This window comes from Ornithorhynchus anatinus, chromosome 8 (genome assembly GCF_004115215.2).
Source record: "Ornithorhynchus anatinus isolate Pmale09 chromosome 8, mOrnAna1.pri.v4, whole genome shotgun sequence".
NCBI classification, from domain to species: Eukaryota; Metazoa; Chordata; class Mammalia; order Monotremata; family Ornithorhynchidae; genus Ornithorhynchus; species Ornithorhynchus anatinus.
Window position 1 is genome coordinate 13755816 of NC_041735.1, and position 60948 is coordinate 13816763.

General features: G+C 41.7%; 1 protein-coding gene across 4 annotated transcripts; it reads left to right on the plus strand.

Moving 5' to 3' along the window:
• The first annotated feature begins 41858 nt into the window (after positions 1-41858).
• Positions 41859-57945, plus strand: STX16 (syntaxin 16). Of its 4 annotated transcripts, none has more exons than XM_029070288.2 (9): positions 41859-42031; positions 44832-44843; positions 48121-48228; positions 49137-49277; positions 50362-50524; positions 54050-54141; positions 54419-54562; positions 55895-55975; positions 57799-57945. In XM_029070288.2, exons 1-9 carry the CDS (start codon positions 41894-41896, stop codon positions 57901-57903), a joined length of 984 nt encoding a protein of 327 aa, XP_028926121.1. In that variant the 5' UTR covers positions 41859-41893; the 3' UTR covers positions 57904-57945. The 4 variants fall into 4 exon arrangements, with proteins under 4 accessions (XP_028926121.1, XP_039768865.1, XP_039768866.1 ...); XM_039912932.1 differs by having other exon boundaries at positions 41861-41974; XM_039912931.1 differs by lacking the exon at positions 44832-44843.
• The last annotated feature ends 3003 nt before the right edge of the window (positions 57946-60948 follow it).

Below are 60948 nucleotides of genomic sequence, written 5' to 3' on the forward strand. Positions count from 1 at the left end.
AGAAATTGAGATCATTAAACTCATTAAGCCTCTTGATATCATATGTTTACGTTTCTCATTCAAATCACAGGGAATGAGGAAAAATAAGTCTTTTGACTAAATTTATGTGCATACACAGAAACAAACATATTAATCACGTATCTCCAAGAAATTAGACCATATTGCTTTAAGGAACACCTGCTTCTCATTCAAATGGAAAGTTACCCCTTCAAGATTATTCAAATCTGTCAAGCCAGCACACTGCTCTGTAACATTTTAAAATGCTTGATGCTTTCCACCTTTTCAATATAAACTTTTTAGTTATTAAACTTGTACTGTATAAATTTTTTTCTGAGTTTTATTTATATTTGACAGTTCTTCAGAATCCCTTAAGGCAAAGTTTAAAATCTATGGCAGTATTTTATATATAATCACAAATAATTCTTAACTAATATTTATAGACTTTGGGACAATTCCATACCATGTGCAATTTAGGTTTTTTGGGGGGTTTTTAGTGCAGTGATTATTTTTTGGCAAAAAGCATTCAGTAACCAAAGTCACTGTTTGGGAATATGCCAGGTGTCTGAAGTTTTAAATAAAGTGTTACTGAAATAACTATACAAATATCTTTTACACAGTAATCTTCTTACTGTCTTTCATGCTTTAGGTAATGATTTATGCCTTCTTTGTAATTCATATACTCCATTACCTTTAGACCTTTTCAGTAAAATGCGGTTTGTTTATGTTGTGTTGTATAAGTGAGAATCTATACCCCTAAACTGTAATTGCTTTATTTTTTAAAAGGAAAATGCCAGCACAAACAAGTAACCAAAAAAACCCTAAACTCTTGTTTGAAGTCAGAATTAATTAAAACATTGGATTTTTTTCAGATGCACGTCAAAGTGTGCCTTGAAGAAGAAAAATAATAGACAAATTATAATTAATTCTATTTCAAGACCCATTATGGTTTTAAAGCATCCAGTATGTAACTTGAGACCATTCAGAATTTTCCATAGCTGCAGACTTTCCTCTCCTTATATTTGTTTCAGTGTGTTTCCTTCAGGCAATTACAGAAGATTTTGAAAGCCCTGGAGAACCTCCCCCCAGGGAGTAAGCTCCTACTTTGTAAAATCAATCAATGGTATTTATTGAGCACTTCACTAATTTATTGAGCAGACATTCCCTCCTCATGAGGAGCTTACAGTCTAGAAAGGAAGACAGACATTAAAATACATTCAGATATATGCATAAGGGCTGTAGGACTGAAGGTGGAGTGACAAACAAGTGCTTAAAGTTATAGATTGAAGTGCATGGGTGATGCAAAAGAGAGCAAATAGGGGAAATGAGGGCCGAGTTGGGGGAGGCCTCTTGGAGCTGATGGGATTTTTAGTAAGGCTATGAAGGTGGAGAGAGTTATGGTCTGTTGAGGAGTTGTGTGACCTTGACTGGGGCTGCCAGCCCCTGCCACGAACAGCTGGATGGGCTGATCAAGAAACCTCGTTTAGCTGAAAGAGGGCTGGATTTTAGTTGGAGAAATACCCAAAATTTTGGGGATGTTCTGGACAAAGTAGTTAGCCTTCCTCCTTCACCACATCTGCTCATGCACACTTTAAATGCTAGAGCATGGTCACTGCAGAATGAATTTTGGTTTCACATCTTTCTGAGACTTGGAGTTTGGACGACCCAGGGAATGGGAAGCTTTTTCAATTCACCCTGCCCTTCCACCCAAGAATGATGCTGGACCAAAAGCTTCTCCAAGGTACCATGACAGTGAGCCAACTTCATTTTGACAATGCACCTTTCAACTGAAATATAGAGATCTACTGGGTACCAGTCTCAAGAAGAGTAAAGGAAATAGACATCACTCTGCCCCATCCCACAACTGGCTATTGGGAAACTTGTGATTGGGATGGGGCATTCTGGTAGAGAGAAAATTCCACTCTTTCCTCCCATCTACGCCATGCCTCACCACACTTGTGCGTATTAAAGCCTTATCGTTAGTCGGGCTTTGGAAAATACCGAAAATGCCTTTCTCAGATCAAAGACCCTGCATGTGAACTTCGATCAGCAGAGGAATCATTAGTGAATGTGAGATCTGTGCCCAATCTTCTGACCACCCAGAACTCCTGGGGAAGGCTTGGCCCAAAGCCAAAGGGTAGGACTCACTAAAGGGACTCTGGAGAACTGCCAATACTGTAATTGAACTTCAAGGCACATGTGATGTCTCCAGGGGCCAGGATTCAGGAATCTACTTTGAAAAAGAAAAGTAGTTCAAAGATTTCACGATTAACAGCCATGTTTTACAGTAGAGCCATTCTCACACAGTGCTGCGTTTGTAGTTCTGTCACACTCTACCAGTAATGCAGGTGACAGGGTGGTCTAATAGAAGGAGAAAGCACTTCCTAAATTCATCGTGTGACTTCAAGGAAGTCTCTTCACTTTTAATAATAATGATTATGGTATTTGTTAAGTGCTTATCATGTGTAGAGCACTGCTCTAAGTGCTGCGTTACATTTTGGTTTTTTATGGTATTTTAGTGCTTACTATGTGCCAGGCACTTTACTAAATTCTGCGGTAGTCAGAAGCTAATCAGGTTGGACACATTCGTAATCCCCATTTTACAGGTGAGGGAACTAAGGCCCAGAGAAATGAAATGACTTGCCCAAGGTCACACAGCAGACAAGCGGCAGAGCTGGGATTAGAATCCAGGTACTTCTGACTCCCAGGCCCATTTAAAAATTCCCTCAAACACCTGAGGGCAAGGTATGCGACTGAGGGTTGGGTGGAGGGAGAACTGTGGAGGAGGCCGCAGAATAGGTAACCAGAGTTAGCCCATCTAAAGAAGCTTAGGAGAGTAGAAGTAGGAAGGTGACTGAGAGTCCCAGATCTGGTGCCTGCTTAGTAGCCTCTCTCTGGCACCTGCTGCCAAGCTGGGGAGATCCCAACCTTCCCTGAGCATGACACAGCCAGGTTTCTCCTCAGACACTCTGCTGCCTTCCCCAAAACTCTCCAGGCCAGCTCTCTTTCATTCCCTCAGGGACGCTTCTGATGGAGAGTGACAAAACAGATTTAGGTTAGTTAGAAACTACTCACAAAAGTGCAGGAGCTTCTGAGAGTCACCACATCTTTCCTACTGCACTTGTCACCACCATCTCCATTGTTGAAACCCACAACCTTGGCATTTACTTTGACTCTTCCCCCTTTCATTCCTTGTATTCAGTTGTGGACAAATCCTGTCATTTTTTAGTGGGAGAGACATTAAAATAAATTACAGGTAATGATGCAAAATATCACCTTCAATATTGTATCAAAATGAGACAAAAGTGCAAATATATGTGCATAAATACATTAGGAGGAAGATAGATGGAAAAAGGAAAAGAGCTTATGTAGACAAGTGACCATACATATGAGTCAATATGTACATAAATGCTGCTGGTGGTTGTGTGTTCACACATGTGTAGTTGGCACAGATATGTGGAGGTGGAGTTGGGGGTGATCAGGGGCAGGAGGGTATGGTGAGATCTTATAGTAGGTGGGAACATGCTTTGAATTTTGAGGAAAACAAGTGCTGTAGAAATCCATGCTATAATTATTCACTGGAGGATTTGACAAAGACTATATTCCCAGGTGAAAAGTGAACTTTTGTTTCATAAATTTTTGGAGCAGCCCCACCGTTTAGGCTCTAAAGTAATGATGGTATTCGTTAAGCCTTACTGTGTGCCAAGTACTGGTTCTAAGCACTGGGGTAGATACAAGGTGATCAGGTTGTCCCATGTGGGGTTCATAGTCTTAATCCCCATTTTACGGATGAGGTAACTGAGGCACAGAGGAGTTAAGTGACTTGCCCAAAGTCACACAGCTGACAAGTGGCACCCCCAGGATTAGAACCCACAACCTCTGATTCCCAGGCCCGTGCTCTTTCCACTAAGCCAGGGGCCTAAATCCACTTTGTCAATAAGAGATGAAACAGTTAGCCCCAGGGTAGGAGGAAGTAGGGCTTCTTCTCTGCCACTGGCTTGTGAGGGTGAGCAATGGATTAGTCAGTCAGGAGTGCTTCCTTCTTCAGGAATCACCCTGCAGTGGAGGCTGAAAGAACTGGGTATCAGCAGGGAGCTTTGTGTCCAAGTTTGCCTACTTATTAACTATCCTTACTTGATTCTAGTCTTTCCCTCCTAAGCAATCCCACTATGAGTCCTTCATAGACCTAGCGTGAGTGATTCTGACAGCTCCTGCTACTTTAACAGGGAGAGGGGGAGAAAATTGACCAGTTTAAGTCAGTTTGGAAAAACACCTCTGTCTGATTCCATTAATATGAAAACTCCTGGGAAATCTGTTTGATAGAAAGAAACTTCCACTCTGCAGATTTAAAGTTCAGAGTCAATTATCTGGAAAAGTTAATGATGGACTTTTTTGTGTAAAATGACATGGAGAGCAGGATTGTGTCATATGGGGAATGCAGGGCTCCTTGGGGAAGATTGCCCTCTCAGGGTCACATAGTCAAAGAGTGACCTTTGAGTTCCCACCTTTCTGAAGGTCTGCAAACTTCTCAATGAGTGGGATAGTGGAGAAGACAAGTCCTAAAGCAGTCACCTCACAACCACCTGCAGGTGCGGATAACTCTCTCAGGCAACAGGAATGTAGCAATAGTGGGTCCAGGGAGAGATTTCAGAGGAGAATCAGCTTCCATTCCTCCTCTAGTCCCTTTCCCATTCAGAAGCCAGGATCGACTTGTGGCCTAGTAATAGCAGTAATTGTGATTGCATTTGTAGAAGCGGTAGTAATTGTGGTTATTAGTGTTCACTGAGCTTTCATTTGGTGTTGTACACTGGACTAGGCACTTAGGAAGTCCTGAAGAACAAAATGTCACATTCCCTCCCCACAAGGAGCTTGTATTCTAATTTGGGGAAACAAATATGCAGTAGCGGGGAGACAAATATGCAATACCCTTCAAAATAAACTGAGTGGACTTATGTATGGTTTTCAAGTTATTTCAAAAGAAGTTCCCCCAGTTTTCTAAATTATCATGCCTCTGCCAAATGGGGAAAAAGTGTTGTTATCAATCAATCATTAGTGTCCAGTAGCTACTATGTACAGCCAACACTGTACTAAGCATTGGGAAGGTATAACTGAATGAGAATTATAGATCTTGCCATCAGTGAATTTACAGCCTAAAGGGGGACAGGCACAAGCTGTTTAAAAATGGATTTTGAATTTAAAGGTAGGGTGGGTTAGTGGAAAAAGTATGACACTTGGAGTCAACAGACCCAAAGTCCTGAGCAAGTCATTTAACCTCTCCAAGCCTCAGTTTCTTTATCTGTAAAATGGAGATAAGATAGCTCGTGATCCCCATATGGAACAGGAACTAAGACTGATTTTATAATCTTCTGATTTCATAACTTTCATAAGATTGATTCCATAAGTACTGGCTAAGTATGCCAGGACCTAGCACATAGTAAATGTTCAATAAATGTCTGAATTACTGTTATTATTTAGAGTATAACATGCTACTACCTGCCTCTCCTCTTAATAATAATTGTGTAGACAGGGAACACGTTTACCAACTCTGTTATATTGTGCTCTCCCAAGCCCTTAGTAACAGTGCCTGGCACATAGTAAGCACTCGAGAAATGCCAGTGTTATTATTACTGTGCTCTGCACACAGTAAGTGCTCAATAAACACAATCGATTGACTAAGAGACTGTTCTTCCCCTGCAGAATTTGTCTGTCCCAAAAGCTGCCTTAGCCCTTTGTGTTTATACCCATCCTTACCACCATGTGGATATCAAAATAAATAGATAGTGGTTATAGCACTCTGTGTACACTATTCAGTTACTCATCTATTTATTCATATAGTTCATTCTGCTATGCTCTAGTTGCTAGCAATTGAATCTTTGCTCCTCCTTCTGCTCCCACTCTTTATAAATCATCTGTGTCTTTCTGTCTCCCGTGTTAGATAATAAGGTCCTCGAGGATAGAGACCACATTTTTTGCTTTTTGATACTCTTTCCCAAATACTTAGTATAGTGTTCTGTTCTGAGTAGTTGCTTAAGAAATATCAGTCAATCAATCAGTAGGGTGCCTTGCACCCAGTGAGGGCTCAGTAAATACTTGTATGGCCACTAGTATTTACAAAGGAGTTACTATATGCAGAACACTAAGCTTTTGAGAGAGTATAACAGTTTGTAGACTTGATTCTCTGCTCTCAAGGAGCATACAATCTACTGAGAGAGCCAGACCATTAATTAATTTACAGATAGGAGAAGTAAGGAAGAAGGGGTATGATTGATTGCCAGAAGAGGAAAGTCATTATTAGTAACAAATATGTGCATATTTTGGTTCATTCATCCAAGGGTCTATAAACACATTACAAAACTTTCATAGAGCTCTTAATGATGCATAAACGTTTTTCAGCTGGGGAATCTGAGGTGATGAGAAGGAAATTACTGAAATTTATTGAAGGTCACCTAGCCAGTCAAGAGCAGAGCTAGGGATAGTCCTCAGTGTCTTAGTGCTTTCCCTTTGTACAAAGGGAAGCAGCATGACTTAGTGGATAGAGCACAGGCCTGGGAGTCATATGGGCCTGGATTCTAATCCTGGCTCTGCCACTTGTCTGCTGTGTGACCTTGGGCAAGTCACTTAACTTTTATGGGCCTCAGTGACATCATCTATAAAATAGGGATTAAGATGGTGAGCCCCATGTAGGGCAGGGGATGTGTCCAACCTGATTAGCTTGTATTAGCCAGGCGCTAAGACCAGCACTTAACACACAGGAAGTTCTTAACAGGTACTATTATTATTATTATCGTGCTTGTGCCTTGGCTGTATACCTATAAGCCCTCTGATACTCACCCAGCCCTACAACATTTACATACATATTCTTATTCTCTACTATTTCCCCTCTAGGAAATCTCTTTTAATGTTTGTTTCCTCCTGTAGACTCTAAGGTCCTTGTGGGCAGAGATCATGTCTACCAACTCTGTTATATTGTACTCTTCCAGGCGTTTAGTATAGTGCTCACAGTAAGCACCCAATAAATACCCCTTTTTGATTGATTGATTAGGCAACACACCTTCTATAGTGAAATTTCCAGGGTTTTGAATGAGCTCCAGCTCTTTCTGTTCCTTTTGCTTAACACCTCAAATGGAGATTAAAATCTGGAAGGTACCATTATGTTATTTGGGCATTCTGTAATTTTAGTGTCCTGTCTCTGTCTAGACCCCCACGCCCTCCAATGAGATCACTGGTGCCGCTGTGCTTTTTGAGAATAGAGTCTTGCAGCCAAACTTCTCCAAGCCAAACTAAGCGGGCTGACTGCACAGTACCTTTCAACAGCCCAACTTTCCAAATCCGCATGCACAAGCAGGGCTGGTAAATTTCAGGATCATTAGCACTTTCATTTTGTAACAAAAATACCTCCAAAATATAAAGGAACTATTATTTCTCTGGCAGGAGTTTTGGAGAGGAGTTCTACAAAAGCAATAAGTACAGGGGTCTAAATTTGAATTTCAAACAAGCTCATTCAGCCAGAGCAGGCCTTCTGTGTTCCAGTGGGCAAGGCTTGGGTTCGAGGGCCCATTCCAGAAAGCCAACCCAACTCTAGACCGTACGCTCATTGTGGGCAGGGAACATGTCTACCAAGTCTGTAATATTGTACTTTCCCAAGCACTTAGTACAGTGTTCTGCACACAGAAAGCATTCAATAAATACCACTGGCCCATGCTCTATCCACTAGGCTACAGGACTTTCTTCTTAATTCAGCTGGGACTTGAAGGCCTCAGCCCTGGGATGATAATAATAATAATAATTATGGTATTTACTAAGTGCTTACTATATGCCAAGCACTATTCCAGCTGCTGGGGTAGATACAAGGTAATCAGGTTGTCCCACTCGCTACTCACAGTCTTAATCCCCATTTTCAGATGAGGGAACTGAGGCCCAGAGAAGTGAAGTGATGCCCAAGGTCACACAGTAGACACGTGATTGGTCTGAGATTAGAACCCATGACCTTCTGACTCTCAGGCCTGTGCTCTGTCCACTAAGCCAAGCTGCTTCTCCTGGGATCGGTGGGCAGAAGCCTGTGGCAGTGGTAGGCAACAGGAGGGTGCTGAGCAGGTCTGTGGCCTTGGGAGCAATAGTGGGGTTAACTTGCCCAAGTATATGATGGCCAGTCAGAACGTGGGGCAGCTCTGAAGCCACCTAGGGAGAGTGACCAATGAGGCCTACAACATAACAATAATAATAATAGTAATTATTATATTTGTTAAGCACTTACTATGTATGTGCCAAACACTGTTCTAAATGCTGGAGCAGATACAATATAATTAGGTATGACAAAGTCCCTGTCCCACATGGGGTTCATAGTCTTAATTCCCATTTTACAGGTGAGTAACTGAGGCACAGAAGAGTTAAGTGACTTGCCCAAGGTCACACAACAGACAGGTTGGCAGAGCTGGGATTAGAACCCACATCTTCTGTCTCTCAAGCCTTGTGCTCTTGCCACTAGGCCTGCATAGAGCACAGGACTGGGAATCAGGAGACCTGGCTCCTAACTTGGGCTTTACCTCTTGCCTACTGGATGACCCTGTGCAAGTCACAACTTCCCTGTGCCTTAGTTACTTCATCTATGAAATGGGGATTCAATACCTGTTCTCCCTACCTCCTTAAACTGTGAGTCCTGTGTGGGACAGGGATGGTGTCTGACCTGATTGCCTTGTAGCTCTCCCAGAACCTGGTACAGTGCTTGGAACATAGTAAGCATAGTAAGAAATACCACAGTTCTGATGATAGTATTATAGTGGGATAGAAAAGCCTGATGTGAGAATTTGAAGAAGCTTTAGCTTGTGTGTGACAAATTCTATGTTTCACTTCCTGCAGAAATGGCCTAGGTATTTGATGCTTTTGATGCATTACTCTTTCTCCCTCTGAATTTTAAAGATTATTGGAGGTCAGGCTAATACCATCTGGGTTGACAACACATTTTTTTTCAATCTCATTCATATTTTCCTTTCTCTAGTTTCCCTCATTAAGCTTTCAGAGTTCTCAAATTAAGCTTTGTTACACAGCTGGGAACTATAATGAACTAAGAAGTTCATTTAGTAAGCTTAAACTTTAGTTGTTCTTTTATTAAAATAATAAAACCAAACAAGATTAGTCTCCCTGATGGCTGATGAGCAGTACTACCCTATGATTGGAACAAAACAGCTACATAAAATGAAAGGAAACTACAGTGATGTTCCAGGTTAAGACAGAATGGTCTGTCTCAAGCTGTCACAACTATATAAAAATGATGGCATTTATTAATTGCTTTCTGTGTGCCAAGCACTGGATAGATAAAAGATCTAAAGTCAGGAAAAATCCCTGTCCCACATGGGTTTCATCCCTTAAACCTCCCTGAGGACTCCCACAGTCTCCAAAAGCACCTCCCAGCGCATATCACCCATCTGAGATTGTCGTAGCAACCACATTGAGTCTTTCTCCTCCTGTCATAGAGCATATCTTTAAGGTTGGAGGAGTTCAGGGAGAATGCAGAAGGGGGAGGCCTGTAAACTCATTATGGGCAGAGAACATGTCTGCTTGTTCTGTTGTACTCTCCTAAGCACTTAGTACAGTGCTCTGCATGTAGAAAGTCCTCAATAAATATGATTAATGTATTGATTGATTCCATTTGAAAAGCATCCAGTTCACTGGCACCACCAAATAGTTGTTCAGAGTTTTGGGGTTTTTTAATACATTCTGGGCACTGTATTAAGCACTAGGGTAGACAAGCTAATCAAGTTGGACAAAGTCCTTGTCCCTCTTGGGGCTCACAAGCTTAATCCCCATTTTACAGATGAGGAAATTTAGCACAGAGAAGTTTAGTGACTTGCCCAAGATCACACAGCAGGCAAGTCATGGAGGCAGGATTAGAACCCAGGTCCTCTGACTCCCAAGCCCGTGATTTATCCACTAGGCCACATTGCTTTCGCAGTCTCAGTCTTCATGACCTCATAGAACTTCCTCAGTATTTATTCAGTTGTATTTACTGAGAGCTTACTGTGTGCAAAGCACTGTACTAAGAGCTTGTCAGTATGACAAAGTGTGGGACACAGTGCTCTTCTCTGTTGTCAGGAATCCATGCGTGAGAGGAGTTTGAGAACATGATCACTGGTTAAATGGAGTCATTATTTTTTTTCTATTGCCAAAGCCTTGAAAAGCATGTATCTCACTTCATCCATCTGTAAGATGGGTCTAGCAATATACCTATACAATTATATCACAAGTGCATAGCTAACCTTAGAAATTGTTCAAGTCCAGTGCAATACTTTTAAACTCTAATTTGAAAGCCACAAATAAAATGAAAATAGTAATTGTACAATCTATCCAACTCTTACCTTTGCCCCCAAAACTGATCTAAACTGAATGGTAAGAACAAAATTGTGTTAACAACTTTGAATGGTGGCACTTGTATTTTTGCAAACAGGGTTAGTTTATATGAAATTCTATGTGGCAGTCTATCAAGTCTTATTTATCCATTCATTTTCCTCAGGATCCAGTTTTTATGTTTCAGTTTTGACAGACTCCCAGTTACCCTGCAAGGCTTTGAATGAATTTTAAATGAAACTGCCCACTCTCCTACTCCACAGATCCCAAAGAGCTAATGTTCCCACTTCCAATCTCCACAGGGATGCTGTGGACTCTGGTGGCAAAGGGAAAATACTGACTCTTTTGAGTCAAAACTTGGTAGAGTACATTGTGCATTTGTAGGTTACAAAAGGAAATGAGAAACTGTGGGTATTTCTTGCCCATAGTATATCCAATCATATGGATGCACTCTGGAATTTTAATTTCAGCATTTGGAGTAGATGAAGGGAGATCTATTTTGAGTCTCAAGAACTGAATGGGCTCCCGCACTGACCTCTATAGGTAGAAGGGTAATTTTCCTCTTCTATAAACTTCTTTTCTGGCATGTCTGCTTAGGCATCCCATTTGACAGCCAATTAAAACAGGGTTCCCCATATCTATTTCGGCCACCACCTCCCGTAGACTACCAAATGCTGGCAGCCTTTACCTCTACTGAGTTAGGCCCAGCTGAAGCCACTAATGGGCAGTTAAAAAGGTGCCATGTGTTTTCACTAGTCCCCTTGGTCAGCTGACGCTGCCTATTGCACAAGCATTCCGATGAGTGTCTGACAGCTCGGCCGATTTAGGGGTGGGTGGCAGTGGGCTGGGGAGTCAATCTATTAATAAATTTTGTTTAAAACTTACAGCTGCAAGAACTTGGCAAGAAGCTGCCACATTCCGCAGGCACTAACTCAGTTGTCAGCTTTTACATAAGGTGACATTGCCACTGATTAATGATGTAGCTAGCCATGATGTCTGTGTAATAAATACATCTGAGTAAGAAGGGTACAGTCTCAAACAAAAATCACCCCTTGGAGAAAAACATTCAACAAACACTTTAAGGGAGGTGAAAGGCCAAAAGAAGGAACTCTGTGTACTCCCCCAAACTCCTTCCAGTAACTCTTTATGTGCTGAGGGACTATAAATAAAAATCCTTTTAGGTAAGCAAGTGGAATGTTCCTTTTCATAGGTAAGATTCTAGTTGGATCCAAAAGCTCAGATGCATCAGGCAATCAGGGAAAGAGGCAGAGAGATGGCCATAACTGCAGTTCTCGAGGCATGGATATAAGCAAATTCCACAGATATTTATCATGTGTTACTCATCATCAGTGTATTGGATGTGGGGCCCTAGTATGAATAGGGTGAAGAGAACATCCTATCCTGATCAAAAAATTGTTGCTGCTTTTAATCATGTTTCATTCTCCTTTGTCATGCATTTAAGTAAACACTTCCCTTTATATTGAGCTTTCCCAGTCTTTTTGTTAGTCTTTGAGCTTATTGGTCAAGATCTGCTCAGCACTTACCTACTTCAGTGCCAGGTACTCTTGGATACATACTGAATTACAGTGACTGGCAAAGGCTTTGCTCCTTAATCTATGATGAATGAGAGCAATGGAGATGGGCAGAGTTGGGCTTTTTAAGCCACACAGTAACTTCCTTTAATTTGGAATGGACATCTCCCAAGAGCCATTTCCTTAAAGAGGCCACCTGAAGCAGTTTTACCCCATCCGATGGGATTGGGATGAAAGCTAAACTGGGTAAGTGAGCAAGGATGGAGCAGGTTAGGAATGGCTCCCAGCATATGGAGACTTCATCCTGAGGTGAATTAGGGCATTCCACCCAGCAAACGGAAAAAAGGCTTCAGCTCCCTGGCGTCTCCCTGAGGTTTGCTCCTTTTGCGTGTTTTTCTTTTTTAAGAGTCTTGAGCAGGAGTTGTGCTTCTTATTCTACTCTGTAAATCCAGTAACCAAACCTGCCCCAATTCTGGGTGGTCCCAGAAAAATGCCAGAAAACTACTCAAAAGCCATGGGAGAGAATAATCACAATAAACACCGCTACCACTTTAACAAAACACCTCAAAATCGGTTTTTAAGCAACAGGATGTTTTCAACCAGATTCTGTCCACTCCCTCATTTATCTTTCCTTTCCCATTCCCTTCTTCTGCCCACGGCCCTTTTCCCTTCTCCCTGGACCAGGGAAACTGAAAGGCTGGCAGGGAAAGCTCACATGGAGGACACACTCGACTGACTGTGAGATGTGAAAACAACATGGCCCACAGAACTCCTCTTGGTTTTCGGAAGGCAGCTCTGGACTACTGACCAGACAGAAAAAACCTGAGCCAAAGAAAAAGAAGGCCAGACATCCGCACCTACCCCACATGGGCGTGTGGTTTCGTTTCATTACCCCAAACACTATGGGTAAACATTAGAGATTCAGAGGCTGAGGGGCTTTTGCCACTGGCTCGAGCTGAATGTAGTGTTGGCAGGCGACTGAGCCCATCCTGTGGAATTCAGCCTCCCCTTCTCGGCCTCAACCTTGGGCAGAGATTACACACTGGGCTGCTGTTGAGAACTGGAAACAGATCCACCACAAGCCAGGGAAAGGCTGCCAGAAGGCTGACATTGAGCTGAACTAGTGGCTGGGTCCAACCTAGCTTCAGGTCCCAATCCAGAAGCAGGACCAATCTGGGGCAGGCTGGGGTAACCCCAAGAACTTCTGGATCTGACCAATTTCCCAGCCTTTTGGGGAGCAAATCCTAACCCCAAGGGAAACCCCAAACGCAACTAGCTTCATGGGAATCCTACTGACTGAAACGAAGACCAGGCTGATTGAACTCACATCTGGATTGGAAATAGACCTGGTCTTGGGGTTGGAGTTGCAGGGTGCCATTGGTTAGGTCCTTCATCTCCTAATTGGGCTCAGTGTCACACTTCAGTGATTTCAGGAAAAATGGACCCTAGCAGTGTGAACCAAAACATGCCAGGATTTTTCTTCCTTTTCTGAAAGAAAAGAAGAAGAAAAGATAATTGAAAGGCAGAGCTTGAACAGAGAACCAATGTGTTCTGTCGATTGTGATTTCTGCCCAGTTCCCTTTGGATAGTCCCACACTGGACCTAATCATTGTAGATCTGTCTTAGAGAGAGGATGGGGTTTCAGATTGTGGGGACTTGGGTAAATCACTTTTCCATCCCTTATTTTCTTCATCTGTAAAGGGAGGGCCAATAATTCCTGCCCTGTTCCCTCCCTAGTTCAAAGTTCTATTATGTGACTAATCAAATAAAATGCGTACTATTATGAGCTCTTTTTATAAGCATGCCATAGAAACACAGGCATCATTATTTTAAAGAAGGAGAAGTGAATGACATTTTAAAGTAACATTAGGTTATTAATTATTTTACACAAGTGTTGCTAAAAGTGCATCTGAGCAGGAAAGCAGAAGCTGGGAAACAGCAGGTTCCTGGATCAAAAAGAAGTTGGAAAGCAGCAGCATTACCTTTCCAAAGACATTTTACCATCCCAGATCCAGAGTTGCTGGAAAGTGCCCTACCTTGGCTCCTTTACTTAGAAGGAAAATTAAAAGTCACTTAGGCCAGACCCTACGGCACATCAAGGAATAGGAAATATTAGGATCTTATTCCCGGATCCCCTCCATCCCCCCCACTGTCGTAGGCCAGATGGTGGCATCTACTCTATTTACTTTCAGCCTCGTAGAGTGAAAGGAGGGGAACAAAAATTAATTCAACATCCCCACTGGACCATGGGACACATTGTGGGAGTGGAGGGGAGCTGTACCCACCTCTCTCAGCCCCCAGCTTCCCTCCCAAACCACTGAAATCTAACATGGCTGGGGCAGCCTCTGCAGCCACAGCAAGACTGGCTCCTTCCACCCCCACACACAGACTGAGCATCTGAGCCCCCGGCCAGCCTTCCCCCAGCTTCCATCCACAGGGCGCCTGGGACCACACAACACTTCTCCACAGTTTGCTATCACAACCAGAATATAATAATTCTCATCCTGAACTGCGAATCTTTGCTTTTTAATAGCTGGTAGCATAAAGTGAAGTCAACTTTCAATGCCTAACCCAGCAGTGAACAGCCCTGGCAATGGAAAAGGAAAGCTAACTCTCTAAACAGCATTCAAACACTAAAGTATGCAGACAGCAGTAAAAACTGTAATTTCTCTGATGAGTTTAGCTTTCAGCTCAAGGAGTTACTTGGAACTCTTATTGAAACTTTTAGAGATAACTTAATTACTACTGATGCCTGAGAAAGAAATCAGGCTGACAAAAGCTTTATATCTTTTTTTTAATTATTTGTTAGTTTTGATCAGAAAGACCATTCTGAAAATAAGCATTACTCATAATTGTGCAGAACATGGAAGCCAGAAGTTGACTTAGCCTTTAATTAATGTTGTGAGCACTGATACTGTTTTGCTGCTTGAGTTCTCTATGCTTCTCTCCACCTCTTCACCAGGAGGAATGCATAGTCTGTTTCACTCAGCCTTGAGATGGATGTTGGAACAGTGAGCTCCTATCATGTTCACCGCTCAGTTTGGTCACAAGACCTAAGCTATAGTGAACAGAGGTAAAGCTCACAGTTTCAGTAGTATTCTTCTCTGAACTCCTTTTTTCTCAGTGCCCTTCCTATTTTTTTAAAATACTCAATTCTATATATGGCTTAGTCTCTCCCCAACTTCCCATCCCTCTTTTCTTCCTACCCTCTCTCCCTCTCTCTCTTCCTCCCTCCTTTTCCCTCCCCTCTGCTCTCTCTCCCCCCTCTCTCCCACATTAAATTCCTCAGGGGGACTGAGTTAAGAAACGCACTTGTATGTAAGAAACGCAGTTCTTGGAGATGGACCTGCATTTTCAATCCTTTCCCGAGATTATTTATGTGTGGGAAAACCTCAAATGAAAGGAGTAGTTGGAATGAAATTTGGTTGTTGAAAAGACTACTTTGAAATTCAGTTTCTTTCAAACATATCACTTAATCAATGGTATTTATTGAGCACTTACTATGTGCAGAACATTGTACTAGGCACTTGGGAGAGTACAATACAACAGAATTAGCAGACATTTTAACAAGCTTACAGTCTACCCCAGAGTAATTTCAGAATCAGCTTTCATTTACACTTCATAGTCAAGCCCACAGTCCTTAAGAAAGAAACTGTTTTTCTTTACAGACTTTGAAAGAATACCCTTAGTCAAGGACAAAGAAAAAGACAAAATTCAAAAACTGGAAAGCCAACCAACTGCTAAAAGAGGTAATGGATAGAGCATGGAAAGGAAAAAGGAAATTCTCATGGTCTGAGCAGCAAAAAACATTAGTTGGATGTTAAAATAATGGACTCACCCAACATCATTTTCATTGGCAGCAGTTGAAAAAATAGCCACGAGGTTAAATTAATTTGGTGTTATTAACACATAAGAAATATCCCTTCTGCAGCAATTCTTTTGCCACATCCATCAAGGCTGCCCCCCACTCCTCCACCCCCTCCAGGAAGATCCCTATTTCACTGCTGCTGTTCAGTGATGGGTTCTGTTGCACTATTGAAAGCCCAGGGGTTATTCAAATCCCTAATGTCCTTGGGCTGCTTTGTGGGCAAGAGACAGATTTCAGATAGGCAGTTCTGTGAAGAGTTATGTGGAAAAAGAAAGAACCTGAGACTGTTTTTGGTCCTTGGCCAACGCTTTACCAGCCACATAACTAAGCTCCTCCAGAAGGATATCCTGATCCTGTTTCATTCAGGCTCGATGGCCTCAGTGATAATGTATCCTGGAGAATCCTAGGTGACATCTCTTTCCTGCTGTAGCTTAAAAGGCAATCGAGATATTTAGCGACATGTTCTAAGTAGAAAATACCGCCTAGGGAGTCCATCTTAATGATTTTAAGCCTAGTTCTGAACCCCAAGATATCCTCCCATGTGTATTACTTTGGTATATTATTATTATTTAATTTAAAAACACACCGATAAACTAGTTTCATGGGAGTGGAAATGGAGATCCATATTTCACTCCCTTCCACGATCCCTCATTCCTGACACGCGGTACTACACATTCACTAACCAGGACGTGGTGGCAGGCGGCGGGTGTGGGGAGAGCCTGGGGAGAAGAGTTCTTTCAGTATAATTCAAAGAAATACAGCACATCAACTCCCCGGCCATTTGAAAGGCTTATTTATAAGAGCAGTGGAAATCCCTGCATTCTCGTAACATTACTCCACTGCTTCAGCCGTGTTTACTTCTCAGTAATCTTTTCTGCGGGTGTCATACATTTGGTGTTTTGGTGGAGAAATGATTGCTGGCTTGTTTTGACCACTTGACATGCTTTTAACACGCCTGCCCCAGAAATGTAAACAAAATGGCTCAGTACAACAGTTATGATTTTGTCTTTACAGATGTTTGTTTCTCTTGAGGGTTTGGAATTTTTTATTTAACATTAAAAAAAAAATAGGAGAGCCAGGCAGTGGTGGCTAAATTACTGTGGGGTAAAACTTTCTCTGGAGTCTTGCAAACAGCTCAAGCTGCTGCTATTCCCTTGTCATCTGAAAGCTTCCACTAGATTGCGGCATTATAATCAATCATTCTCCATCTGCTCTTCTTACTCTACTGTTCAGCCCAAGATGCTCTGGCATATAATTGTATGTGAGGGCAGCTGGGATCCTTAAACATTTTAGCTGAGTTGAATTGAAGCCAGTGATTTGAATTCTTGGCATTTCTTTTTAATGCAACTTATCTCAATCCTGTCTGAAGATAGGCGTGTCTAACCGTTATAGGTTGAAGTTTCTAAATAGACAGATAACCTTTTTCATCAAGAAAAAGCATAAACACCATTAACAGATATCAAAATGCTTTAACTAAGTAAATCTGTTTGTCTCGGAGTTTGCATTAATGGCATCGGCTTTGATGAAATGATTGTTTTCTTAATTGAAATCAACTATGAAAAAAGTCCAGAATTTCTAAAGCTTCAAAGACACTTCTTGACTATCCTTTCTTGATGTTTCTGATAAAAGCCAAAGAGTTGTCAGTCTTATCACTTTCACTAAAATGATATGCTCTTATAATATTCCATGAAGCCTGTTTTTCTTGGGGAGAAGAACCCAAAATATAACCAGGGTTCAAAGTCAGATTCTTCACTATTCACCAGAAGGCTTAAGTGCAGACTCTCTAATTCCAGTACCATTTCTAAAGGATAAATTTCAGACAGAAGGCTTGAAGATGAGGTAACTAAAATCTGGAAAAAGAATAAGACCAAATCAGGGATTAAGGCAATAATGCAGTATAAAGGTTTGTCTGGTTTGCCATTTCCAAGAAGGGCAGTGCCTTAAGACAGGTGTCTTCTCCTGAGATGTCGGCATTGAGACAAGATAACTTTTACACCTTATATAAATGGTCTTTTTAAAAAAATGGCATTTGTTAAGTGCTTACTATTTGCCAGGCACCACTGGGGAAGATACAAGCTAAGCAGGTTGGACACAGTCCATGTCCCACGTGGGCTCATAGTCTTAGTCCCCATTTTACAGATGAGGTAACTGAGGCACAGAGAAGTTAAGTGACTTGCCTAGGGTCTCACAGCAGACAGATGGTGGAGGTCAGATTAGAGCCCAGGTCCTCTGACTTCCAAGCCCGTGCTCTTTCCACTAGGCCACCACACAGCTTCCTGGCTTCAGTGCCTTTTCTTTTAGTCAGCTTTATTATGGTCCTCAGGGGACTAGTTGACATGTTATCTTTTGCCCTTCAAAATTTTAATGAAACCCAGAATGGTGGGGAAGAGGGCAGCAGTTGGTTTTTCTGATCTGAGGGCTCTACTGTTAAATACAATTACAAGCACCAGATCCTTCGCTTCCTATTTTATTCAGGAACTTCCAGCCCATTTTCCCTGTTGTCACAAGAAAAGGGAACTCATTCTAACAGAAAAAGAAAAAAACTCAAGGATCTGAGTTTCCAGCAAATACAATGTCAAATAAGTGTTGTGTGTGGGTGGGGGGCACATATGTTTTTTCCCTAGATGGTAAATTCCTTGATGTCAGAGTTCATGTCTACCACTTGTATTGTAATAATAATAATTATTATCATTGTACTTAATTGCTTACCATGTGCCAAGCACTGTTCTAAGCAGTGGGGTAGACATAAATTAATCAGATTAGAAACAGTCCCTGTCTCACATGGGATTCATAGTCTAAGTAGGAGGGAGTAGGAGTTAATCCCCATTTTGTAGAAGAGGAAACTGAGGCACAGAGAACTTAAATGACTTGCCAAAGATCACACCACAGACATGTAGCAGAGCTAGGATTGAAGTCCAAGTCCTCTGACTCCCAGGCCTGTGTGCTCTTCACTGGGTCACAGTGCTTCCTATTGTACTCCCCCAAGCACATAATACTTTCCTCCATACCAGCAGGTACTCAATAAAAGCCATCAACTAACTGATTGATTGATGTTTCAGGGCACTAGCCTGGTTGGCAGAATGTTGGGGTCTCAGGCAGCATATGTACATTCAGTTCCTGACAAGCAGATCCTGACACATTTGGTACCATAGAAGGTGATGGGACCAAAAGCTCTTTCTACCAAATACCCAGTAGGTACAGGTGAGCCAGATCTGGAAACACACACACATATTTATAGTTGCCTTTGGTTTTAAAAGGTGACTCTACTTGTGGTGGTGAAATTCTCTCCATGGTTCAAGTGTGACTGAAAAGTGTGGAATTGGCACCTCCTTTCTGCATTGTTTACAAGTAAGGTAAATATTACAGTAATGGCTGTGCATCTTATTGGTCCTAACTCCCTTTTGACACAACCATCCAAGATCCCGAGCGTCATGAAGCCTCCCCACTAGGAGAGAAGTCCCTATCCTGATTTTTGCCCTCCAGGCTGGTCTGGTCTGTCTGCTGCGTCGGTTTCCCCACAGACTACAGCTCTGGTGCACTCTGCCTGACTGTGCTTCACCATGTCTTTAGATTGCTTTTTCTGCCATCCAGCCTTGCTTATGCCCACTTGCAGTTCCCTTACAGAGCAGCTGCTTGGGTCTCCTGCTCCAGCAGAGCTGTGATATTAAGAGCTGATTGTTTGCCAGGATCTCATTGTTGGGAATCTTGTCCTGCTGTTTGATGTTGCATGTGGGGTTCATAGGTAAGACTGATGAGGCTGCTCCAGGAGCTGAATGGGTCCATCAGTCAGTCAGTGGTATTTATTGAGTGCTTATTGTGTGCGGAGCACTGTATTAAGCGCTTGGAGAGTACAATACAATAGAGTTGGTAGGCATGTTCTCTGTCCACAAGGAGCTTATAGTCCCGAGGAGGTTTGGTAGGAGGTCCAGCTCACCCAGCTGCATAAAAGGATGGACCCCAGAAGAGTCTTGTAGACCTTCAATTTGGATTAGATCTTGATTGTCCCACTGATGCCACACTAGGTCTTTCGGGGTTCTGGTGGCCATATTGGCCTTCCCTGTCCTGTTTTCTATCCAATAATAATAATTGTGGGATTTCTTAAGCCCTTATTATGTGCCAAGCACTGTATCAAATAGGTTGGGTACAGTCCTTGCTCCACATGGGTCTCACAGTCTAAGAGGGAGGAAGAACAGGTATTAAATCCCCATTTTACAGATGAGGAAACTGAGGCACCGAGAAATTAAGTGACTTGCCCAGGTTCACACAGCAGACAGGTGGCAGAGTCAGGATTAGAACTCAGGTTTTCAGACTTCCAGCTTTTGCTCTTACCACTAAGCCACACTGCTTGTCTTGGGCCACCTGGGCATCATCAAACAGCATATTGCTTAGGAAGCAGAATTTGGTGTCAGCTTTAGATTCTTAGTTGTCCGTGGACACTTTTGAGTGTATGAGTGTATGTATAACTAAGAATCAACTCACTTAAAATCAAATGGGAAGTGTGGAGAAATCATTCTATTTATCTCTGCATGTCAGTAAATACGTTTCCTTGAGTTGAATATTGCATTTCTTGGAGCTTATGCTGTTGGAGTCCTCAGGATGCAAAGTAAAATAGGGAGACAATGTTTGTAGGACACTCTTTCGGGTAGTCACAATATTTTCTACAGAAGTGAAATCTTCACAAAAGACAAAATGTGTTGCTACCTTTTAGGCAAGCTTTGAAGTGAGAAAAAGAAATTTATCTCCTAGGCTGTATATCATTTCTACAAGCTTCTGATATTTTAAACCTTGGCCTCATTCCTGGACTATGTTTATTGCTCTCACTGATTTAGTTCTAACGACTGACGTCCCCTGTTAAACCACATTTCGGCTTCAGTTGAGTGCCGGCAGCTGCCTCACTAACTGAACTCTAAGCTCAGGGTGTGAAAGGTGTTTCCATCTCTACCTTTGCTGGCTCGACTCTGCAATTACACAGCAGAGTCTTTGTTACATTATTTATACATTGTGGCTGCCTATAGAATTCCTCCTGTCTCTGGGCTCTTATAAAACAAAACAACCGAAAAATAGAATCATGCCCCAAATTACACTAAACCTGCTAAATGTGTTTAACCCCCAAAAGTTATCATAGAAGAGGAAGGATTTTTCTTTACTGCTCACATCAAAATGTTGGATTTTATCCACTTGAGCCCGGGGGGCGGGGGCAAAGAGAGAGAGAGAGCACGATCGCTATTTCTGAGGGAACTGGAAAGGAGAAACCAGGGGCTGGATCAAGTGGAAGGTCGGAGTCGGCTATCGGAGTCGGCTACCCACAAACCCACATCCCACAAAGAAGGCAGTAGAGCAAGAGACTATTACAGGCCATCTGGCGGGAATAACTTGTTTGGCCTTGAACTTTTCTTTCAAGCAGGAAATGGGGAACTTGACAAACAGTGCAGAACAGTATAGATCATCATCATCAACAGCATTGATTGTGTGCTTCCCCCAGTTTGGAACTCCCTCCCCGAACCCGACTGACCACAGCTTTCCTCACATTCAAAGCCCTCCTCAAAACCACACCTCCTCCAACCAGCATTCCTCCACTTAATTCCTAACACCCTAAATCGTATAAATCCATTAGGTAGGCTCTAGCGCTTAAGGACTTAATTATACCTAGCCTCAGCATTTTTATACAACTCTGCATTCAATTATTTATCACAGTTACTTTATTTGGAAATTTTTTTTAGGTTTTTATGCATTTTACATGTTTTATGCACTCCCCCATTAGAGTGTAAATGCTTTGTGGGCAGGGAAGGTGGCACTTCTTTCTCTTGTACTTCTCAAGCATTTAGTGCATCACGTGGGTGATCAATGAATACAAATATTCATTCATTCATTCATTCATTCAATCAATCATATTTATTGAGCACTTACTGTGTGCAGAGCACTGTACTAAGTGCTTGGGAGAGTACAATACAACAATAAACGGACATATTCCCTGCCCACAACGAGCTTACAGCCTGCTACAACTACTATAAAGGAACATGTGGCATAAGTAAAAAGGCATGTTTCTTGCCCTCAGAGGGCTTACAATCTAATGGAAGAATTATGTGTTCATAAGATCTCCAAAGCTGCAATAAGTAAAAGAATTAGAACAGAGATCTAAATGAAAAAAACAAAAATAAGCTATTTAAAAAATCAAATAAACGTGAGTGTGAAGGTGGTTGATTGGATAGCATAATCAGGAAAGTGGCAGGGAGTTTGGAAGAGGATGGTTTGTATACTTTGTGTGGGATAGGAATTCCTTATTCAGATAAGTAGAAGAAAATGGAAAAGCAGCATGGCCTAATGGAGAGAGAATGGGCCTGGAAGTCAGAAGGACCTGGGTTCTCCTCCTAGGTTCTGCCAATTGTTTGCTGCGTGACCTTGGGCAAGTCACTTAAATTCTCTGTGCCTCAGTTTCCTCAACTGGGGATACCTGTTCTCTCTCCTACTTAGACTGTAAACCCCATGTGGGGCAGGGTCTCTGTCTGACCTAATTAACTTGTACTTACTCCAGTGCTTTAGACCTGTGTTTGACACATGGTAAGCTCTTAATAAATACCATAAAAAGCAATAGGACCACAATACAATATTGTACAGGACAATCAGACTATTGCCAGTTTAGAATGAAAAGTGTCCAAGCCATTAGACTCATGTATCTACAGAGGCAGCCGATCTACATTGCACTGAGACCTATAGTGGGAATTGTTGGCACATTTGAAAATTCCTATTTTGCTTCATAAATGATGTATGTGTCTAATTCCAGGCCAAAAGCAGTTTCCAGAGTGTGGTCCCTCCTGGCCAAGGGATAATAATTGATTGAAGAAGGGCAGGAATTGGTGATGTGTGAATTGCAGAAATTAAATATGGAAAAAAGACAGATTAGGTTATCCCACACAGCTCCCCGGGGGCCACTACTGTACTCCACGCTTGGTCTGTCGGCCTTAGACGCCCTTGAGTGTTTCAGTAATCCCAGGATTACTAGCAACTCTGTATCTACAGTATGGATCCAGGTAAATCCTTTAAGATATTTTAATGGATCTGTGGATGGTTTTTGTGAGCTATAGCTGGCTTTCCTGTAGCTGATCTCCTGAGAATCATTGAAAAGGCCATGGAAAAAGTGTAGAATTAGGTCTAGAAGGTCCTCTAATAATCTTCAAAGAGGTTCAGAAGCCACCTTCAAATTTTGATTATTTGATTTTTGTGTTGTGAAGACATTAGTAGTCTTCCTTAGTGCTCTCCATTCCCATCATCTCCTGGTACTTACCGCCACATACTAATAATAATTGTGGTATAAAGATGCTCACTAGGAGCCAAGCACTGTACCAGAAACAATTTAATCAGGTTGGAGACAGTCTTTTCCTACATGGTGCTCACAGTCTAAGGGAAGAGGGGAGAACCAGTATTTTATCCCCATTTTATTGCAGAAGAAACTGAAGCACAGAGAAGTTCAGTGACTCGCCTGAGGTGGCAAGCGGCAGATCTGGGTTTAGAAGCCAATTCCTCTGACTCTCAGCCCCGTGCTCTTTCCACTGGCCATACTGCAACCACGGACCAGCTCCGTAACACTCTGACACATATCGGGAGAGGACGGTGATAGAGCGCCTGCTCTGCAAAGTCAGCTACACAACTCCTGAAACACTATCACTCAGGGAGGGCTAATTATGTGTGCCAAACCACTAACCGTATCTGACCACTCAGTGATGAAAAATGTAATTCATGGCAGCTTTTGGACACAGGCTTCTGAAGGTAGCATTAGATGAAAATGAGGCCCACTTTCTTAAAGGGAGACTGCCAGGAAATTGGGGACCAAAATTTAGGTTCAGAGAACAAAAATATATATATGTGCAGCATACATGATTTACAAGATCCAATATTAACCAGTGTTTTCTGTTAATATATTGTGAAACTTTCCACCCTGCAGTGTTTGTGAGCAGTAACAGAATAACTGCTGTGTGCTTCCATTTTTCTAGGGCTGAGGACTTAAAAGGGAACTAGTATTCTACCGATATCTGAGATGTCTTTCTTTTTGTCCCACTGGGCCCCAGTGCTACATCCCCCCTCTCTGGGATTTTATGCTGCTTGAGCAAATTTCAGTGGCTTCTAGGTACTGCTAAGAGTAATAGCAGAGTTAACACCACATTTTTTAAAGGGGCTAATTCTTCTAATGTGATATGAAGTTTAAAAGAACCACCAGGGCACACCGGAAAGCTTTAAACTCCATTTTACTGGCCCTGAACACATGCTGTATTTCCTTTCCTGTCACTGCTGATTATGACACTGTTGATGAGTAAGCAACAGCTTGTTCCAGGTTAATTAGAAGCCCTTTAGGGTGAGGGCAATATCACAGTAATGTTTCATCCTTGAGTCAGATTCTCCCAATGTTTATTTCCTGAGTGTCAGGGAAGGTCCTTTGGAAGTTGCAGTAAATCTTTTGTGGTAGTTAGGTCATTTGGTAGGAATACTGGATCAAGCTCATTATTATTTATCAGTGGCATGAACATCTTCATTATAAATTTCTGGTTCTTAACCTTCTGTCAGTTCTTCCCCACTTCTCACAACATCCCTGACGTCTGGTATTATGACTCCTATTCCAGATGAGCAACCAAGGTACAAACAGTGAAAAGGCTCATGAGAAACAGCACAGCCTGATGGTTAGAGCCTGGACCTGGGTGTCAGAAAGATCTTGATTCTAATCCCAGCTCTGTCACTTGTTTGCTGTGTGACCTAGGGCTATGAGCCCCATGTGGGAGGACTGTCCAGTCTGATTAGCTTGTACCTACCCCAGTGCTTAATACAGTGCCTGGCACATAATAAGCACTTAACAATACCATAAAGAGAAAGTCAAGTAGGAAAGAGGTAGCAATTATCTTGGCCAAAGAAAATATGGTAAAATCCTCTTAAAACCTTTCAAGGTATCAGCTGCTAAAAGCCTTCTTAACAGAGAAAGTTTCCTAGGCAGTGAGTGGACTATAGACAGGCTCATATACGTGGCTGTATTACAGGGGAGGAGTTTATGGAACTTTTGAAGAGGATTTTATGGAAATTCTTAGTAGTGGACTGCAGTGTGAGTTGAACAATAGTGGGTGAATGTGAGACCACCCAACTGGTTGTACTTTGTGATCTGATTCGGAGGTGAAAGGCCAGTCCTGAAAACCACTCCATTACCAAAGCTGGGGCTGTCTGAAGTAACTCTATACACAGCAAGTTATCCCCAGTCTTGCAAATCTAATCACACCTTAAGACCAACGATAGTAGTTTTAGACCAGACTGCTATCTACCAGAAAGAAGAAAAACGAGATCCAGGACTGGCCAAATGCAAATATTCCAGTTCATTCCAAAATGATTATCAAGCTCATTTTCTAATAAGGAGAGCGTGATTCAGGACGAGGCTGAGCTTTAGAGGGCAATGCAGCTGTGAACTTCGGTGAGATGCTTCAGATTTTATGCGAGTCCTTTAGGAGTCCCAGTGTAACACCGGGCTACATGTGCTTCCAATTTCACAGGGAAAGGGAGTTGTGAAAAGCCATTTTCTGCACATGGTGTGCTTAATCACAGGATTTACATCAAAACCATAAAAATGCTTGTTCAGCCTGCAAGCATTTATTGGTTCTTTTTAAAAAATATTTTAAAAATTGCATGTTTTTGTTTCCTGAACTGCAAATTAAGTAATTACAGGTTTTGGTGAAAGAAAAGCAGTACAGAAAGCATGGTTTTCTACTGGTAATCATGAAAGAGCGAGTGCTAGTGCTGGAGGAGCGATTGAACTGCTCCCAGTCAGCCTGGCTTTTCACAAGCACAGGAAACATCCTGATTGGATCCTCATGCCACCTGCACAGGCTGCCTAAACCCACTCCACATATTGGAACAAATTCTCCTAAATCCTCAATTTGCCTTTTGTTCCCCTAATTTCAACTGAAAACATTGCAAGAATTGCATAACCTGCAAAGTAGAATGGAGGATTTCCCATAAAAAAGAAGCTCTGACTTTCTACTCTTTATTTTCCCAGGAGAGAATGGAAATAGCTGTGTTTTTTTTCCTTTTTCTATCACTCCTTTTCAAATTATTGGCTCTAATGGTTGCTTCAGCTCAGTGGGCTTCTAGCCAATGCTGACAAACTCAAGGAAACCTGAAATAAATTTGATATAGACCTGTAGCATCAGCACATTCCAGGCTCTTTCACTTCTTGTATCTTGTAACCTCCCTCCCTAAATTTGGATGCACTATTTTGTCCAGTAGGACCAAACTCCTCACTCAGTAGAACACCCAAGTTTCCATGGCTTAATTGGTTTTCCAGGATGTTTCCTGAAGCCAGTGGTTGTTATGTACTGTGACCTCATCTGGGCATCAGGCTGAATGGGACACTCTTTCAAGGTTCCTTTGGACTTAGTTTAGTGATTTCCAATTCTTCTTTGAGAATTTTCTGCCAAAATAATTCCATCTTGGACGCAATGCACAGAGTAGAAGGCATGTGATAAAGGAAAGAGTTGATATATTCTTGGGTGGCTGGAAAAGTGATAGCATCCACAGCAAAATCATGCCAGCCTTTTTCTCCTCTTCTCAGCTGAGTCTCTAAAGTCCAAATACTAAAAATGTCTTACTTCTGTGAGACTACAGCTCAGGACTGAGTATCCAAGAGCTAGTTCAACATTTTCTAGAGATCCCATGTGCTCAAGCAGGAATCCTCCCAAAAAAGTTTCATCACCATCACCCTTTGCTTCTCTCTTAGGGAAGATAGCTCATATCCATCCCAGCTTTCCCACATCTCCCAGCTTTACATGGTTGAAGTCTCCAGTGATTGAGCATCGATGGAGGGCAAAAAAGAAGGAAAGCTCTAAAATCAGATGACCCAGAGAACTGAACTTTGGAGAGCCCAACTTCTGCAAGGTGATACACATTCCAAATGGTAGAGAGCGGAAGGTTGAAAGACTGGAGGCAAACAAAATAACAAATTCAAAATGGGACAGTGGAGCTGGGGAGCATTAGGCTGACAGATGACCGAGTAGGGGAATGCCCATCCCATTTCCTTTGATCAGTAGTCAGTACTTTGATGTGGTCTTCCAGCCCTCAACTCTGAAAGCCCCAACCTGAAATGGCTTTGAATGACTTTGAAAGGAAAGAAGAACGTTTGACTCTACAGCTTTCATTCACCCCTCATAAGTTAACATCTCAGGTTCAGGGATGGCCCATTCTTTCCCCTTTGCTTTTCCGTGTCGGTTTCAGGGAGAACCTACTAGGAAATTCCTTCAAATAAACACAGGAGTGCTTGATGTGGCTAATGGCGTTTAAGGGAAATGAAGCGTAAAACCACACAAGTTATTCAGCTACACATAATGGTTTTATCAGGGGCCCTGAAAGGAGCGCCTTGGCAGAGGAAGTCCGATTTTCATGGTGCGAATGAAGTCTGGTGGTCATGGCAGTGGTGGCAGTGGGGAGCGGATGGGCCAGCCCAGAGGTTCAAGCTGGAATTTGAAAGAGGCTGAAGGTGAACTAAGTGAAAAATCAAAATAAATATATTTCTCACACAAGCATAAGAAAACTTCAGTCACCTTCTCCAGTAATACTGTTATGCATTTATTTTGTGAGCTATTCAATAATGTTTTAGTAGTCCTTCAGTTTTAAAGACGATCCCTCTAATCAGGGAAATTTGAACACAGGCATGTATAGGACTGAAAAGACCGCACATATACAAGACTGTCCCCGTATTAGCGTTGGGCTGCTATTTCCAGCTATTCTGTTCTTGATTTCAGAGCATCAACTGTTCCGCATTCAGTTTTGCTGCCTATTTTTAAATGGTATTTGTTAAGCACTTACTATGTGCCAGATTCTCTACTAAATGCTAGGGTAGATACAAGATAATTGAGTTGGACACTTTTCATGTACCACAGAAACTGGTGGGCTCACAGTCTTAATCCCTGTTTTACAGATAAGGTTAACTGAGGCATGGAGAAGTTAAGTGTCTTGCCCAAGGTTACACAGCAGGCAAGAGGCAGAGCTGGGATCAGAACCCATATCTCCTGACTCCCACTCCTGTGCTGGTTTTCTCTCGGCCTTCAGTCATTCGGCACTGGATTCTCCTCACATGCCAAACTCAGAGAAGCTGTGTTTAGGTGAGCCTGGAATTTATGGGAATGGACTTACTGAGTTCCAGGACCTTGTTGGTGACGCTTGTTTTGCTACTTAGAATGGCCTGTGAGTTCTGATGCCAGAACTCCTAAAAGAGCCAAAGGTTGCTTCTCTAGTGATTCTGGATTTCATAACCATAAAGAAACTTGGGCACTACTACAGTACTGATCCTTTAGAATACACTTCAAATCCAATGAGAGGCACAAGACCTGGAAATGATCATCAGTCTCCCACTGATTCATATTTCTTCATTTAGGCTAAACTGACACACTAGTTGGCTGATAAATCTGTCTCAAATCAATACTATGAGGTTAGATACTACAAATAGAATGACAGACCAGTAGTAAAAGTTTCCAAGACCTTACTAGGAGATAGGGGTTTCCACTGCACCAAAGCCAGGCACAATATCACTAATAATAGTGATATTAAGTACTTGCTACATACCAAGCACTGTACTAAGTGCTGGAGTTGATAGGAAACAGTCAGATTGGACACAGCCCCTATCCTACCCAGGGCCCACAGTCTAAAAGGGAGAGAGAGCAGGAATAGCCTTATTTTATAAATGAGGAACACTGAGGCACAGAAGGGTTAACTGACTTTCCCTAGGTCACACAGAAAGCAAGTGGCAGAGCCAGAACTAGAACCCGGGTCTCCATACTCCTTGGCCTATGTGCTTTCTGTTATGTCACACTGCCTCTGTGTATAATCCTCTAGGCTGTGTAAGCCCCTCCTCTAGACTGTAAGCTTGTTATGGGCATGGAACATGTCTACCAATTCTGTTGTTTGGTACTCTCTCAAGCTCTTAGTACAGTACTCTGTGCTCAGTAGTTGCTTAATAAATACCATTGACTGCTAGAAACATCAACTTCACCTTGTTGCCTAGAACCAGAATGAAATAGCAACAGAGCAGGTTGGGCAAAAGATTTCTCATTCTCCCCTATTGGAACTCCACCACTGGGTTGATCCCAATGTCAATCATCTGAAACCATTCTGTTACTACTACTACTAATAATAATGGTACTTGTTAAGTGCTCAGTATGTGCCCAGGACTGTTCAAAGTGCTGGGATAAATACACGTTAACCAGGTTAGACACAGTCCCTGTCCCACATGGGGCTCACACTCTTAATCCCCATTTTACACAGATGAGGTAACCGAGGCACAGAGAAGTGAAGTGACTTGCCCCAGGTCACACAGCAGACAAGTGGTGGAGTCAGGATTAGAACCCATGACCTTCTGATTCCCAGGCCCATGCTCTATCCACTAAACCATGCTGCTTCTAGGCACACAGAAATGAGAGAAGCCAAATTAACTGCCATGGATAACCCCCTCAACCCTGAAGTCCTATCTCTTAGATTTGTGAAGCTCTTCAGAGACACTTAGACAGCAGATCTATTCCAGCAGCTATCATCCTCATATTTCAGAACAATGAAGAGTTCATTGGATTGAAAAGCATCTTGACTTGGAAAGTAACAGAAAACATGTGTGTTTTTAGCCGCTGTACTGCTACCGTTGCACTCCTTAGAAAAAGTATACCGAGGAGTACAGAACAAATTTTAAACAGACCTAACATCACATTATCTCTAGAAATATGATTGGACACAAATCTGATCCAATCAACCATTGCTTCAATCAAGAAGACAAGAAACACACTGCAGATCTCACTGGGGTAGTATAGTTACGCCACATCTAATACAACCAGAGGAAGCATTTAACTCGGTTTGGAACTGAGCTGACTTCCGAAGAAAACAATATGCTTAACATAGACAGTTCAACACAACAGTGACCTGATTTACATTGTCAGTTTGGAATCAGTCAGTCTTTCAGCGAGGAGTAGAGATGTGCCAGTTGGAGATAGTAAAGTTCATGAACCACAAAACGTCTTGTTCTATCTGCTTCATGTGGCTAGCATAACTTTCTCATTTGCCCAAATACCCCCAGGCATAAAGCCAAAAATGTGCTATCGCAGCTTAAAATAGCAGCTATTGGGGAAAACATCACACACCTCAGCTAGGACTAGAACATCAGACCACTTTTTAGCATCATGGGCTTATTTCACAGCACCTACTATTTCACTCCCCAGGTCATGCCCCAAGAGCTTCCATTCTTCAGCTTATTGGCAGAGTTTAAAGGAAGTGGTGTGGTTTGTGTATTGTTTCAATTGGAGGAATAAGGAAATGGGATGGTTTATCTGCAGCAACTGTAAAAATACTGGGATGATTTTAAGTCTGCTAAAAAGGTAGCCTCCTGAAACAATTGGGGCAGAGGAGGTCCAGGGGAAAGGGGTGTAGGGGAAGAAGCCGTGTGGGGCAGGGGGAGTGTAGAAGGAAAGGAGATCTTTCCCCAATGGAGTAAGGAAATGGAAGGGATTGGGGTGACATTTGATCAGGGCTGTGGCATCTACCCTCCGCTCTGTAATAGATTCAGACAATCCTGTATCTAGTGACCATTGGCTTCAAAGCACTCAATTAGCTCTCTCCCTGCTCCTTATCCATTCTCTTCCCATCCGCCCTCCACTATACCTCAGCTTGCACACTTCATTTAGCTCACATAACCTACTCACTGTGCCTCATTCTCATCTCTCCTGCCTTCAATCTCTTGCTCACTCTCTCTCTCCTAACTGGACCTCCCTCCCACTTCAAATCCACCAGACCACAGCTATCCGCATCCTCAAATCCCTGTGGAAATCACATTTCTTCCAATTACTAATTTCCCCACTGTACAGAAGCAGTTATAGTACTTATTAAGTGTTTGGTGTGTGCAGAGCTCTATACTAGGTGCTGGAAGAGAATACACAGAGAATACACAAGTGGGAATTAGATATGTTCCCTGTTCCTTGGGAGGCTCACAATATAAGATCCCCACAACTAACACCTCAGCCTTTACTGTACCTGCTAAGCACTTAAGTACTCACAACCCCTATAGTGCTTATGTACATAGCTTATATATTTTTCCTTTCTGGGATTTATTTAACCATATGACTTTCCCTCTTGATTGTAAGCCCCCTGTGGCCAAGGGTTATACAAATTCTATAGTATTCTCCAAAGTGTCTAGTACAGTACTCTGCAAATTGCTCAGTAAATACTACTGACTTACCCCGGCAGTCCCTACAAATTTTTCAGACCGCTCAACTGATACAGTTTCCCACTTCCACCTCTCTTCTCAGTTCCCAGGCTGCCTTGACCTCTGACCTCCATGTATTCCTCCACCCCTAGGCTATTCTCATCTCAATTGCCATGCCTGGGCAGGGGAAAGCAGTGAAATACAGTCCCACTGAGCGAAACTGGAGCCTAGCACTACCTACCACAGATGTTCCCACCCCAGGCCCTATTTCGAGCAGAAAAGATTTTGGACTGAGGGATGAGAAATTCTGCTACCTCCTGGACACCATATCTTTTACCCTAGAATCTCTTGTACCCCAAAACTCCTGTACCCTGGACCTCCATTTCCTGCAAAACTCTTCTCCCCTAGTACCCTTTCATTCATTCATCCATTCATTCATTCACTCAATGGTATTTATTGAGTGCTTTGTACTAAGCGCTTGGGAAAGCCCTTCATTGCACTTACTAACCTACCTTCCAAACTTCTATCCTTTTGAAATCACTGTTTTCCCAGACCTATTCTTCTTCTCAGACCTTTTCTAGCTCTAAAATGCTTATCAATCAATCAATCAATGATATTTATTGAGCACTTACCACAGGCTTACTTACATAGCTCTTGGAAGAGTAAAGGTCAGCAGAGTTGGCAGATACATGCCCTGCTCACATTGAACTTACAGTCTAGGGAGGGGAGGACAGACATTAATACAAATAAATATTTATTTTAAATATATTTAAATATAAACAAATACATAAATACATACCCTTCCCTAGAACTTCTTTCCTTTCAAATTCTGTCTTTCCCTTGAAACCCCTCTCCACCGAGACATCACTTTCCCTGGCCTCCCTTTCCTGCCAGAATCCACTGCAAGGTAGTGTGTGTGTTTCTATTCATAAATACATGGGCATGTGGGTGTTTGTGTGTGATTTTGCAAATGAGTGTGCCTATGTGTTGCATGTGTGTCTCTGTCTTTTTGTGTGCCTAAGTAAATGAATGTCTCTAAATGCTTACAGCTGAGTGTCTCCCCAAAATTTGGTTTGTGTATCTGCATGTTTTTAATTCAAATTAATTCTTCCTTCTACTTCTCCCCTTTGCCTAATGAATCATTTAAAATTTAATCTGCTTGTAGAACAATATGCATCTAATTTTTATAAAATGTTGAGAATGACTGATTAAGAATATTAGTAATACTGTTTTGGACTAGATCAAAGTCCATTCAGCCTGGTATTCTATCTCTTGTAACAACACTGAAAGACACTTGGGGGAACATGCTTTCTTGCCCTCCAACCATGTGGTCCAGAATGTAACTTTTCCTTCTAATAACCCATTATGATCCTCCTGTTCCAGAATGATCTGATTCCTTCTTTGACCCTATTGATATTTTCAGCTTGCACAACTTCCTGTGGTAATGATTGCCCTGTGGTTATCTCTTGCTGTGGAAAAGCTTTTCCTTTTGTCTGACTAGGGTCCATCACCTTCAAGCTTCAGTGGGTCTCCCCTACTGCTAGTACTGTGAGATTTTTGTGAACAAGCAGTCTGTGTTCACTCTGTCTACAGGTGCCCAGAATATGATTCCCTCTTACCCTCAATATACTGTGAAAAGCAAACTGAAGGCAGAACAGTGTATGGTTTAAACTAAGTGAGATCACAGAAAGACCTTTCAAGAATCACCTTATTAAAAATTCACTTGGACCATTACTTTCTTTTTCCCCTTTTGCTAACTAAGGGAACCCCAAAATATTTCAAATAAAATTTAGGTTTAGGTTCAATGGAAAAGCAGGGTAGCCTACTGGAAAAAGCACAGGAGTGGGAGTCATGAGTTGTGGGTTTTAATTCCAGGTCTGCCACTTGCCTGCTGTATAATCTTGGGCAAATCACTTAACTACTCTTGCCTCAGTTTCCTCATCTGTAAAATGGAGATTAAATACCTGTTATTCCTCAGTCTGAAACTCTGGACCCCATGTGGGAAAGGGACTGTATTTGATATTGTATCTACCTGATCTGAAGCAGCATGGCTTAGTGGAAAGAGCTTGGGCTTGGAAGTCAGAGGACATGGGTTCTAATCCCAGCTCTGCCACTCATCTGCTGTGTGACATTGGGCAAGTCACTTAACTTCTCTATGCCTCAGTTACTTTATCTGTAAAATGGGAACTAAGACTGTGAGCCCCATGAGGGACAACCTGATGACCTTGTTTGTATCTATCCCAGCACTTAGAACAGTGTTTGTCATATAGTAAGTGCTTAACAAATACCATTATTATTATTTTACCCTGCTGCTGAACACATAGTATTCAACACATACTGCTAATATTAGTAATAATAATAATAATCCTAGCAGTAAATTATCTTGGTGATCTTGAAGAACAAAGATGAAGACAAGGTCAAATATAAACATTGGCCCCTTTGGGACTTATAGTAAAGTTAATTATGTTCAATCTTATCAGGTTTAATTAAAATATAAAGGTATTTCAAGCTGGAGGATTCTTTTCCTCTGTCCTTTTCACCCCCATTCCTCCACCCCCCAATAGCTAGAGTTTCACAAACATTTTTACTCCATCCACTTAAACTGTGAACCCCATTTGGGATAGGGACTGTATCCAACCTGATTAATTTGTACCTATTCCAGGGCTTAGAACAGTGCTTGGCATATAGTAAGCACTTAACAAGTACCATGATCATTATTATTAGTGGTGGCTCATTCTCCTTCAATGCCTAGTTATGCTGTCTTGCAATTTAGCCCCAAACTCTTGTATTCCCACTTCAAACTACCTTTGGAAACAGAAGTAAATGTTTCCAAAAAAACAACAGTGAGGAAATCAAGTCAGTTGCATAAGGAACCCAGTTCATAAATTGAAAATTCTGCTTTAGAAAGTGTTAGCCAGATAGCTATAGTGTAGAGAAAATTTATCTTTAAGAGTTTCAATTTTCCTGCAAAACCTAATCCAATGGTGGGGTCTTGCCTAGTGGGAGTAGATCTCATTGAATTCAAATTTCTTGCAGATACAGAAAGTTTCCATCCGTGCCTTCATGACCAAGCCACTTTGAAACACATCAAATACAAGTAAGTGTAATTGAGCAGCTGGCAGGGAGAGTAGACTGTAATACCAACCATGTGCCTGGAATACTGAGAGATTGTAACACCAAAAGCTGAGAGAGGCAAGGGGACTCACCTGCCTTGGAAATATCATAGGGCTCATTTTTTCGTTTTCTTAAATCCCATCCAGCAACAAGAGATCAGGCTCTTTTGGCAGGAGTGACTGCTGGTGGATTCCCAGCTGCAAAGAAAGCCCATTATCAATCCACCCACCTGGAAGGCCTAGATGCAGTCCCTGATGGAAACGTCGGGGCCTAGTGGAAAGAGCAGAGTGGATTTATGCTTTCTGAGCAGTTTATATTTGGTCACCCCAATCCGGAAAACTGCTCTTCCATGACCCCTCCTGCTCATTTTGGGTACTCCCAGCTACAGGCCTTGAGTGGGGTGCTTGGATTTGAAAAATGGAAATCACTGCAAGTCCTAAGAAAAGATTATCTTGTGAAAAGGGAAATCTTCAAAGAGGCATCTCATCAGCAAAGCTGTGAGTTGGCTGAAACAAAGCAGCCAGTGGTTTGTGGGTAAGAGTTGACTTCAAACTGGCCGCAGAACTTTTATCACTGTTTAAGGGGATCATACAGTGAAGGACAGTTTTTGATCTCGTAAATGTCCAATCTTGGGTTTTGTTGGGGTCACACAGTACTCCTTCAAGTGCTAAAAGGGTTCCAGCCACAGACAGGAAGTTTAAGTACACAGAGAGCTGAAAACAACCCATTTCTTCCAACATCCACGTCACTTAGGTTCTAGTTCGTGTAGCTATTGCTGGCACTTTGAACTTGACCATGCTGTTATCAATTCAAAACAAAATGTACAACTGTCACCAGGAATGGACAGAAGTACAAACACTAGTCTTGCCCAATGGCTGAATTCATTCATTCAATCGTATTTATTGAGCACTTACTGTGTGCAGAGCACTGTACTAAGCACTTGGAAAGTACAATTTGGCAACAAATAGAGATAATCCCTATCCAACAATGGGCTCACAGTTTAGAAGCGAGGAGAACAGTCTTTTCATTTGGGATAGTTTCCGTAGTTATTAATTTAAATAAAAACCGGATGTGAATGGGGGTAGTTGATGGTTGTCAGTGACCGCCTTAACCAAGACTGGTGGGATTGAGATACTAGGGTGATCCAAGATCTTAGAGTGGGCAGAATGGAAAGAAGTCAGGGGAATCAGCGGAGTGTGGTGGAGGCAGTACTAAAATGCAGAGGAGAGAGGCAGAATGGTGATGGAAAATCTGAGCAGCCACTAAGAAGGCAGGAAGTGGTGTTGCCTTCAACAGGGACTTCTGCTAATCCTGTTGCCTAAGGAGGCAGGGCAGCAAGAAGGAGGAGAGTTAACTTGGGACAACAGGACCTGTTCTCCCTTCCCCCTCACCCCAAACTCACTTTGTCTTATTGTGTTCTTCCTGTAGTTCCCCCCGCCCCCAAAACACACACATACACTCTCACTCTCTCTCTCCCTCTGCCCTAAAGTGTTCTTCTTGATCCCCCACCCCAGGTCTAGCCCATTCAGGCAGTCAACCCCTGGGAGTTCACTGCAAGCCAATGAGATCACTCACTGGTGATGAATCAACACTCAATCGATAACATTTATTGAACCCAACTGTGTGCAGAGCACTGTACAAAGCATTAGACTACACTTCATCCTATTTAATAGGGCAAAAATTTGAAAGTGCTTTTTTAAAGTAGGAGAAAAGGTTCGAGTCCCAGGTGCCTCCAGTAATGGCATTCCATCAACAGTGGGAGGACTTTTGTGCTTTTGCCATGTCCACATCCTAAAGGATCCAGCACTGGCATTTTCATTGATATCTATCTGCATTACACTTCTCACTTCAGAAAATCTCAGAAAACCACCTGCTCTCTGTTATTAGTGTACACCCAATAGAGACAGGAACATTCAGAGCTCAAAGGACATCTTGTTATTATCTGGTCTCTGATTTCTCACGTCATTATAGGCCTTTTGACATTAGAGAATAACCATCGGATATACAAATATTCATCTCTTCTGGAGCATTCATGCATTCAATAGTATTTATTGAGCGCTTACTATGTGCAGAGCACTGTACTAAACGCTTGGAATATGCAATTCGGTAACAGATAGAGACAATCCCTGCCCAGTGACCGCCTTACAGTCTAATTTTCATACTCAACTCCAAATTCTTTTATAAGGATTTGTTGCCCCTATTCTGGTTTGCTGAGATCAAGTAAAAAGAAATTATATTCAGTCAGCCTTGTTTCAGAAGGAACCCTAAAACCTGACCCCCCACCTGCACCTCGAGAGCAGCCCATAGGCCCTAACCTCCCGTCCTTATGTGTACTAATAACAAAGAAATACCTTTATTTAAATTCATAAGAGAAAAAATATAGGTAGCTATTACTTCTTGAGTGGATTTGAAAAATTGAAATGCTAAATATTATAGTCGGAGGAGAGAATGAGGGCTTCATTATGAAGAACAAGGAAAAAGGAGGGAAAGGGGAAAGTCAGAGTGAGTCCAATCTCGTCCCATAACCTTGTAGCGCCACCTACAGAAAGCCTGTGGCTCTTTGCCCTCCAGGGAGAAAGAGATCCTGGAGGGTGAGAAGTGGGGGGATTTCCTGGCTTCGTGGATCTGGTCCTTACATTGGAAGGGTCCAATAAGTATCAGGGTCGAACCGAAGAGATGGGGGGCGCTACATAAGTGTCAGCCTATTGACTCGGTGTCAGGACTTTAAAAATGACATGCTGGAAGAAGAAGAATCCTGATGGCATTAAAATGGATGTTAGAAACAAACCGGTTTTAAATCAGGCCAACTAAGTAATCAGATGAATCGCTAAGGAGTAGTCTTGGCCTAGGTAATCTGAGGATGTCAAATTTGCCCCTAAACTAAGATGTGACTATTTGTTTTTGGAACATCCCAAGAAAATTGTAAACTTGAATTCTGGGAAAAAGGCAGGTCATGATCAACTGATCTATATGCTTATATATATATACACATATATACATATCAATCAACCAATGGTAGTTACTAGGCACTTACTATGTGCAGAGCACTGTATTAAGCACTTGAGAGGATCAAATGTATATGGACATATATTCATAAATAATTGAATGAATAATAATTTCATTGAACAAAGTAGGATTATTGCCTTTAAGGCACTCTTTCTCTCCTGCTCAACAGCTCTCTTCTCCCACTATATCCCGCTAAAAGTCTTCGTTTTGCTCAGGTGCATTTTCTTATTATGCCTCAACCTCCACAGCCGATCCCTTGGTCGGTCAGTCAATCATATTTACTGAGTGCTTACTGTGTGCAAAGCACTGTACTATGTGCTTGGAAGAGTACAGTATGTACAATAGAATAGACACCTTCCCTGCCCACAATGAGCTTACAGTCTAGACGGGGAGACAGACATTAATATAAATAAATAAAGTTACAGATATGTATGTAAGTGTTGGGAGGCTGGGCGGGGGAATGAGGCTGGACGATGCAGAAGGGAGTGGGAGAAGAGGAAAGGAGGGGTTAGTCAGGGAAGACCTCTTGGAGGAGATGTGCCTTCAATAAGGTTTTGAAGTTGGGGAGAGTAATTGTCTGTTGGATATGAAGAGGGAGGGCATTCCAGGCCAGAGGCAGGACATTGGCTAGAGGTCAGTGACAAGATAGGTGAGATTGAGGTACTGGGAGAAGGTTAGCATTAGAGGAGTGAAGTGTGCTGGCTGAGCTGTAGTAGGTCACACCCTTTGTTCTTAATGAAACTCGCAGCAAATCAACCAGATCATGGTTCCCCCCCCTTTTCAATGTCCTTCTGAAGGCCCATCTCTTCCAGAAAGTTTTCCTGCATTGATTTTCTTCTCTGCAGGTCATATTCTTCCATCCACCACCTTGGTTCTTTTGCCTTCACAGCCATCTATACCAATTCTGTACATATCAATTTACATGCTTTACTGATTCTGCACGTATTTATTCACCTCTCCATCTTTCCATTCTCTTTTTATTCCTTTCAGTAATTTACCATTAAATTAGGGATCCCTTGAAAGTTGGGATTTGGTCTTTAGTACAGTAGATGCAAAAGTAAATGCTACTGATTGTTTATAGACGTGCTTTAAACTCAACTGCAAGGGAGGTAGAGTCTAGTGGAAAAGGAACAGGACTGGCAGTCAGTAGATCTTGGTTCTAATCCTGACTGCCACTTGCCTGCTGTATAACTTGATTTCTAGACTGTAAACTCGTTGTGAGCAGGAAATGTGTCTGTTTATTACTATATTGTGCTACCCCAAGCACTTAGTACAGTGCTCTGCACACAGTAAGCGCTCAATAAATATGACTGAATGAAATACAATTGAATTCTATTCCTCAGTTTCCTCATTTGTAAATGCCTATTGTCCTCCCTCTTGACTGTGAGCCCATATAATACAGGGGCTGTGTTTGATCTAATGATCTTGTAACCACCCCAGTCCTTGACACTCCACCACCTTGCCCCCTCCTATCTCACCTAGCTTCTCTCACTGTACAACCCAGCCCACACACTCCGCTTCTCTAGCTAACCTTCCCATTTTGCCTCCAACTCTCTTATCTCGCCGCTTATCCCTAGCCCACGTCCTACCTCTGGCCTGGAACACCCTCCTTTCTCAAATCCAACAGACAATTATTTTCCCCCTCTTTAAAGCTCACTGGAGGCACATCTTCCCCAAGACTTAGCCCCACTTTACCTCACTTCCCAATCCCTTCTATATCGCCCTGACTTGTTCCCTTTGCTCCCTCTGCCCCACAGCACTTATGTGCATGTCTGTGATTTTACTTATTTGTATTCATATCTGTCTCCCCCTCTCTGGACTGTAAGCACATTGTGGGTGGGGAATGTGTCTGTTTACTATTGTATTGTACTCCTTGTACTCTCCCAGGTGCTTAGTACAGTGCTCTGCACACAGTAAGCACTCAATAAATACAGTTGAATGAATGAATGAATGAATGGTTAGCATTTTAAAACTACCACGTTACAAATGAGCTTTTTTGCAAGTTAACACCTCTTGCCTTTTGTTGTTAATTTGAAACTCCTGCTGCTGCTCCTTGCCATCTTAATCAATTAATGTATCAATTATATTTATTGAGTGATTGTGTGCAGAGAATCATTTTAAGCACTTGGGAGAGTATAATTCAATAGAATTGGTAGACTGGCAACATCTACCCCCTTGTAACTTGACATAACCCAGATTGGGAAACAAAATTGCTCAATGATCAGAACTCAGGTTACAGAACTAGATCACAATTAGTTCTGATAAAGGGCTAAGGGCTTACTACGTGCCAAACACTGTAGTAGGTTGGGCACAATCCCTGTCTCACACAGGGCTGACAGACTTCACCCCCAATTTTACAGATAGATAGATAGATCTGTGGCTCCGCCACATCAGCTGTGTGCCTTTGGGCAAATCACTTCACTTCGCTGTGCTTCAGTTCCCTCATCTGGATCACCTTGTATCGCCTCCCCGGCTCCCTAGCGCTTAGAACAGTGCTTGGCACATAGTAAGCGCTTAACAAATTCCATTATTATTATTAAAGTGGGGATGAAGACCGTGAGCCCCACATGGGACCACCTGATTAACTCGTATCTACCCCAGTGCTCAGGACAGTGCCTGGCACATAGTAAGCATTTAACACATACCATCATTATTATCACTGAGGCACAGAGAGGCTAAGCAACTTGCCCATGGTCACACAGTGGGGATGAGAGCACATATCCTCGGACTGGCAGGCCTTTGCCCTATGCACTGGGCCACGCCTGCTTCCCAGGCACAGGTCCCTACCGAGAGCTCATCTCCTCCAGAAGGCCTTCCCAGACTGAGCCCTTTTCCCTTCGCTCTCCCTCCCCTTCCCCTCTGCACTGTGCTCATTCATTCATTCAATAGTATTTACTGAGCGCTTACTATGTGCAGAGCACTGTACTAAGCGCTTGGAATGTACAGATCGGTAACAGATAGAGACAGTCCCTGCCCTTTGATGGGGTTACAGTCTAATCGGGGGAATTATTTGTATACATTATTTATTATTTATTTGGTTAATGAGGTGTATATCTCTTGATTCTATTGACTGTGAGCCCCACGTGGGACAACCTGATCAACTTGTAACCCCCAGCGCTTAGAACACTGCTTTGCACATAGTAAGCACTTAACAAATACCACCATTAGCAGCGTGGCTCAGTGGAAAGAGCCCGGGCTTGGGAATCAGAGGTCATGGGTCGCAATCCCGGCTCTGCCACTTGTCAGCTGGGTGACTGTGGGCAAGTCATTTCACTTCTCTGGGCCTCAGTTACCTCATCTGTAAAATGGGGATTAACTGTGAGCCTCACGTGGGACCACCTGATGACCCTGTATCTACCCCAGCGCTTAGAACAGTGCTCTGCACCTAGTAAGCGCTTAACAAGTACCATAATTATTATTATTACTATTGAATGAATGACCCCCGATTAGACTGTAAGCCCATCAATGGGCAGGGATTGTCTCCTTCTGTTGCCGAATTGTCCATTCCAAGCGCTTAGTACTGTGCTCTGCACATAGTAAGCGCTCAATAAATACTATTGAATGAATGAATAATAATAATAATGTTGTTATTCGTTAAGCGCTTACTATGTGCACTGTTCTAAGTGCTGGGGGAGATAGAGGAGCCTGTCAAAGGGCAGGGACTGTCTCTGTGGCCGATTTGTCCATTCCAAGCGCTTAGTCCAGTGCTCTGCACATAGTAAGCGCTCAATAAATACTATTGAATGAATGAATAATAATAATAATAATGTTGGTATTCGTTAAGCGCTTACTATGTGCACTGTTCTAAGTGCTGGGGGAGAAAGAGAAGCCTGTCAAAGGGCAGGGACTGTCTCTGTGGCCGATTTGTCCATTCCAAGCGCTTAGTCCAGTGCTCTGCACATGGTAAGCGCTCCATAAATACTATTAAATGAATGAATAATAATAATGTTGGTATTTGTTAAGCGCTTACTATGTGCACAGCCCGTCAAAGTCTCCCCCGATTAGACTGTGCGCCCGTCAAAGGGCAGGGACTGTCTCTGTTACCGATGTGTCCATCCCAAGCGCTTAGTCCAGTGCTCTGCACATAGTAAGCGCTCCATAAATACTCTCGAATGCCTAGAGGGTCATCGGGTTGCCCCACGTGAGGCTCCCCGTTCATCCCCCACTTTACAGATGAGGTCACTGAGGCCCAGGGTAGTGTGGGGATTCGAACCCGTAACCTCCGACTCCCCAGCCCGGGTTTTTGCTACTGAGCCGTGGGTATGAAGGAATGAGCGGCCTTGGTCTTTTCGGGGGGGGAGGGGGCCGAAAAGTTCCGGAACGGGAAGAGCGGGGCCGGGGGAGGACGTCGGCGGACGGGGAAGGGGAAGCCAAAGCGGAAGCGGCGGCGCTGCCGCAGTCCCGTCCGGAGGATGGAGGGCGGCGGAGGCCGCGGCCTGCCCCGCTGATGCCGCCGCTCTGCGCCCGGCCGGTCCGCTAGCCCGGGGGGGGGGCGGCGGCCCCAGGGGCTCCGGCCGCGGACGGGCAAGGAAGGAAGGGAGGAGAGGCAAGGTCCGGGGGCCCCCCAGGCGGGCGGCCCCGCCCAGGAGGCCCCACCTCGGGCCAGGCCGCCTCCCCCCCTCGAATGAGGGGCCGCGAAGGAGCACAACCTTAACCGGGGCTGAGGGCGAGAGGGACACCCCCGGGGACCTGCCGGGCCCCGCCAGGAACGACTGGGGGGTGGGGGGAAGGACGCTTTTTCCTCAAGGACTGCCTGCAGCCAGCCCGCCCCGTGGTGGATTGGAGGGGGCGGGAGGGTGGGGGGGTCTCCCCAAGGAGCCTGAGGGGTTAGCCATGGCCACTCGGCGTTTAACCGACGCTTTCTTGTTGTTGCGGAACAATTCCATCCAAAACCGGCAGCTGTTAGCCGAGCAAGTGAGTAGTTACACCTCCTCCACCTGCAGCCCTCTGCATTCACGTAGCATTGCTGCGGTGAGTCTCCTGCCGGCCTCCTACACCTGCTCTGCTCTCTCTGCACGACCGATTTCTCTCTCTCTCTCTCTCTCTGTGTCTCTATCTTCCTCTGTGTGTGTGTATCTCCCTCTCTCTCTCTCTGTCTCTCTCTGTCCCTCCCCATGTCTCTCTCTGTCTCCCTCCCCCTCTGTGTCTCTCTCTGTCTCCCTCCCTCTCTGTCTCTCTCCCTCTCTCTGTCTCTGTCTCTCTCCCTCTCTGTGTCTCTGTCTCTCTCCCTCTCTGTGTCTCTGTCTCTCTCCCTCTCTGTGTCTCTGTCTCCCTCTCTGTGTCTCTGTCTCCCTCTCTGTGTCTCTGTCTCCCTCTCTGTGTCTCTGTCTCCCTCTCTGTGTCTCTGTCTCTCTCCCTCTCTGTGTCTCCGTCTCCCTCCCTCTCTGTGTGTGTCTGTCTCCCTCCCTCTGTGTGTCTCTGTGTCTCCCTCTGTGTGTGTGTCTGTCTCCCTCTCTGTGTGTGTCTCTCTGTCTCCCTCCTCCTCTGTGTGTCTTTCTCTGTCTCCCTCCCTCTCTGTGTGTCTCTCTCTGTCTCTGTGTGTCTCTCTCTGTCTCCCTCTGTGTGTGTCTCCCTCTGTCTCCCTCTCGTCTGTCTCTGTGTGTCTCTCTGTCTCCCTCTCTCTCTGTGTCTCTCTCTCCCCTTCTCTATGTGTGTCTCTCTGTCTCCCTCTCTCTCTCTGTGTCTCTGTCTCCCCTTCTCTATGTGTGTCTCTCTCTGTCTCCCTCTCTCTCTGTGTCTCTGTCTCCCCTTCTCTATGTGTGTCTCTGTCTTCCTCTCTCTCTCTGTGTCTCTCTGTCTCCCTTTCTGTGTGTTCTCTGTGCACGACCTCTGTGTGTGTGTCTCTCTCTGTGTGTCTCTCTCTGCCTCTCTCTCTCTCTCACTATGAAATGTTGTCTTGTGAGATTTAAGCCCAGTCCTGAAGCCTTACTTCCCGCCTCCTTCCTCCTTATCCTACTCCTCCTCTTCCCTCCTCCCTAGAGCTCTCCACTTCCAATTTAGCGGTACAACCTTTAGCAACAAGTCTTAACGGTATTATAACTGCTTAATTTGTCTTCTCTCTTGGTTTTGAAATATCACCTTTCTGCCCATTTTCCCCCCTGCTCTCTCCATTTTAGTAGGTGCTGTAGGTGTCCCAGTTATATTATTGCCTACAATAACTCGAAATGGAGGTTGTGCTTTTGGCTAATTGTTTCTGGATTTATTCCTGCTGATTGGTTCTTTCCTTTATTGTTCTGTGCGCTATCAATAATTTACCTTACCAACTGTTTTCTAGGGTATACTGGGGTGCATATTAGAATCAGGGTTCCCAGAAATGGAAGTCTAGGTCGGATAATCCAGAATTATTGGCCTCATCTGATAGTGGCATTTATGTTCTTAGTGAATCAATTTTTTGTTACCCAGCATTGAAATAGATTTTTATTTTGCATGTGTAGATAAACAAAATTTAAATAGTGTCGTGAGAGTTAAGGGAGGAAAATATATTGGAATGAAGAGGATTATCGGGATCCTGGGGAATGTAGTCAATTTTTTCAGCTCCCCCAGGATAGGCAAAAACTGGGTAAACTGGGAAAGTGTGAAATGCTATCTGGATGTGATACTGCATGTACATGCAGGGGATCGCAAAGTGATACTGCTAGTATATGACTCCAAAACCACTGATCTTGTCTGCATGGTACAATCCCATCAAAAAGGGAAATATTGTTTTCCCCAGTGTACATTTAGACCAAACATGAAATTTTCTGTGGAAAATCTATCCTCAAAAAAATGTCTGGCTGTGGGACCATCACCAGTGTCTCACACTTTAATCACAGTTGTCACTTTAATCACAGTTGGCTGTTGTGCAGTGTTTGCTCCCTTTACTAATACAATTAAATTGTAAAGTTGTTGCACATTATTATTTAGATTTCTTTGGGTACTTGAACTTTTAAAGGTTCCATTAAATTGAGTATTCTTGTTACAACTAAGCATAATTTTTTTTTAATTTAACTTTCATGATTGCTTACTAGGAAAGATTTCCAGTGGATTGCATAAAAATGTTTTTTAATACTCTGAAGAGGTTTCCTGTATCAAATGAGTTTGTAAAATGGGCACCTCCTCACCCAGTCCAAATATAGATTTTTGTCAGGTGCAAAGTAAAGAATGCTGATTTCATTACCTTGCCCCAGGAATTTACCCAGATAACAGGAGCAGATTCCTATTTTTGCAGATAACTGCCCAACTTGATTTCTATACCTATATAAGACCTTGAATATTTGTCAAAAATGTTGGGAAAAAGTTTGGCATTGGTAAATATTTTTTACTTATTTTCTACTGATATGCAGTTTTTCGAGTTGAATGTTTATTAATTTTATCTTTGTGTTAATCTGAAACCATCTGATGGAATAAGACTTTTAAATGACATTCTTGTCTGTGCAGCCAAGACATCTGAAACGGTCAAACATTTTTAGTGAAAATTACAATATTTAGGATTTGCATTTTTGTCCATGTTAATAGCTATTTGATATTTTTTATTCTGTTTTCCTAATTACCAAAAAGCACCCTGAAATACGCACTTGCACAATTTTGTGCAATATAGAAAAAAAGACTAAAATGATTTAATTTATAGAGCATATGTTAAAGACTACTATGTTAGCTTTTGGTAAATAGATAGTTTAAATCCCAGAACTTTCTAAATTGACCATACTGTCGTCTCTATCCTTTTCTCTCTCCTTCTTTCTCTTTTTGCTGTCCCTAACTGGATGGGGCTGATGGGAACAACAAATCTCTTCAGGAGCTGGATGAGGTATTGTTTTGAATGTTTTAAAATGTATTTTTAGTGAATAATTCAGGAGGTACATTTTCAGCACTTAAGGCTGAAATTTCTAGTCAAATGTAAAATGCCAGATCTCAGACTTGGTACAGTCCTGTTGGTTTTGTCTGTGTGAATGTAAGGTGATAGGGTTCTGAACTGTAATTTACCATCTTACTGTTTTTGTTCTGGCCACTTTTATTACCTGGCTGGATCCCAAATAAAAGCCCAATGTGGGAACGAACCAAGCAGTGAATATGGCCAAAATTGACAATTTCTACCACAGATAACACTCCACAACAGTGCCTTAGTCGGTTAGGCATTAATGCAGACCCACTTTTATGTGAGTTAGAAATTGAGGGAAGACCTTTTACACGTTATTGTAGAGTATATTGTGTTACTGGGGCTTAGAAGCAGTTGATAATTAGTTTGAATTGTTATAACTGTACTTGGGTTCGTTTACTGGAACATAAGGAGAACCAGTCTATGAGACATAGCTAGGCTTGGATCTCAAAGTTTCTCTTACTGTGATAAATACAGTACGCAACTTGCTTTTGTGATTTTTGAGAAGACCCTAGATGGATTTCAGAATTGAATAATTTCATCTGAAAAGTCAAAACTAAATAGAAGTTAATTCAACTTGAATAAGTTCGTTGTGGCAGGGAATTAAAGCAATTACCTGTTGTTTCTTTTTATTAGTGCCTCTCTCCCCCTCTAGACAGTGAGCTTGTTGTGGGCAGGGACTGTGTCTACCAACTCTAGCATTGTACTCTTCCGAGTGCTTAGTTTGGTGCGCTGCACACTGTAAGTGCTCAATAAATATGACTGAGTACAAACAGTTTTTAGAAAAACATAGCCCTGGTTTTGCATTTCCTGGTCTTTCTCTGCCTTACCTCCTGGCTTTGGGGTATTTTGCCGTTCATTAGGGCCTCCATTCGGGATAGGCAGAAGTGATTAAACAACAGTGAAATTCAAAGCAGCCCATTTTACAGCTGGTTAACAGCGCTTATATAAGAAGTTTGGTTTGGGGCCAGAATGGGGCTCAAGGTTGGAGTAGTCATCTCTAGAGGATTAAAATCAGATTATGAGTACAGTGAGCAAATCCAACAAAGAAAAAGGAGGAGTAGTGTTATCTCAGTACTAACACGAAAGCAAAAGATGGTACCCAAAGGCAAAAGCCTTGAAGCAGTGTGGCCTAGTGGAAAAAGCATGGGCCTGGGAGTCAGAGGATCTGACTTGAATCGCTACTTGAATGTTCCCCTGACACCTCAAACTTAACTAGTCCAAAACAGAGCTCCTTATCTCCCCACCCAAACCGTATCCTTCCTTCAGTTTTTCCAATCAGTGTAGACAGTACCACCATCCTTCCTGTCTTCCCAGCATGTAACCTTGGCATTATCCTAGATTCATCTGTCTCATTCAACTCACATATTCAATCTATTACTAAATCCTGTCTGTTCTACCTTCGTAACATTGCTGAAATCCATCCTTTCCTCTTAAACCAAACTGCTTACATGGTAATACAATCACTTATCCTATACTGCCATTATTATATCAGCCTCCTTGCTGATCTCCCTGCCTCTTGTGTCTCCCCACTCCAGTCCACACTTCACTGTGCTGCCCAGGTCATTTTTCTGCAAAACCATTTAGTCCATTTCCCCACTACTCAAGAACCTCCAGTGGTTGCCCATCCACCTCTGCATCAAACAGAAACTCCTGACTTTAAAGCACTTAATCACCTCGCCCCCACCAACCTCACCTCACTGCACACCTATTATAACCCAGCCCTCACACTTCACTTCTCTAATGCCAACCTACTTGTCATACCTTGCTTTCACCTACCTTGCCACCTACCTCTCGCCCTCTGGCCTGGAATGCCCTCCTTCATATTAGACATTTTACTGTCCAAGAGGCCTTCCCTGACTAAGCCCTCACTTCTTTTCCCACTTTTGCCATTTTAGGAGCTTGTGACTGGTATTTTTGTTTGAATGATGAACTCAGTTCTGCTACAACACGTTTTTCACTGTTCATTTTGGCTAGAATTCAGTAGCAGAGAGAAAATTATTTCAATAACCCAAGTCTCTTTGGGTGAAGTGTGGCACATTGTCGGAAGAGACTGTTATCAGTGTGGTGTGGGACGTAATGAGTACTACATATGAGTTTTCCATAAATTTGAATTCTGCAAGAATTCAACTCCCTCTGTTCCTGGAGAATTGGGAGTATGCTGATCTGCTAAGCCAGATTTCGTGGCTTTATGGTTAAATTAATAATGTTGGTATTTGTTAAGCGCTTTCTATGTGCAGAGCACTGTTCTAAGCGCTGGGATAGACACAGGGGAATCAGGTTGTCCCACGTGGGGCTCACAGTCTTAATCCCCATTTTACAGATGAGGTAACTGAGGCGCAGAGAAATTAAGTGACTTGCCCACAGTCACATAGCTGACAAGTAGCCGAGCTGGGATTTGAACCCATGACCTCTGACTCCAAAGCCTATGCTCTTTCCACTGAGCCACGCTGCTATTGCTCGTGGTTAATGACTATTTGTGTGTCACAGTTTATTACACAGATTAAATGTAAATAGACCCCTCAATTCAATATACAGATAAGTTAATTTGGATCTTTACCTCTGTGGAAATGTGTTTTTTGGGTTTTTTTTTCCATTTTAGCCTTTTTTGGATTCTAACCATTTTCTTTGGTGATCATATAAATTATGGTACTCACCAGGAGACTATCATAATCTCCCATTATGCCATTATGATAGTACTTGTAGGAGTCAATCAGCTAATCAGTAATATTTATTGAACTCCTGTTGTGTGCAGTGGGAGAGTGTATCTGAATCAAAAGACTTGGTCCCTGCCTGCAGGGAACTGATAAACTGTGTGGAAGGCAAGCAGGCAGGAATCATTTACAAATAGAGATAGTAGGAGAGAGAACAAGAGGGAAACCAGTAGTAGCATGGGTTAGATCTCTTAAGAAACTAGCATTGTGTGGGGTTTTTTTTTATTTTAAAGTTTCTAGAAGACCACCAATATACCCAGGCTTGTAAAGTCAAACTCCTAATCGTCTCTATCTGTTATTTAGTATCTAAGAATATCTACTGATAACAGAATTGCAATGAAAGTCAAGAAAGGGAGAAATAGACATTCCAAGTCAATTTATTAGAATAATATTTAATAGGCAAGTGCATGTTCTCTTAGCTTTCTGTTTCCCTCTGAATCTGAACCAAATTTATTTATTTTAATTTTTAAACAATTCGTTCTCCTTTCATATAGCTTGCTGATGATCGCATGGCACTGGTATCAGGCATCAGTTTAGATCCAGAAGCAGCAATTGGTGTAACGAAACGGTTACCTCCCAAATGGGTTGATGGAGTGGATGAAGTAAGTCGCCTATGAAAGTTGTTCGTATGAAATATTTTTTACTTTGGCAACTATTGTGGTATGTTTTCTAAATTTACATTGTTCAAAGTATTTTTGAATAGGGATTTTTTTCCTGAAAATAATTTGAAACCTATCATTTCTGTGCCACATGAAGAGATTAATTGGAATAATTTTGTTCTCTAATGGGTCACTAGCAAGTCTTTACACAGAGTTGGTAACCATAACTCCTTTGTGCTTGAGAAATAAGGGACAACAGGTAGGGGTGACAAAAGTTTACAGGGGTTTCTTTGAAATTTTTAAATTTCCCCATCTCCCCTCCTGACCCATACCCCTTAAAATTGAAAAATGTTTCAGAATTATGATTATAATTTTAATAGGTCCTCTCTTTTTGTGATAGGAAATAGAGGAAATGTAGAATAAGAATTCATTTGATAGGGATGTACAATAAAATGTATATCCCCAACTCAATCAGTAGTATATATTGAGTGCCTGCTGCATGAAAACACTGTATACTAAGCTGCCGTTTCTGTACAATCAGGGTTGGGATAGGCATGATTCTTGCTGTCAAAGTGTACAGGCACTAAAGTAAATTAAAGATATTGCTGGAAATGAGGTTCCTTTGATTTGCTTAAAGGAAGGGTACTTCTTGTCCTGGCTGATTGGCTGCAGCCACACTGTATCAGAGGGGGTTATTTAAAAGGAGAGAACACATCTGTTCCCATTGAGATTCCTAATTTTTTTGGTTTCAGAAATTATTCTTTATCTGTGTCAGAGCCTTCTTCAGTGTTGAGGCTCATTTCTTTGGGATTGGTTCCATAAAATTATTGAAGTTGTATGTACTTTTTAACTTCGGGATAACTAATCACTTGGGGGAAATTACAGTAGACTTGTTGATTTCTGTTGTTTAGATACAGTATGATGTTGGCAGAATTAAGCAGAAGATGAAAGAATTAGCTAGTCTTCATGATAAGCATTTAAACAGACCTACCTTGGATGATAGCACTGAGGAAGAACATGCTATTGAAATAACAACCCAAGAAATCACACAGGTAAGTTGAAAAATATTTAACTGGAAAAGTTTAATGCTCACCTCTTAATCCCAGTTTCTATGATTTTTCCTTAGGATCCTAGATTAGCAGTGAGGACTTCTCATGGCAGTTCTACTGGTAGGCAGTAGGCAGTCAGTAAATACTATTGATTGAGTTAGGAATATGCATTTTATTATTACCTCCAATTTAGACTGTGAGCCCCCTGTAGGACAGGGACTGAGTTCAAACTGATTATCTTCTATTTACCCCAGCTCTTAGTACAGTACTTGGTACATAGTAAGAGCTTAACAAGTGCCATTAAAAAAAGCAAAACAAAACGAAAACCTAGCATCTACTAGGAGGTCAGCAATCCTTTGATCATGGTGTCGGGCGTGATACCTAAGACTATCTGGTTGCCATTGTAAGCTCTAGCTCAGCTGAGAGTACCATTGCCCAGTTGTGGGTCACATTGCTACTTTCTTTTTGAAGCAGTTACTCTGGAAATCAGAGCTGCCACTTATGGCAAACATTCATTAATATTTGAGTGCCTAATGTGAGTAAATTGGCATTTTGATCCCCTTGATCTGGGGCAGAGGAAGCTTAAAGAGTAGAACTACCTGTCTTTCCAAAAATTCCATTTCCTGAATCGTGTCCTCTGTAAACCAAGCCCAGTACCCATCCGATTCCATAATACTGAAGGTGCCATCCAGGGATGCAGGGGCAGTTCAAGGAATAGCAGGCAGTTCTATTCTCTCTGCCCAGTTCAGCCCAAGGCTACAGAATGCTGCCATGTTAGCACCAGACAATTAGGAGCTCACTCAGATCCTGATTTAGGGGTGAGTGTGTTTGGAAGCCTGGGTAGAGATCTACAGGAGTGCTGGGTTTAGTACCCGTAGACTATTCATGTGTACTCAACTCAATAACCCAAAAGAAGTCTAGGATTCACCCAGTCTGATCCACGTTCGTGAATTGCCTACCCAAATTAAAATGTAAAATATCCACAGCAAGACCAGGCATCTTTCCTGCCCAGGGCCCTTACAAGCTGAATTTGAGCACATTTTTTGTCCCCCAGTGATCCATTTGGTAATGCCAATTCTATTTTCAGCTGTTTCACAGGTGTCAGAGAGCAGTTCAGGCTTTGCAGTGTAGAGCACGGAATTGTACAGAACAGGAAGAACGAGTTCTCCGAAATGTAGTGTCCTCTCTAGCCCAATCTCTTCAGGAATTGTCCACCAATTTTCGACATGCGCAATCTGGCTATCTCAAACGTAAGTGCCTTTTTGCCAGCAAAGTCAATCATTTTGAATGTTTTTCAGTAGATGAAAATAGCCTTATTTTTGTAGTTCAAACTCTAAGAAGGTACAAATGAATGTTCGATGTTCATCGTATTTTGGAGATGTACCCCTCTTCTGTAAACCTGCCAGCACATTTAGGGTGGAAGAAAGAAATGTCTTGCCTTCTATCTGTATTGATAGAATATTAAGCAACTTTGTCTTTAGTTCATAGTTCTGTTTTCAGGAAGGCCCAGGTAAGTGGGGGCACAAATGGAAGTAGATTTTCTGAGAAAGCTAGCTTCTGTGTCACTACTCTGATGTAGATGAGGGAGGGGAAAGAAAGGAAACCCCACTTTTGTCTCAGTATTACAAAATACTATAGAGAGTCAGGAACATAAGAATATTACTTTGTCAGATCAGTAGTCCAACCATCTCAGCACCCTGTCTCCAACAGTGGCCACAGGACATTAGAGGAAACATGTATAGGTTGTCCCCTTTGGCATCCATCCTAATGATTAAGGATATACCAAGTAATATCCCTAACTATTCGTTCTATATTCTTAGCTTTTCTCCTTTTACTAACCCATTTTGGATATTTTGACCGTGAATTTATCCAAACCTCTCTTGGAGAACTTACTGATACTTTTTTGCCTGCACAACTTAATAATTCCATATAATTTAGCACGTACTGTGTGAAGAATGTTTTGAATCTTCTATCTTCAGGCTTCAATGGGTGCTCCTTCCTCCAGTTGTTTGATAAAGAACAATTTGTTTTTCATTCCAAACACTTCCTTCCTGGCTGGAACTCCCTCTCCCTTCATATGGTAGACCATCACTAGTTCCATGTTCAGAGCCCTGTTAATCATATAACTGCTCCAGAAGCCTTCCCTGACAAACCTCTCAACTCCCCTGCTCCCCATTTTCCCTCCCTTCTGCATCACTTATGCCTTTGAGCCTAGACTCTAAGCTCATTGTGGGCAGGGAATGTGTCTACCAACTCTGTTGCATTGCACTCTCCCAAGTACTTAGTACAGTGCTCTGTACACAGTGAGTGCTCAGTAAATACCACTGATTGAGTCCATACTCCCTAAACACGGTTACTCACTCCACCCCCTCAGCACTTATGTACATAACCTTATATTATGTTGTTTCCCCCACGTGAAATTTTATTTTGTCTGCCATGCACACTAGATTGTAAACTAATTGATAGTAGGGATTGTGTCTACTAAATATTGTAGTCTCCCAAGCACTTAATTCATTGCTCAACACATTGTTTGACTGACTTCAGGAATGCTCCTTTTCAGCTTTCCTCTTTCCAGACTGAAGCGTCCTAATCTTTCAATCTATTCTCAGATTGACTTACTTGCTTTCTCCTTTTTAATCTTGGTTGCCCTTCTCTGTAACTTCTCCTACTCTCTTCAGTCATCCATCATAAAGTGCAATGCCTAGAACTTCATGCCAACTTATGGTTTTGTGTGGGAGGGAGAAAAGGAGACACTACTCTTAGGATGAGGGCCAGCTGAAATGGAGCTTGGGGGTGGCAGGCTCTGAAGAGCAAATGTTTCAGTTTCTGGTTAACCAGTCAGAAGCCCTTAGCTCTTTTCAGCCTTTGTCTTCTCTTGCTGAAGCCCTTAGGTGAGTGAGGCAGGCCCTAAAGGTATTGGAGTGAAAGTAATAGCTTTACCGCCATGTCTTCTATGACATCAGTATTGGAGGGATCAAAGTAAGAGCATATTCTGCTTGAACAGAGTGGTGAAATTCTACATTTATTTTCTAACCCATTTCTAATTACCTTGCTTTGCTTTTGGCTGTCATCACTCATTGTCCTAGTAATCTGAAAGTACAATCACAATGACTTCAAGGTCATTCCTGAATGATGGGTGATAGCTCATAATATATCTTCAAGTGAATTGCTCAGCACAGATTATCACCACTACTGCAAAAAGCAACTCAAGTATGTGCCTTGTTGGCTTCAGAACATCTCTTTCCCGTATTGACCGTTGGTTCCTGACCGATGCTCATTTGAATAGCAAAGGAACCAGCAGAGTTGCATTGTTAGATTTTCATGGTGTAAGTGTTAAGAGATTCTTACTCTAAAGCCATCATATTCACCAGCGACAGCATCATCTTCAAGCCAAAGGACAAATCTGCGAACACCAAGTAGTTATACTTTGGGGCTCATCTAGTGAGCAGGTAATATAGATCTATATGTGTTTCATTCCATCAGACAGTGGTATTTGAGTGCTTACTTTGTGCAGAGCACTGTATTTAGTGCTTGGGAGAGTTCAGTACAGTAGAGTTGGTAGACCTGATCCCTGCACTCTAGGAGCATACAGTCTAGTGGATGTACTCCTTTTGCTTAGAGGAATACTGTATAATCAATACAGCTACTGTGTGATTAATATTTAAGATGATAATGGAGCCTTCCTCTGAAAGCAACAGATAATCCTTAGTCCTGAATCTTCAAATTTGACGTTTCCTATGTGAAGGAATTGATTATAGTGATAGTGGTTTGCTCAATGCTTTGCACTCTCACCCCTGCCCATTGTGTTCCCACTGGAATGCAAAGTGTATTGGGCAGCACATTTTGCGTGCAAGATCTATTTATGGTCAAAGTAACTGTATTGCACTGCCAATGATGGGCAGGTAGCATCATAACCCTAGAGGCAGCTGGCTTGGTAGCAACTGTTTGTGGTCTTCACTGCCCATGTTAGCTAGCTGTTTTTCAAGTTTTCTCCTGGGCTTGTTCACCTCTGAAACCCCTTAGAGTTAGAAACTTTCAGCATTTCTGTCTCCCCCTCTAAACTGTAACCTTGTGTGGGCAGGGAACGAATATATCAACTCTCTTATTCTGAACTCTCCCAAGTGCTTAGTACCATCCTAAGTGCTCAGTAAAATATGGTTGATTATTGGCAAAACCGTAGCAGGCATTCCCCTACTTGTCTAACTGGGATTAGAACCCAGGCCGGTTCATTCCCAGAGCCGTGTTCTTTCCATGGGACTAACCGTAGGGTAATACTTGTTGAACTCCTTAATTCGCATGCTGTAGGAACTACTTTTTCGGAAAGATAATTTTTTAAAATGGATTAGTTCAAACAGCATCAAATGCCATTTGTTTTTCTAACGTGCTTGGATATAAATATATATAAATAGCTGTTATTTAGAAATCTGAAATATAGCTTGGTTTTCCTTTCACTAGTGAAATAAGCAGTACTTGATAATTAAAATATCCTTTTCACTACTTTGTAAATTGTAACTAAATATTAATCGTTTGTAATTCCTTTAGCTATATTGGGTGTCTTTTCGTAAGATTGCTAAGAAATGATTGGCTTCACAGTGGGGCTTTTTCTAGACTGTAAGTTTTTCATGGGCAGGGAACATATCAGTAAGTGCCACTGATTTTGCCACTCTAAAGCAGAAGCAACCAAAATGGAGTTGTCTTACATATACATAAAATAGATGTATATATATATATTTATATATATATGTAGAATTAGCTATTGCTCATATTTTTAATAGGCATGAAGAATCGAGAGGAAAGATCACAGCACTTTTTTGATACATCAGTACCACTTATGGATGATGGAGAAGACAATACTCTTTACGATAGGGTAAGCTAAATGCCTAGAAAAATCCTTAATATTTTCCACTTATTTCTGTCCGTCTAAATATCAAGTTATTTTGTTCTGCAAATGTGCGGAATCACCTCAAAATGATTCATGTGTTCTTGAGGAAAACATTTTTTGCAAGCATGTGTACCTTTCCATGAGGTATTTTGATGATCAGTTCCACTTTAGTACCTCTTATAACCTCCCAGTTACTTTAAAGGCCTTGACATTATTTCAAAGGAATGTATTAAATTTTTCATCTCTGTTTTTGTTTCAACAGGGTTTTACAGATGACCAATTAGTATTGGTGGAACAAAATACACTAATGGTTGAAGAGAGGGAGCGTGAAATTCGCCAGATTGTACAGTCTATTTCTGACCTAAATGAAATTTTTAGGGACTTAGGAGCAATGATAGTGGAACAGGTGTGTAAATGCATAATTCTCAAGGTGTAGCATTTATTTTTAATATGTATTCCTCTTGTTTTTTTTGATTTTGACAAAGCTCAGATATTGTTGTTTGGTGATATGCAAATTATGGTGCAAATTCTCTTTATAGCTCCTGGAGCCTTTTGGGATTAGGTAATGCTTTTTGTCAACATGTCAGCATCAGCAGTTAGCAGTTCCTGAGTACCTTTTGTGGGCTGAGCACTGAATTAGATTGTGTTTGGAACATGCAGTAGGCATGACATAGTGCCCATCCTTGAGTTTAAACTGTAATCAGGGAATGGCTGGACACAGGCAAATCCAAACTGCAAACGTACCATAAGTAAAAGGATAAGAACATAGGTGTAAGTGAACTATTCCATAGTCAGAACCTTGGCATCTCCTCAGTTCATCTCTCTCATTCAACCCACATATTCAATCTGTCACCAAATCCCGTCGATTCAGCCTTCACAGCATCGCTAAAATCTGCCCTTTCCTTTCCAACCAAACTGCTACCATGTTAATCCAAGCATTTATCCTAACCTATCTTAACCACTACGTCAGCCTCCTTGCTGACCTCCCTGCCTCCTGTCTCTCCTGTCGTGCTGCTACTTCTTCCCTTTATACAGATGAAATATCTGTGTCATAGAGAAGTTAACTGACTAGCCCTGGGTCACAGAGCAGACGACTGACAGATCCAGGACTAGAACCCAGGTTCTCTGACCCAGGTTCTTACTCTGTCCACTAGGCCACACTATTTCCCATGAAATGACTTTTATTCTCTATCCTTTCATCAACATATTCTTCTACTTTAACCAATGCAGTATTTCCTTTGGAAAGAAATTTGTTTCATTATAATGGATTTAATGACTTTAAAGACGTGGCTCACACAAAATGCATTTCCTCAAGTAATATTGAATTTGGAGCCTCCATAATAACTGTCACTTTTATCACTTCTTTCCTCACTCTAAGACCAGGATTTGACTAGGCAACTGGAACTTTTAATGTCACTACGAATCTATAGGATGGGCATAGTGCAAGCTAACTCAGTAACACATCTGAAAGCCTTAAGTTTGTCAACTTTAATTCAAAGCTGGATTGCTTCATTGTAGCCTTATATGTAGCATATTGTGGTATAACACCATGCACATATGTAAATATTTGAAGTAGATGATTTTGCTACATTCTACCGTGATAATGCTAACAGTTTTGATGTTTTAAAAATAAGATAGGAAATTAGTATTGTTTAAAGAGGGCATCATTTGTAGTGTTTTGGTTTTTTTTTTTTTTTTTGTTGTGACTATTAATCATCCTTATTTATCTGCTATTTAGGGTACACTTCTTGATAGAATTGACTATAATGTTGAACAGTCCTGTATCAAAACGGAAGATGGATTGAAACAACTTCACAAGGTAAAAGAAGAGATCTGTTAAAGTAGAACCTATTACAGTATTTTTGGGGTTTTTTTTTTGTTTTTTTTTAAGAAACTTTACAAAAGACTGTTAGGCAAACTAAGTTAGTCACTTACTCTATAGAGCAGTGCTGATTACTAAAAGTGCCTAAAAGAAGTCTTTAATAATTTCTAGTCATTGAATTATGCAGGCAGTAATTTATGCAAAGTCAGCAGAATTGGCTAAATGCCACTACTAATTTCTGATGAACTTCATGTTTAATTTTAAAATTAAATAACATATAAAAATATGTGGGTGGGTTTTTTCATTTTTAAGACTTCTAAATGTTTGCCCTACTTATTTTTGGAAATAAATTGAATAGGTGTTTTGAAATGTTATGTTTGACACATTTCTGTCTGCTTATTGTTACTGACACCATCTTCCATTGTGGCACATTTCTCATGATTTGCTGGCAAAGAATCCCCTCTGGAGTAGATCAAAATTTACTTTCCCTGTAATTTCCCCAGCGTAGTTGTGCTTCAGTTTGGAAGGCAAAAAATGGTCCGAGAACTTGAGCGTGATGGACAGTTTTATATTGTTTGCCAATTCACTTTGGATTTTGGAAAGAGGCTATTAAAATTTAAAAATTGTCTAATCTGTAATGAGAAACAGATGTACATGAAATGTCATTTTAACTTTACAAATACTTGAATGTATTTCAAAAAAGTATTTTAATAATTCCTTTTCGTAAATAATACTTCTGTAAATGTATTCCATCAAATTTCCTCCACCTTTAAACAGTGGTATTTGTAGACGGCTCAGCACTGATTTCATTAATGTATTATGGTCAACAGCGTCTTTTGAGTGCCTCTTCATGTGCAGATCACTATGGTAGGTGTATGGCAGCATACAATAGAAGTAAAAGTTATGGTCCCTGTACACAAAGAGTTTACCAATATTACATTTCAATCAAGAAGTCAACTTTTTCCCAAGAGAACAAAGACATAGATTTTGCCAATAGTCTCAAGTTTGGTTTTTTTGTTTGTTTAAAAATGTCTGTTTTAGATCTTAAGAATTCTTGTTACCAAAAGCTAAGCAGCAAAGTAATTACATAAAGCAAGGAAGACTCTTGTACTTTCCTGGAAGACTAACTTCATTTTCAATCAGAGTGTACTATTAAAGACTAACTTTGGCTCATAGTACAGTTTTTTGAATCTAGAAATGTTCAGTGTTGAAGTGTGTTTTTTTTTTAATTATACCCAAAAAAAGTTATGTATTTTTACCAGGATGTAGCTACTGGAAAAAGTCAAGGAAACTATATGGTCAGAGTTAACAGAAACAGAATATTTTTTGTGTTAAACTATGAACTTTAATACAAATTTCCCTTGTTATATAGTCTTTCTTGAATAAAATGTGCACACAAGTCCAAAGTATTACAGTATATGTACACTTTGTAGAAAAATTCATTGGGATGTGAATGATGCATATTTTAGTCATTTATGACATGTATACCAAAATAAATCAGCTTGTTTAGAAGTGTTAATCATTAAATTCACATAAATAGTAAAGTAATAGGAAACTTGAATTTCTCCAGATATTACCTCTTAATCTTAGTTTCCAATTTTATGCTATAGATAAACATTCTTAGAATAGATTAAATAGAACTATTGCACAATGAACATTTATGTCACACTAAAATGATATTTTCATATAGCAAATCTGAGTTGTTTTGGATTAGAAGCAGTAGATAATTAGATTTTCCCTCATTGTTTTATCAAAGTACAAAGGGAATGCAAGAATATAGATTGTGCTAAAAAAGTTACTTTTTTTTTCTTGTTCTCTAGGCAGAGCAGTATCAAAAGAAGAATCGGAAGATGCTTGTTATTTTAATTTTGTTTGTAATTGTTATTGTCCTTCTTGTTGTACTAGTTGGTGTCAAGTCTCACTAGGTAACTTTTCTGATTTTCTCACTTCATGTTTGTGTGTGAAGTGGATTTCCCTCCCCCCCCCCGCCCCCCCCCCCCCCCCCCCCCCCCCCCCCCCCCCCCCCCCCAATGTGAATGAATGGATCTGATCTTCTGAAAGTTGCCTTTGAATGTACTTTACAATCCCCAGTGGTACAGGTCTGTGCAATGTTTCAGTAGAATCTTTTCCCTAAATCATGATCCAGTGATAGATTTACTTTCTTTTTTTGGCTTCAATATAAAGATTTTCAAGACATTTGATAATGCTGCTGAATAGCAACTTGAGTCCTATATCTAAAAGTTTCAGTATTTTTTTTAAAGGTAGAAAAATGAGGAGATAAATTTTATAGGCACATGCAGAAATTATTTTATATATATATATATATGCTTTTCAGAGGTCTATTGTCTGAGTAGCATGTTGCAATTGTCTTTCTAGGTTTTTTTGTGTGTTTTTTTTAAACCCTGTGGGTTTAAGGAATTTGGTACCAAAAAGTATAATTGGAGGTCAAATGCCTTAAATGGTACACTTCAAATTGTGTTCACCCAATTTTCCTTTATTATATGCCATATTAGATTGTGTGAAAAGAAGCCCTTAAAGTTGAATTCATTGAAGTTGAATTCATTGTACATTCCCATTGAGTTTAATGTTTTTATTGCTGCTGATGAGCTGAGTAGTTAAGTACGGATAGTAAGAAATGATCATTGGCATTATTTAACTCACTGATTTGACCATTGAAAATCGCTTCCTAAATTTAATTGGAGCTGTAAGCATTTTCCTCATCTAGGGGTTATGTGCTTCATTTTCTAAGGTAAACCATAAGGTGTTATAATATACTATAAAAGAAATTCTCCAGTCCTTTAGAGTCCTCCATGTCTGAGCATTACATGTGCTTTTGCTACTATGACCAAGCCCCTTGTAATGGACTGAGCTTACCGTGGAACCAGTTTAATCCTATTTAATAGTGGAGTACCAGTGAAGCACAGACCATCTATTTACGAGACATCTGTAAGTTACTCCTCAGTGGTGTGATTCATTTCCCTTCTCTCCCCTGTATCCCTTGAGAAAGATTATGGCCAAGAGCCTCAGAATAAGAGAGACAAGTTTGAGTCTGCAATACCTTTGAATAGGAATCCCCCTGTAAATGAGGGCAAAAATCAAATCTCCAGAACGGGATTACCAGTTTTCTGTAGTTCTGCAGTAGAAGATGCTGGTGAGTCTTCTGAGTACTCCAAAACAAGGGGTAGGTCAGAATAACTTTAGAGAATGAATCTATTCATAATTCCCTTGGTCCTAAAGTTGTGCAATTTTTTAGCAACCACGTCATACATTTTTCATATCACTTCCTTTGTCATCATGTTTAAAGGTTGCCAACTTCAGTAGATGTTTTTATTTTCATTTTAGCATTGAATAATCTCTTTAGAATTAAGATTGAAGATGTTCCCAGAAATTGAAATTTGGTCTGTATTGGGATAATATTGCTGCATTAACAGGATAATTTTCTTCACATCCAAATGCCCTTCTAAATATTTCTCCTGATTTATTTTCACCATTAGACAGTCATTGATTTCCTTTAGAACCAGAGGTGAAAGTAGAATGTGACTTTTGCAGGAGTGGTCAAGCACTGTAGGTGGTCAACTGCAGCTCACTACCTTTGAAGGTGTTGGCGGCCGTTTGGGCCATTTGACCCTGGATCGAGATCCCTCCCTGAAGGAGAGAGAGGAGGGAAAAAAAAAGCATCATCTTTGAAATAATTCAAATTACAGCCAAAACAGGCGACTCAGAACTTATTATTTTACTGGTGCTTCATTCCAGATGGTCCAGCTTTACTTCCACGTTAGAACCACTGAGGTTCTAGATGAGCTAAAGCAAACTGGAAGAATGTGAAATTTTACTGTGTGCCTTCTACTGTAATTTCCTCATTGCCAGGTCTTAAATTGAGGAGTACTTTCAGAAAGAAAACTTGTCCTCTGATATTCAGGACACTGCCAGACTTGCCAGGCAACTTTCATCCTTTTTGGGTCCCCAATTGTCAAAAAAATTGCATTCAAAATGACCATAGTTTAGAGACTCTGATCCTCCATAGAGCCAGTAAAGATGGGGAAACTCTCTAAAAGCCCTACTGCACTTTGTAGCAGACCTGAGAACACTTTTTATTGGTTGTCTATATGGCCAAATCACACTAATATTTGAAGGAATTGTCCCTTTGAAAAATAAAACCTCTGCATGATTTTATGTTTTACAGTTAGTCTTTCACCTCATGAGTATAGTAGGTAATTATTTTATGAGCTTGACTTATGTTTGCTTTTCAAAACACCGTATATACAACTGGAAATGACCATTTTCCTCTGTGACTTTGAGATTAATCAATCGTTCAATCATTTGAAACTAAGGGGATGGTGGAATTGAGGGACTCTATTCCCTGAAATGACAGCTGCTGTAGTGGAATGTCTCCACAACGTGGCCCTGAGGCTGGACTATATCGACGAAAGACCCTCAGAATTGCACTGTTCCTTGAAATAGAGTTTTACATGAGTCTGTTTTTGTATCGTTGAGCTTGAACTTGGGAAAAGATCAGTTGTGCTGTGGGAAGTGAGACAAAAACTAATCCTGTTCTGATCCTAATCCTGAGAGCTTTTCCTACAAGAAAAGTGTAAATAAAGATTCTAGTGTCTTTGATGTACTCGGGCAATAATTTGGTACCCAAAAGATGTATCTTGCCTCTCGGAGAGGGAAGTGAGGCTTGATGGTCAGATGACCCAGGGGTCACTTATTCTTCTACCATCTGTATTATGCCTGCCCGTCAGGAGAATGCTTTCATTGAGCATTCATTTGATGTAGAAGATGTGCTGTTTCTGCTGCCGGTTCTGGATTGCCTAGAAGCATCCTAGTCATTTGATCAGCAGTAAATTAAGGTAAGACCTGAATGATTTGTTTAACAGCTCTCTCTCCAGTGTCGATACTGATCTTTTCCATGGTTATGATTGAAAAATCTGTCTCTTTTGTGGTGTTGCTGGCTACACCATACAGTG

What these genes read in the sequence shown, in the direction of transcription:
- STX16 (XM_029070288.2), top strand. Translation starts at nt 41,894, where the DNA reads ATGGCCACTCGGCGTTTAACCGACGCTTTCTTGTTGTTGCGGAACAAT. An exon ending in GGGTTGATGGAGTGGATGAA is followed by an intron (nt 48,229 to 49,136) that starts GTAAGTCGCCTA and finishes TCTGTTGTTTAG; the next exon opens with ATACAGTATGATGTTGGCAG. An exon ending in ACAATACTCTTTACGATAGG is followed by an intron (nt 54,142 to 54,418) that starts GTAAGCTAAATG and finishes TTGTTTCAACAG; the next exon opens with GGTTTTACAGATGACCAATT.